This window comes from Mustela nigripes, chromosome 4 (genome assembly GCF_022355385.1).
Source record: "Mustela nigripes isolate SB6536 chromosome 4, MUSNIG.SB6536, whole genome shotgun sequence".
In the NCBI taxonomy this organism is placed as follows: Eukaryota; Metazoa; Chordata; class Mammalia; order Carnivora; family Mustelidae; genus Mustela; species Mustela nigripes.
This window is the reverse complement of record NC_081560.1, coordinates 189,486,122-189,556,508: the sequence shown is the minus strand read 5'-3', so window position 1 is coordinate 189,556,508 and position 70,387 is coordinate 189,486,122. Positions and strand designations below refer to the sequence as shown.

The 70,387-nt window shown below is 51.6% G+C and overlaps 1 protein-coding gene across 1 annotated transcript; it reads left to right on the top strand.

The window, feature by feature from the left end:
- The first annotated feature begins 11,485 nt into the window (after positions 1-11,485).
- C4H10orf143 (chromosome 4 C10orf143 homolog) lies at positions 11,486-53,669 on the top strand. The gene is made up of 4 exons (XM_059398837.1): positions 11,486-13,697; positions 44,368-44,486; positions 45,160-45,291; positions 53,114-53,669. Exons 1-2 carry the CDS (start codon positions 12,510-12,512, stop codon positions 44,401-44,403), a joined length of 1,224 nt encoding a protein of 407 aa, XP_059254820.1. The 5' UTR covers positions 11,486-12,509; the 3' UTR covers positions 44,404-44,486; positions 45,160-45,291; positions 53,114-53,669.
- The last annotated feature ends 16,718 nt before the right edge of the window (positions 53,670-70,387 follow it).

Sequence of the window (70,387 nt, the reverse complement as noted above, 5' to 3'; positions counted from 1 at the left end):
CACACCGGAGCTAAGGAAACGCCTAGATCCACAGCAGGGAAGGGGCTGCATCAAGATCCCCCCCCCCCAGGCTTGCTGTTACCACCTCAAGCCCACCTGGCGGCCCACCACAGCCCCCATCCCACCCACAGGCTGTTAATACCCTGTCCTGTCTCTAACCACGTCGCACCTAAAGGGGAAAACTCCTCCTCATCATTTTAAACTGGTTTGGCCTGTTACAGAGTATTCTGGACTTGGCTTTCCCAACACCCTGTTAGGGCTCAGAAGCTTAAAAACACAGGAAAGCAAGATACTGTGGCTGATTTTGGCCTCTGTCCCCAGTGTGTGTTCATACCAGACACTGACCTTCTGCCGACCCCATATTTAAGCACCATGTAGCCATGTCCTATTCCCTCACGGCATCCCTTTTGGGAACCCAGTGATATTTTACCTGACATGTCCCTGGGGCAGGGGCCTCTCCTGGGCTTCCATACTCTCCTCAGGCAGGAACAGCTGTCCCAGGACAGCAGCACAGTCCTGAAATGGGTGTTAGGTCTCCCCAAGGGTGCTGTGTGGCACCTCAGGGACCAGGAACGTGAGGAAGCTTGGGTGAAGGGTCCTGAAGACGGAAATCCTGGCCTAGGAGAGCCAGAGCTCTAGACAGAGCTGCAGGGGGCCTTCCTGGGAGCAAAGCAGGTCCACCGACGCTGGTGAATTGACCCCATTTTAAAGAAGAGTGTGCGCGAGAGAGATGGAGGTGTGATCATTTTTTCCGGTAACGACAGCTGACATTTACTGCTCCTCAACAGGCGAGGAACTATTTTAGCCGTGCATTTTTAATGACACATCCTTCCTTCCCGGGGCCAAGTGTCTCCCTGGCAGGGCACAGGGCCAAAGGCAATGCAGACACCAATGAGCCATGGTGGGGAGGAGTGCCTGGACACGACAGAAGAGGACGGGAATAAAACCCCAGCCTGGCAGGGGGGCGGGTGGGGGGCTGCTTCGCAGGGGGGTCAGGTTGTAAATTTCACCCCAAGGTGCTGAGAGACACAGGAGTTTGGAGAGGGAGAGAATGAGCCAGCCGTTTTTAATGGGCAAAGCATGGCATTAAAAAGTGTTGTTATTCAAGTAAAATGGCCAATGTTTCCTTTCTTTTAAAAGAGACTCTTAAATTCCAATTACTCCGCCCCCGAAGACCAGTTGAGAATAACCCCAACTGGAGGGAATTAATTTCCTTAGGAATTTCCCTGTTACAAGATTAATGGAGCCCCCCTGCAGAGAAACAGTAAAACTGTAAGTACAGTAGATTTGCACCTGAAGGATACATATTTTAATTTCTGTTCTCAAGCTGGGATAACATCTTCTCCAGCTACTATAAAAAGCATAAATGAGCACCCGCACGTCTGCTGAGAACCCTCGAACATGGAGCTCCCCAGGAGGGGTCCGCACCTGGCTGGGGACACCAGGAGTCTCCCCCTGCCCCCCACTCCCCGCAGGCTCACACTCTGTCCACACACACTGGTGGCCGGGGCTCCTAACCAGGGGCACGGTGACCACCGCTGGGTACAGGGCTGGGAAGCGCCCAAACAGCGCAGGGGCCTTCCAGGGGACTGGAAGTGACCAAAATCCAGAGCAGAATCCCTGGGCCAGATTCTGTGAAATCCACCCTAAACCCCGTGCCCCAGCCCTGCACTCACCCTGGCACCGCCCTCTCAAGAGACCACAGCTCTGGACACAGAATAGGGAGAACCAAAAGGTAGAAGGTCTGTGTCCTGACCTCCAGAGCCCTCCCAGGACCTTCTCGCCCCACTATCCATCAGCTTTGGAGGCCCCTTCAAGATTGGGTCGTGGGGAGGGCGTCTCACAAACCATGTTGAAACATGCCGGCAGGCGGGATGTTCCAGCAGGTCCCGACAGTCAGGGACTATCCTGACGGGGAAGTGGCAACAGGCTTTGTCTGTCAACCCTTAGGAGCCCAGTCTTGGATCTCGGCACCAGTCGGCCAATTTTCTGTGTTCCTTTGCCTACTAGAAACTGCTTTTATTGGAAGAACTCCATGTATATGCTGGCTATAAACGTTGTTTATGCTGTCATAGCTAGATTTTTATTGGTTGTATTTTTGCTGCACTTGCTTGAAAAATAATTATTTTCAAAGAAAAGAAGAATTATATATCCAGTAAACTAAATAAGACTCATGTTTATTAGGGACCCCTGACAGCTCCTCAAATGTGAAAAAAGATTTCGAAGCAGTGAATGGACAATTTATGTGCAAGTTTATTTGTAAAACAGATTTCAAGACATACTTCATCTTGGTTGTGCCAATAAAAATACATTCCATTTCTTTTCAGATGTGTGTGTTATCTGATGGTTCCACAGCCCTCTGGGTTCTCCTAAGATGTGACTACATGGGTAAGCATGTACCCACCTGCTCACCTGAACTGGAATTGGGATGAATGTTCTGGGCTTGCTACACACACACACACACACGTGCACACACACATATACACACACACACGCATATCTCCTAAGGTGCTCTCTAGAGGAAATATATTTATAAGAAATGTATTCACAAATCTTAATCCAATTACTCTGATCTCCAAAAACACTTTAGTCGATAATTTTTAAATTCACATTTAATTATTTATAATTTATCAGGAAAAAAAGTCATCCTGAGAATTGACAGCCCGTTTTTCCATCCCCAGTGTAAATTCTAACTCTTCCACGCAGGGCCAGACCGGGCAGCGGGATCGGCTGCGGACTGTCTGTAGGCTGTAGGTGGCATCAGCTGCCTCCTCAGGCTGGGCAAGGAGCATCCTTTGTTGGGTGGCTTCTTTATGCAACATGGAGAGGCCACCGTTTAGGATTTACACAAACTGATATTGTGTCTGTCGGCACTCTGCTGATCCACTAAGCACGTGCCTTTCCCTGACCTGCCAACTTCGAGCACCTTCCCAGGCCCTTCTCAGTTCAGTGGCTGTGACAGCTCCTGAGTCCATGCCACGCTGGGAAGGCGTGCCTGTGCCGGGCTGGGGGAGAGGGAGGGTGCTGGCGGGGACCAGGGCGTCACTTGCACGCGCACATGCGTGTTTGTTTGCGGGTGTGACGGGGCAGGTGGGGATACCGAGACACTCTGTTGATCATGAGTGTTCGTAATCTCTGCGTACGTCTATAGGCAGCTGCCTGTTGTCTTCGGTCAACTTTCCACATGGAACAGTACTGCGTGTGCCCATGTGTGTCTGTGTAGGTGTTCTCTAAGTCCCTCTGGTGTTAATTCCCTGCTCCCATTTATAATTCTTGCTTCAGTTTTGAGAAACTAAGGACACAGATGAACTCGATTTGGAGTCACAAACAGCATCGCTTATCAATCAGAAGTAATTCTTAAGGGAGCTGAGTTATAACCAGGCGAGCTCCTTCGGGCTGTACGGCTTCCGCACTGAGGTCCCACAAGGGCCCTTCCAGACACCGGCCCGTCACCGTGTCATCTCATGTGAACGCGTGGCCTCGGGCGCGCCGACCTTGGCTTCTCTCACGGTCTGCTCTGGCACGGAGATGTGCGTGTGGAGTGGCCGTCTGGAGCATCCAGTGGGCCCCGTGCGTGGAAGCGGCCCTTCCTACCCGTGGAAGGAATTCAGGGTACAGAGGTCTGGGGCACACCGGGGACACACACGCACGTCCCTTGAAGACAGATCTCCGCAGCGCACAGCTCACCGTCCTTCGCTGGTTCTCAACACACGGCAGATGCCATCCCAGCCCGAGAAGCTGACCAGAACTTCAGTTAAATCCATGAGCACCGCAGTCTCACCCTTGCCTCAATGCCTCGAAATCCTGCCACACACGCTTCCTGCACTTTCTGTTCTGTGAAAGAGAGCAGTGACGTTTCCCCGGGCACAGGACGATGGGGTGATAGGCTTCCGCTCTCGGTCATCGGAAGCGTGTACTCTTGGGCTCTTCCCGGGCTGCTGTGTGAACGCGGCCCGGCACGACAGCCCTCGCTGGAGTCCAGTGGGCCATTCGGGGCAAAATGTTCGGAGTTCAGTGCACCCGCCCTTAGGGCCTCGGGAGCCCGGCTCCTGTCAGCAGCTCTTCTCCAGGAAGTTCAGGGGCGCTTTCGGGGGCGGCAAAAGAATGATGTAACTCTGGGTGCTGGGGACCAACCCAGATTCGCTTTGAATCCAGAAAGGATTCCCAGTTGAATGGTCTCCAAGCTGGCCTGCCCGGGTTGGATTTTGATGGCTGTGACAGTTTTCCTGCCAGATCACTGCTGGCTTTGAATTCCTTCCTCAGAACCAAACAAGCAAAAAAGAAAGGAGAAAAAGCAAACCACTGATCTTTACACGATGCACGGGCCCCATTGCCCTGATGTGTATGTAATATAAATGAGGCAGCACTTCACGTTCTCGTGACGAAGTAGCTGAGTTTACACCTCCGAGCATGTGTCCTTCCGTCCGAGGACAGCAAACCTTGGTAGTCACTCCGTCGGTAGCCTACCTTCAGTGAGCAGCAATCACTCGCTCCTTTTTTGAAATATGCTTTATTATTTATATAATATTTATTTAATGTTATTTACTACTTATATAATATTTAATTCATCATTTACTCAGAATAAATAGCTCACTTAATCATTTCAGTGCCAGCACCCACTTTAGACTTTCAAAGCAAGACACACATTCTTTTCTCAGTCCGATTGTGTTGACCCACAAAATGAATAACAGGAGGTAGAGGGGAGAGTGTCCTTCCTTTGATAAGAGGAAGGGGTGTGGGGCGCCCGGATGGCTCAGTGGGTTAAAGCCTCTGCCCAGGGTCCTGGGATCAAGCCCCACCTGGGGTTCTCTGCTCAGCAGGGAGCCTGCTTCCTCCTCTCTCTCTCTCTCTGCCTGCCTCTCTGCCTACTTGTGATCTCTGTCTGTCAGATAAATAAATAAAATCTTTTAAAATTAAAAAAAAAAGAGGAAGGGGTGTGGGGCCCCGGAAAGAAAAGCCCATGCCCCCCGTCTGAGGGAGACAGAGGCGCTAAGCCCCATCTGGCAGGTTCTGCAGACCCTAAGGGCAGCTCGGCCAGGTCCCGAGCCTGGCAGAGGTCCAGCTGCAGCCGCCCTAGAGGCTGAGGTGGAAGAGGACAATGCTATCTGGCATCCTTGGTCCCTCCGTTGGGGGGGGGGGCTCCCAGTCCCACCTTCTGTCCTGCGCTGTTTTACTCCTGTTGCCCCTGACTCTCCAGTCTTCTCTCAGGACTCGTCCAGACCAGGAAGGATGCTATCTGCCATTTGGATGAAATCCCAGTTTTCTAGTTTTGCACACACTTTTTGTCCCTGAATCACAACAAGCAGAGACGGACCCCTCTTCAGGAGGCACAGTGAGTTTCCGGCCACCCAGTGTTCTCTCCCCTTGAATCATCATTCCTACAGAGGACTGAGTTATTATTGGCCATAACCATATTTACCCCACAGAAATAGGTCCTTTTACGTTGGGACGTAAATATGAATCAACAGCGTTCTACAACACCTGGTCACTAACATGGCAGGATGAAGCCAAACTCCAAAGGATCCCAAGGCCTAGCCATGTCCTTAAAGAGAATGTTCTAAGGGACGGTCGTACAAACCTTTACCACTATTTAGCAATCTCTTCGGAGGGGCTCTGTCTCTTATATACTGGGAGATGTAGCATATGAGCTTCCATGCCTTTGCTTTTGTCTTATAATTTCAAATTGTATATAGTCAGGAAATATTGCATTCACTGGCAATCAATTTATTTTGACTGATATAAAGGGGTTAATAAAACCCTCCTTAGAAATAACAAGAAGGGGGCGGCAATATATCTTTCTGGTGCCTTCTTTTGTGGCACATAAAGAGAGCAAGCTTCTTTACTTCTCCCTGATAAGTCTCCTCCTTGATTTTCTGTACCTAGTGAGTCATTTATAACCCTAATTACTTCCAACCCACACACAGTCGTATTTCCACACGCTGCCAGGGATCTCCTTGCTATGTCGTGAGAGCCGAGAGGCCAAAACACCCTATAATTTATATGAAAATACATGCCAAAAATGGATTATCGAACATAACCAGTGTGACTTCATACACTTGCATATAAAAGAAATTTAGGGTGAAATATAAAACATCATGCTAAAATTTCAATCTGTTGTTGAGACATAGCGTAGCACAGAAAGGACACTGACGTCTGGCACTTGACAAATACTACCAAGTGATTAGGAGCAGAGATAAGTTAAGATGAGATACAATTAATACTTCCGTTCAAACAGAAAGCTATTATTGATTTTAGAAGGCACAATTGTGGGTTATTAATATTCTTATTTATTTACAGCACCTGGCAAGAAAATGCAAAACGGCAGACCGTGAAATGCTTGCCTCCTGTACGTGCCAAGTGTTTACACTCACATTCTGGGAGGGACTGGGGCACGTACCTTGCACAGCAGCATATACAGGTCTCATTTGAACTGGTCATAAAGTCCTTCGATACTAAATAAGTATCCGCTGCTGGTCATCCCTGAAGAGCACATTTACAGAAGCAGGAAATGATTTGGGGAACTGGCTTAGATCTCAGAAGTCTCCACACAGAGATATTATTTTGGAAGTTGAAATGTGGTGGGTTTTTTCTTTCTTTCTTTCTTCTTTTTTTTTTTTTTTTTTTTTTTGCTTCAGTGAAGTATTCCTGGATCATTATAGAGATGGCATTTAGTGAAATCTTACACCAAGTCTTGCCATAAAGGAAAATAGAGCCCGAGCTAAAATGGCATTGACACTAAACCATGACCCCCAGAAAAACAAATGTGTGCTGATCTTCTGGACAGAAGTGCATCTCTAGACGTGGATCCTCCAGGAATAAAGCTGTCCCCAGTGAGCGGCCCTTACAAGTTGCTGGTTCACTGTAGAGCTGAAGACCAAGCCTAACAACGAGGGCCAAGAGACAGGAAAGTTTGTTATTCCACTTAACGGTCCAGCGACAAATAAATGTCATTTGCTGATAGCAGGCCCGGAGAGGTGAGAGGCCAGGGCACTTCTCTTAAGGCCTCTGGCCTCAGCTGGAGCAGACACAACTCTGATAACCTTGTGCACTCACTCATTCACTGTCTTGGCCCTGAATCCCCACCCTGGGCCCTGCCTGTGCTGGGCGCTCGAGACACAGAGATAAAGACACTCTTAGAGCTTCCGGCAAACAGAGGGTCAGCCTCTGAGTTCACAGATAACAGACCTGCACCTACTCAGAGAACCTTCCACTTTGCGGGCAATAGAATGTTTCCGAGTGAGTGAACAGGTGCGTGCGAGCCTCAGTCGCCCATCAGTACTGAGCCTTTGCCCTTGCGGTTCTGACTTTGTGATGTGTCCGCAGATGGTCTCTCTGGTAAGGCGCCTTCTCGTCATGAGTGAGAGGACTTCCCTAGGCAGCACGTACTCCCTGTTAAGTCCCCAAGAAAGAAGGTTTGTTATATGCCCGCTCTATGCAGAAAGCGTCCAAGTCCAGAGGGATGCAGTCGCGAAAGTAAGGACAGCATGACAGAAAGGGGGCGGCTTCCGTGGAGGACCAGGCCAGTCCCCACACGTGGAGGGGGTTCCCAGGGGAGAGACGGACGGCAGCTGCACTGCGAGCAATGAGGAGGAGAGAGGCCAGGCGAGCACAGGGCCCCGGGTCAGGGAAGGGACCTGGCAGCCCCAGGCTGCTTGGGGAGGCGGCACACAGCGAGGCAGAGACCTCCCAGGTTCTCAGGGACGAGAAGGCCCCTGACCACCCACTCCCGTGCACGAGCCACTTTGGCACAGAGGCGGAGCGCAGAGTAAAGGTGTGCAACAGAGTTGCCCCTTGCAAAGGCCGTCCCTGGAGCTGCACTTGACTGCAGGGGCCTAGAAACGGGGCTGAGGAACCAAGGCCCGGGCGGCGAATGGCAGACTAGAGCCCTTGGGTAGGAGTGGGGTGTGTGGCTTGCGACCCGCCACTCAGTAAGGAGGCTCTCCACAGGAATGAAACAGTCGGCGATCCAGGCAGGGTTGTGTCAGAAGTCAGGGCCGCCCCCCGGGCCTTCTGCAGCCCTGGGCACCGCGGGCGAAGCATCTGAGCCTGGTTCTTTATCTGAGCACGAAGACGGCCCTGCAGCACTGCTGTGGGGCTCCCTGACGTCCGGGGTCCCAAACAGACTGCTCTAGCCTGCAGCGCCTGCGTCCAGCTGCGGGCCTGTCCCTGGCCGGTGGAGCACGAGCACGCTGGTGGCAGGGGGTGGGTACGGGACCCCAACAGAAGAAGAGAAAAAGAACGCCTCGGGCCGAGTGCCGTGGAGGTGGGGAGCCAGGCTGTGGGTGAGCAGCGAGCCCTGCGGCTGCTTCAGGGCAGGGCATCGGCCCGGCCCCTCGGAGGAGGGACAGATCAGTCCACATCTGAGCAACAAGAAACAAGCCCTTGCAGCTTAGGGGGAAATGTTTCCAGGCAAAGAGGGTGATCGTTATTGCTATAATAATATCTAAAGCTGTGGTTTTCAAAGAAAAATGATAAGGCTATACAAGTACCCAAGGAAATGCTGGGAATTTCTTTTAATAAGAGGGCGAGAAGGACAAGAAGGGACCTTTGTTGTTTATTAAGTAGCTACTATGTGCCAATCTCTGTGCTAGAGCTTTAACATGCAGTGCCTCTTCACATCCCAGCAGGATGAGCAGAGGTAACAATTTTTAGGAGGTCATTGGAGGGACCTTGAAAGGGGGGATGTTTAAGTCATTGGAAAATCAGACGTAGCTTTGCAGCAAAACAGTTACTCAACCCCCTTCCCTACAACACACTAGCGTGCGCGTGCGCACACACACACACACACACACACACACACACACACAAACACCTCCCGTGGCCAGGCTAACCTGAGCATGTTTTTCTTTCTTTCTTTTATTTTTTTTTCATGTATTTTATTTATTTACTTCTAGAGGGAGAGCGTGTGAGTCGGGGGAAGGACAGAGGGAGAGGGAGAGAGAATCCCGAGCAGACATGTCCATCGCGAAGCCAGACGTGGGGCTCGATCTCATGATCCTGAGATCATGACCTGAGCTGAAATCCAGAGTCAGACACGGAACCAGCTGAGCCACCCAGGCTCCCCCCCGAGCATGTTTTCCGAACAATCTGCAGCCATTCCTTGAAGCTCCCTCTTTCCAAGAAGGCAGGTGACAGGAGGAAGCTATTTTATTCCTACTGTGCAGATGGAGAAACTGGGGCTCAGAAATGAACAGTTGCCCCGGTGCACACCACTCGTTAGGTTCTGCAGCCTTCAGCAAACCAAACCGCCAGAAACGTCCAGTGCTCAGATGGGGACAGACCCGAAGTGGCCGGGCAGCTACAGTGAGCTGTGAGCTGACCATGTACGCCACATTGGCGGGCGTCATGCCCGCCACTCGACAGACAGTATCTCACCGAAAATTCACAGCACCCCAATGAGGTAGGCACCTCTCTTAGCATCCCAATTTTATACCCTGAGAGGGACGGGGAATGGGAGGTTAGAGCACTCTGCCTGGGAGCTGGAGATGAGCAGGGTAGAAGCGGAACTCAGGTCACCTTCCTCCTGAGAGCCATTTCCCTGGAAGGCGGTGTGCAAGTGATGGCAAGCAGTGCACAGAAAGACACTTTTCTTTTATTATTTAGTATATTTACTTTTATATTGTGGTGAAATGTACATAACATAAAATTCACCATTTTAAATATTTTTAACTATACAGTTCAGTGGCGTTAAGCGACCATCAACACCATCCATCCGTGTCTGGAACCGTTCCCATCTTTCTAAAGGGAAGGTCTGCACCCATGAACTACTAACACCCCAGTCCCCTCCCCCAGCCCCTGGAAACCACCATCTGCCTGTCTCTGCGAGGCTGATTATCCCAGCACTTCGTGGAAGTAGGGTTATCCTTTGTCTTTTGTGATGGGCTCATTTTATTGAGCATAACGCCCTTGGGATTCCATGTCGTAGCTGGTGTCAGAATGTCCTTCCTCGGGTGCCTGGGAGGCTCAGAGGGTTAAAGCCTCAGCCTTCGGTTCAGGTCATGATCTTGGGGTCCTGGGATCAAGCCCCACATGGGGCTCTCTGCTCAGCAGGGAGCCTGTTTCCTCTTCTCTCTCTCTGCCTACTTGTGATCTCTGTTTGTCAAGTAAATAAATAAAATTAAAAAAGAAAAAAAAAAGAGAATGTCCTTCTTTAAGGCTAAACGGTATTCCATTGCATGGGTGGACCACATTTTATTTATCCATTCATCTGTCTCTGGACACTTGGGTTCTTTCCACCTTTTGCTACTGTGTCTAGTGCTGCTATGAACATGGGAGCTAGAGCCCTGGCTTTCAGTTATCTTGTGTTATAAACCCAGAAGTGGAGCAGGATAGTAATTTTATTTTTCATTTTTTGAGGAAATGTTATACAGGATTTTTTTTTTTATGTTTTAAGTTTTTATTTAAATTCTAGCTAGTTAACATATAGTGGAATATTGGTATCAGGACTAGAATTGTGTGATTTATCACTTACATACAACACCCACTGCTCATCATAACAAGTGCTCTCCTTAATGCCCATCCCCCATCTAGCCCATCCCCCCTCACCTCCTTCTGTCAAGGTCAGTCTGTTCTCTAGGGCTAAGAGTCTCTTACGTTTGTTTCCCTCTGGGTTTTTTCCCCTCCCTCAGAAGAGATGAACACATCTCTTTTGTATCTCATATTCCGCGTATCAGCGAAATCATGTGCTATTTGTCTTTCTCTGACGGACTTCACCATTCTTTTAATAGTGTTTGACATTCTCACCAGCAACACCCAAGGCTTTAATTTCTCCACGTCCTAGCCAACACTTGTGTTTTTATGATGGGCCTCCCAAAGGGTATGAGGTGGTACCTCATTGTGCTTTGGATTTCCATTCCCGATGACCAGTTGATGTTGTGCATCTCTGCAAGCGGGTATTGGCCATCGTGTATCATTTTTGAAGAGATGTCTATGCAAGCCCTTTACCCGCTCTTTAGTCAGGTTGTTTGTTTCTCTGTTGTGGAATTGTAGGCGTTCTTTATGGATTCTAGATATTAACTCCTTATCAGAGACATGATTGGCCAATATTTCATCTATTTCGTGCGTTGCCTTATCACTGTTAATAGTGTCCTTTGATGCACAGAAGTGTCTAATTTTGATATCATCCAGTTTATGTATTTTTGTTGTTGTTGACTCTGGTTTTGGAGTCATATGCAAGAATCCAATGTCATGAGGATTTTCCAGATTTTTTTCTAATAGTTAATGTATTTGCTTTAAAATATTAAAGTAGTGAGTACTATAAACATAACAAATGTTTTATATTATTTTTAGTTTAAAAAATTTACGATATTAATTTAAACCAATATACTAAGTAATAGCAGAGTTTTGTATACATATTGTAATTGACGCCCAAATGATTGGTGTTTGGTAAATAGTGTATTACACTAAATTGTGATCTATTAAATATGTATCTATTTCTGTACACAGTGTTAAAGAAAAAATTATTCATGACACTTGACATGAAGGTAAGGCAGACTTTATTCAAGGGGATCATTGTGGCAATTTTTTTCTAACAGTTAATGTATTATGACAGTTGTAGGAATTACTACATTGGAGTTTTGCAGCAGGGGAGAAGAGTACGGTCAATTCCCAATACAAAGAAGAGGGAGACTTTATAGCCAAGGGGTGTGATCTGGGCAGGGGAAAGTTGGTGGGTGAAAAGTTACTAGGAGGAAGCATCTGGGATGAGGGGCAATTCTTTCTAAATCAACCTAATGGGATTCTTGCTGAAGGCAGGCGGGGCAGTCAGACATCACCTGGGGGCATGTGGGGAATGAAAAGCCCCATCAGATGCTGAGGCTCATCAGGTATCAAGGATCGGGGATTCTGGCAAACTGACTTAGCAAGATTCTTGCTTAAATTGGACGATGCAGAGACTGATGTGGAAGCTCAAAAGTTGGGGACTCGTTGAGAAGAGAGTTCATGGGAGCCCGAGGGCAGTTTGGTCAAGGAGAGGGTCTGTCACTAGCTTGTAGGCTAAGCTACATGACCCCCAGGACCCAACGGTTGACTCGGCATCCGGAAGAGCAGCCCCAAGTACCAGAGATACTGAAACCAGTCGGCACAGCAGATCACTTCATCTAAACTGCAACCCCAAGAAAAAAAAGCTTTTAAGGTAGGGGGAGTCCTACAGGATCACGATAGCGCCTTATTTTCCATTCTGCAATGCGAACAGGTCCTACAAGTGAGTTCTTCCTACATGTTGAGCAAACTCAGGTAAGCTGATACGAGACTAAAGCTGCGTTATGTCCCCGTTAGGGTGAATATTTGTGAACATTCGCGCGTTTTGCCCCAGAGATGCCGCGCTCGATTGTAGGGCGTCACCCAGGCCCCGCTGCAGGGGTTTCGCACCATGCGTATTCCTGCCCTTAACCCCCGAGATCCTGGATTCCAAGAACACACGCGCCCGCAGTCCCTCCTCCCACGCTGACCGCGCCGCGCCGGCACGGAGCACTGCAGAGCCGCGACGACCCGCGCATTCCTGCTGCAGGATGACGTCATGGGTCGGTCAGGCCGGGTCGCCTCGCGCGCTCCATCTCTTCTCGGGCCAGATCGCCGCACAGCGACTCCTCACGGCTTCCGGACGCGGGTGCGGGCCGCGGTCGCCGCGCTCCGTCCGGTCTCCGGGGCCGGCCTCGCGCGGGGAGAGCCCGGGTTTCGACACGGGGCGGTCGGCGGGCAGCGGCCCCTCGCCCTCAGGACGCCCCGCTTCACCTCCCGCCCGCAGGGCCCGGGACCGGCCGCGGGGAGCCCGGGCGGGGCTCGCTCGGGTCCCGGGGCCGGGCCGAGCCTTGGCCGGCGGCAGGGCGGTTCGCTCGGAGCCTCTAGCGGCAGAAGCACCGCCGAGGTCCGCGGCCCGGGAGGGTTCGAAGCTGCGAGCGACCGGCCGCCGGGGCCGCCCCTTTCCCGCCGCCGGCCGCGGGCGGAGGCTCGGCTCGCGCGGGCGTCGGTTAACCGCAGGGTCCGGCGGCGCTGCCCCCCCGGCCCGGCTCCCGGAGGACGCGAGCGCAGCGGCGGGCGGCGAGGCCCCCCCGGCCCCTCCGCACAGCCCCGCAGCCGGCCGGGAAAGCCCCGCGCGCGGCGCCCGCCGGAGGCCCGGGACCACCCCACGCCGCTGCCGCCCGGAAGTGAGGCCAGATCCCCGGGACTACAGCTCCCAGAGACCCGCTCCCTCGCCCCAGCGGATTGGCTCGCTGCGCCGTCCATCAGCCACCCGCCGCGGGAAGACGGCTGCGACGGCGCTCGGCGACCAATCACGAGAGCGAGGAGGCGGGCGCTCCCCGGCCGATCGGCCGCCCGTAGACCAGGCGTGGGGGGACGCTAACGGACTGGGTTCTTCGGGGTGGGCGAGAGGGGACAGGCCGGCCCTCGAGACGTGGGGACCTGGGACAGAAGCACAGGCCGGCCCTCGAGACATGGGGACCTGGGACAGAAGCGCCCTTTTGCCCCGAAGACGCTGGTCTCCGCGGGGCCGGCCCCGCCGGGTCTCGCCTCGCCCGCATCGCTCATTGGCTCCCCCGGGACACGTGGGTGGGGGAGGCGTGGACACAGCGGCGTGGGCCGGCGGCCGCGGGGGCAGGAGAGGCCCGCGGACCCGGGCGTGGGGCCGCATGGACACGCTGGTGCTGGGCCGGTGGCGACGGCGGAGGGCGGAGGAGCTTCAGGTTCCGGGGGACGCGGTGAGCCCCGGGCCTGGGCGCGAGGGCCAGGAGGGCGGAGTCCCTGGGCCTGCTCCTCTGGGCCGTGCGGCTCCCCCGGGGCCTTCCCGGAGGCGGCCTGGTCGGGGTCGCGCCCGCGCCCGCGCCCTCCGGCGGGCTGGGTGAGGCCAGGGCCGAGGGGCGGGGTCAGGGGTGGGGTCAGGGGGCGGGGCCGCGGCGCTGTCCCGCCTCCGGGCCCCCCGGCCGCGCCTGCGCGGAGATGCGGGCTCGCGGGCGGCTAGTTCCGCGCTGTGGGCAGGACGCGACCCAGTGTCCTTCGCAGGGTCCTGACCCGCGCCGGGTCCGGGTGTGCGCGCTGCTGCTCCTGAGTCGCGCCCCCGCGTGCAGGCGCCGGGCGGGGCGGGTAGGGCTGCGGGGCGGAGGGCGCGCCCGGGTGCAGAGCGGGCGGAGGGGACGGGGTGAGGCGAGGCGGCTGGCGGCGGGCGCCCCGATCAGGGTCCGGCGGGAGCTGGACCCGCGTGACCGGCCTGCGGGAGGCTGGAGGGGGAGCGGGCTGGGACCCAGGAATGCCTCAGCCTTTTCGGGAGCTGGAGGAGGGCCCGTGGGGCCGCAGCCGGGCTCTGACTTCCACGGCCGCTTGCGGGTTGGCGCTCCCCGCACCGCCTCGACTCGGGGGTCCTGGCGGAGAGCCCCCGGGAGCCGCCGGCCGCCCCGCCCCGGAATTCTGTGCCCTCTGCGCCTGCGGGCTCCATCAGCCTGGGGTCGGGCGCCCGAGTAAGGCAGCGCTGTTTGCTCCGATGTTTTGCTCGGCGTGCGGGACTGGCGAGTCTCCTTCCTGCCCAGGCGTCCCCACCCCCACTGCCTGACACCAGGCCAGTGTCACCTACGCCCTGTCACAGAAGCCCCGCACACCAGGGTCCATGTTACCGGGGCACGGGTTCAGCTTCTGCAAGGGAGGCTTCAAACCACGTTCGCTCCAACAAGGCGGAGGGTTGGGTGGGTTGGGGACCGTAAATGCAGGGCCGGGACTGGTGCTGCCCAGATCGGAGACACCCAGGGACCAGGTTCCTCCTGGTTCCTGCACTCCCCAGTGTTGTCCTCTTAGGTGAGGTCAGCGCTGGGTCATCACGACCCTGCTCACGTTCCATACGCTGGAAGGAAATGAAAGTGACATGATCATACTGACATTTTAAGAGCTTATTCTGGGAGCTCTGGGGAGAATGAAGGGGCTGGTGGTCAGAGTGGAGGCAGGGACTGTCTGGACTCCGAGAGGTGACAGGCTTGGATGGTGAGACAGTGAGACAGTGAATGGGCGGGCTCCGGGGCTGGGTGGGCAGTGCTGCTGTTACTGAGAGAGGATTGGTGTGGATCTGCCGCACAAAAGGAGCTGCGCTTGGGACAGGCTGCATTTTCCGTCTTTGGGACATTTAACAGAGGTTACAGGTACTTCTGCTCATTGAGTGGGTACCAGGGGGTTCTCTGTACCCTGTTGCTGGTCCCAGATTACAAGGGAGGAAGCTGTGGCGCAGGGAGGTTAATCAGCCCGGGGATGCACAGCTTGTAGGGAAGTAGGGCTTAGGCCCCACTGTCTGCCTCCAGAGCCGGTCTTCTCAGCTACGGGGCTCTGTAGCCTCCTGTGTGGGGCTTCGCAACAAAGTCCTTATTGATTGGAAAGGAAGAAAGGCTTAGAGGCGAAACCTTGGATGGCCTTTCAGATTGCCGTGCTGAAACAAAGTGCCCAGCCTGAGGCTGCAGTAGGCCCCCGGCCGTTGCCCAGGAGTAGTGAGCTCAGTGTCTAACTGCCAGGGTGTGTATGGCCTCTTAATGCCATAAACTGCTTGTTTATATTGTCCTGTGCCTTGGTCTTTGATCTAATAATCCAGATGGAGTTCAATAAAGTATCCAAGTCCTTGCTCTGCGTTTTCTGTTCTGTCTCTCTCTTTCTCTCTCTCTCACACACAGACACACACACGCCCCCTCCAGAATTTGGTTCTGTGCGAAGTGCATTTCCTACTTCTGTTCGCAGATTAGTGGCTCTACACCCTGTGCATTATGACCACCAGTGGAGTTTTAGGAACCGCAGCTGCCAGACCCAACTCTGTAGTAGCTTCACAAGCAGTTGTCAGAGCCAGAGGGAGCCACCTCCGCTCATCCCTCGAGGGCCCTGACTGCGGGAAGGGTGCCTTATGAGGTCACATGTGGAGCAGTTAGGTATCAGTAGGGTTTATCCGTTTCTGTTAGGTAGACATGTTTTGAGCACCTGGTGTGTAGCAAGCAGTATTCTAGGCTCTGCAGAGAGAAAAGGGAAATCCTTGGTTAGATTGACCCTGAGACCTGGGGGCATCAGGTGCGTGGCTCGTTCAGGCCCCCGCCCACGGCACAGTCACCACACTGCCTGTTCCAGAAGGAAAGCACATGCCCAGAACACCTCGAGTCTTGAATGCTCAGCCCGTACCATCCGTGAAGACGCTCCTTCCACATGACCTCTATAAAAAGCCAGTTCTCTGGGAGAGAAGCACCCAGAATGTCTCAGCTCACAATTGAATTGGTATCTTTTCCAGTTTCCTTTGGGTTGATCCAAGATCCATTTTCCAGCTTTTGATTCCTAGGGAGAAGTGGGCACTTCTCTCTTGTAATTTCCTTTGATTCTTTGTCAGTATCCTGTGGAAATAACATATCAGGATGCATTAATTAATTGGTATTGACAGGGTTTTTTTATCACTTGTTTTTTCTTTTGAAAAACATTTTTACCTTAGTATTTTTTTTTTGGTATGTAATGTGTAATGTGCGTACAGTGATGTATTAGTTTCAGATACACAGTATGATTATTCAGCGGTTCTGTACACTACCCCGCGCTCATCACAGTGGGCGCACGCTTAATCCCCTTTACCGGACCTCCCACCCGCGGCCTCTGTGACAACCACGTTTGTTCTCTTTATTTAAGAAGGTTTTTTTTGGTCTCTTTTTGTTTGTTCTTTGTTCTGTTTCTTGAATTCCACATATGCAAAAGCATATGGTATTTGTCTTTTGCTGGCTGGCTTAATTCACTTAGCATTGTATCTTCTAGGTCAGTCCGTCTTGCAGATGGCAAGACTTTGTTCTTTTTTGCGGCCAGGTGATGTTCCGTTGTGTGTATATACTACATCTTCTTTATCCATTCATCTATGGATGGACTCTTGGGCTGCTTTCATACCTGGGTTTTTGTTGATGCTGCTGCTGTAAACATAGGGGTGCATGTATCTTTTTGCATTAGCGTTTTCATTTTCTTGGGGTAAATACCCAGTCATGGGATTACTGGATCATATGCTGATTCTGTTTTTAATTTTTTGAGGACCCTCCACACGGCTGTCCACAGTGGCTGCACCAGTTTGCCTTCCCACCCATGGTGGACGACGGTCCCTTTTTTCCCATATCCTCACCAGCACTTGTTATTCTTGTGTTTTTTATTTTAACCATCCTGACAGGTGTAAGGTGGTAGCTCTTTGTAGTTGTGATTTGCATTTCTGTGGTGATTAGTGATGTTGAGCGTCTTTCCATGTGTCTTTTGGCCATTTGTATGTCTTCTTTCAAAAATGTCTATTCACGTCCTGCCCATTTAATTGGATTATTTGGGTTTTTTGATGTTGCGTTGTATGAGTTCTTTATATATTTTGGAAATTAACCCTTTATCATATATATCATTTGCAAATATTTTCTCGCATTCACTAGGTTACCTTTTGTTTTATTGGTTATTTCCTTTACTGTGCAAAAGCTTTTTATTTTGATGTAGACTCAAAAGGTTATTTTTGCTTTTGCGACCCTTGCCTCAGGAGACAGCAGCTTCTTACTAGATGTCCAGAAGATTGCTGCCTGTGTTTTCTTCTAGGTTTTTTATGGTTTCAGGTTTCATGCTCAGGTCTATAATCCATTCTGAATTTATTTTTTGTATATGACGTCAGAAAGTGGTCCAGTTTCATGGTTTTGCATGTAGCTGTCCAGTTTCCCCAGCACCGTTTGTTGAAGAGGCTCGCTTTGTCCCATTGCATATGCTTGCCTCCTTTGTCGTAGATTAAGGGACCATGTAATTGTGGTTGTATTTTTGGGTTCTCTAGGCTGTTCCATTGATGTCTGTGTCTGTTTGTGCCAGTTTGCATGCTGTTTTGATTCCTACAGCTTTGTAGGATATCTTAAAATCTGGGGTTGTGGTAGCTTCAGCTTTGTTTTTCTTTCTTGAGATTGCTTTGGCTATTTGGGTCTTTTTTGGTTTCCTACGAATTTTAATATTAATTGTTTTAGTTCTGTAAAAAAATGTTCTTAGTATTTTGGTAAGGATTGCATTAAATTTGTAGATCTTTTTGGGTAGTATGGACATTTTAACAGTATTGGTTCTTCCAGTTCATGAGCATAGAATATTTTTCCATTGGTTTGTGTCTTTCTTTCTTTCTTTCCTTCTTTTTTTAAAAAAAATTTATTTATTTATTTGACAGAGAGCTCACAAGTAGGCAGAGAGGCAGGCAGAGAGAGAGGGGGAAGCAGGCTCCCCGCTGAGCAGAGAGCCCAGTGCAGGGCTTGAGCCCAGGACCTTGGGACCATGACCTGAGCCAAAGGCAGAGACGTTAGCCCACTGAGCCACCCAGGTGCCCCTCCTTTTAATGCAAGATTTTACTTACCTATTTGTCAGAGAGAGAGAAAGCACGGACGGGGAAGCAGGAGGCAGAGGGAAAGCAGGCTCCCCGCCGAGCAAGGAGCCCTTCCTGGGACTCGATCCGAGGACCCTGAGATGTTGGCTCGAGCCAAAGGCAGCAGCTTAATCCACTGAGCCGCCCAGGCGCCCCTTGTTTGGGTCTTTAATTTCTTTCATCAGTTTTTCAGGTTTCAGAGTACAGGGCTTTGACCTCTCTGGTTCCGTTTATTCCTAGGCGTTTTCTTACTTTTGGTGCAGTTATAAATGGGTTAATCTCTTCCTGCTCCTTCCTTATTGCTGGACAGAAGCGCAGCAGATTGCTGTGTACTTTGTATCCTGCGGCTTTACGGAACATGTTTGATGAATGGGCAGACTTGGATACAGAATCCTACAGTTCCAATCTACCGTTTTCAGCCGTTCGTGGCATCGCGAATAGTTGCGTCTCCCGTGGAGGGCGGAGGGTGTCTGGCGTCCTCTCTGCTCTGCCCGGAGCGTGTCCAGCTGCCGCCTCCCGCGCTCGCGCTGCGCCTGCCGTGGCCGCGGCCGTGGGTCCTGCTGCCGCCGGAGCGTCGGCCCCGTCGGGGGGCGGGGGGAGCGTCCCGCGGGCGCGTGTCCCGGGGAGCGAAGGGACTGTCCGGCCGCGGCGCCCCGGCTGCTCCCAGGGACCGGGCCGCGCTCGGGAGGGGCGGGGGAGGGACGGGACCCGGCGGGCAGGTGCCCACAGCGCGCCCCGTGGTCGCCGTCGCCGGCCCGGCTGCGCCTCAGCCCGCGTTTCTCCCGCGGCGGTCACCGGAGCCACGGGGAGGCCGCGACCCGTCCGGCCCGCGTGGGGTCCCTGCTGAACGCGGCCCCTCCCCTGCGTGAACCCGCCCCGTCCTCTTTCCCCGCGTGTCCCTCCTCGGACCTCCAGGCAGTTGCGTTGGGGCTGCCGCGGGCAGTGCCGCGTTCGGAGCGGGCGCGGGCGGTCCCCAGCCGCGGAGCCGGGGTCGCTGGCCTGCGCTGCCCAAGCCGCCGCGTCCTGGCGGCGGCCTGCAGAGGGCGCCGGTGAGTCCGCGTTTGCCGCGTCCCGCGGGCGGCCTGCAGAGGGCGCCGGTGAGTCCGCGTTTGCCGCGTCCCGCGGGCGGCCTGCAGAGGGCGCCGGTGAGTCCGCGTCCCCCGCGGCCTGTGGTCCCCCCGGGGCGGTGCGGCCGGCGTCTCCGTGCGAGCGGCGCCCCGGTGACCTGCGCGGACAGCGTTTCATGGGCTTCTCGCCGCGGTCACTTTGTGCGTGGACCATCCAGCGCTCGTGCGCGTGTGGAAAGCAGCTTTGCTCGTGATTCGCCTGCCACAGAGTCCGCTGTCACACGGGGCGCCGGCCGCGGCCGGGCTGTGTGCGCGGGGCTCCGTGCGCGTCTCCCGGCCGCAATCAAGGTCGCCTCGGGGCCGGAGAGACGCTGCGTGCCAGGGCCGGCCCGTCCTCCGCCCTCCGCAGCCCTCAGCAGCCGCGGCTGACCTTCCGTCTGTGTCCGTCTGTCGGCCAGGCCGGCGGGACCCGGACACAGGGTCGCTGCGCCCCGACCGGCTCCGTTCCTCGGCGGGGCCGCGCGTCGGACGCGCCGTGGACACGTGCCCGCGTCTCCCCGGTTTCCCGCGGGGGATCCTGCCGCCCGGTGCGGCGCTTCCCGTCCGTCGGTGCCTCGCCGGGGCCCGCGCGAGTCGCCGGCGCTTTGGGACCCGACGGGGCGCTGTGTGGGCGCCCGCGTGTTTGCGCACACGCGTGTTTGCTCGTGGGCTGGGACTGCGCGGTGGGACCGCTGCGTCCGACGGTCACCGGGCTTCACATTTGAGGAGCGGCCCCAGGGTGCCCCAGAGCGCCCGCTCCGTTGAGCCCCGGCGGCGCGGACGAGGCTGCTGGCCCTGCGCCCCCTGGCCTGACGGTGCGGTGCTGGGGCTCTGCTCTCCCGCGGCGTTCCGGTCGGCACTTTTCTAGTGACAAATGATGTCGAATGTGTTTTCACATAGTGTCGGGCCTTTTGTATGTCTTTGTTGGGGAAATGACCGTCCAGTCCTTTACTCGGTGAGAAATCAGGTCACCGTGTGGACTTGGAAGGCGTCTCTTTAGGACGCACGTCTTCCATGCAGACGTGTCTGGACGTTTCCTCCAACAATGTGGCTTGTCTTTTCACTTTCGTGAAGCCGCCTTTCCGCGCCCACGAAGTCTTGGATGTTGATGACGTCCTGTCTGTTAACTTGGCTCTTTCTAGGTCATGTTGTTCTAGTCAGATCTGAGGATTCCTAACCTGAGCTCACCGAGATCTTGTCCCGTGTTCCCCTCTAAAGTGTCTATGCTTTCCGCACGTACGTGGAGCTCTCTGATCCCTTTGTGGGAGTGTCGGTGTGGGTGTGTAGTAGGGCCCTAAGCTTCTCCTTCTGCACACGGAGCTCGAATCGTGCCCACACCGTTTCTGACGAAGACTGTTGTCTTGGCGCTTTCGTCAAAGGTCAGATCACCGTAAATGTACTGTTTTTTTCTGGGTTCTCCGTGCGCCCTGTTGATCTGTATGTTTATTCCTATGCCAGTAACACACTGTCTTGATTATTGTAGATCTGTTTAAGTCTATATTAACTTTTCAAATCTTTTTCATCCATGGTTTGGTTTTTAGTGTTCTTTGGTTTTATTTTTCAGTCTTATCTCCCCAGTTAGGCTGAAGCTCCGCCCTTTCAGGTCACCAGACTCCACACAAGTTAGTTCAGGTGTTGGGATTTCATTTTTCTCATCTACAAAACAGAAATAAAGTTTCTTACCCTTCCTATGTCATGAGGTTGTTAAGAGGATCCAATGAAGTACCCAACGTGGAAACGTCCCTAAGCTGCAGTTCTTATAACTGTGCGCGACCTTTATGAGTCCCAGCTGTGCTGGGTAAATTTGTATACCCGGTTTCATAAGATCCTTCACTTTAATCAGGAGGGTGACTGCGGTTTATGGTGGACTTTGTAAATCTCGCGAGCCTGCACTTGATCCTCCGTAGGTCTAGTAAGTTCATTCACGTTTTTTACTTTAATTGGAAGTAGGAGCATAGCTCCCTGCCCCCCGGCTCTGTTGTCTTCCTCCAGGTCACTAGCCCATTGGGAATTAAGTTGTCACTCTTGCTTTTGACTATGGTCTTAGACTGCTTCTCTTCCCTAAACCTCCCCATGTCCCAGCCAGACGGGGTAGGGGTATGGGCTGGGAAGCCCATGGACGGTTGGCTGACACGTCTTCCCAAAGTGGTCACAGCCAAGTAAAGCACAGCATCAAGATGTAAGATCCATGTGGTTAAAGTTTCAGCGTGCCCTGAGAGTGTGGAGTGGAGAGGAGGAACCCTAGCTTCTGGTCTCTGTAGTGGACTCTGTGTCAGGTGTCACCGTCCTCAACCTCCCAAGAAAGCGGGCCTCCCAAGAGGGCACACCACACCATACCACGCCACACCACAGTGTTACTGAAGGAGACTCTGGGCCTGGTGGAGCTGTTTCCTCTCTGATGGTCTGCAGGCCTTATTAATCTTGCTGTTCCAGCATTAATGGTTTTGTATTTGGGGCTGGTGGACGCTCACACCTGCTCCTCCAGCAAAAGCGAATTTCTCTACTGAACTCCGCAGCCTCACGCTGCCACTGTTTCTGGTAACTAGGACTTAATTAACCAGCGTTACATTGCTAGTGCAAATGGTCTTTAGAAAGAAAAAAACAGACTATGGACTCTGAAAAACAATCTGAGGGTTTTGAAGCGGCGGGAGCTGGGGTGTTGGGGGAGCCAAGTGGTGGGTATTATGAAGGGCACGGATTGCATGGAGCACTGGGTGTGGTGCATAAACCATGAATTCTGCTATGCTGAAAAGAAAAAAAAAAGGCCATTAGTCATAAAGATGCCCACAGTTTGTACAGAATGAAAGTTCAGATGTGTGTGTGCGCAGAGACTCACCCTCAACTGCATTCTGAGTTCTAGTGATTTACGTCTGTATTCTTTGTATGCTTAGCTTGTGTACTAGCGCATGCATTAAAGATGCTTAATTCAAGGTGTTTAATTTTTTAAGAATTAATCCATTTTCTGGCTGTGCAGATTGGGGAGAATACAGGGTGCTTTTTTGTTGACGTTTCAAGAAGTTGGCATCTTTTTTTCCTCCACATCCCTCTGGAGCATAGGGCGGAGGAACAGGTTTCCAGAGGTGGCCCAGGGCTGCGCTCCATGGGCTTGTGCCCCCTCTTCTGGCTCAGCAGTGTGTGCCAGGTGCGTTGTGAAGACGTCCCCAGTCTGGTTTCTCCCCTTCTGTCGAATCGTGGAGCCGTGACCCTCCTCCCTTCCCTGTGCACTGCTCGTCCAGCTGGGCCTCGGCACTTCTGATGGAGGAGAGAGTCCGTGGCAACCAAGGTGGGCTCATGCCTCCTCACTGGGGGGCACCTCGTTTTTGCCGACACCTGCCAGGGTTTTTGTTCTGTCAGTGAGGCAGCACGAGGCATATTTTATATTTTAATTTATGTGTCTTATCAAGTGTCTTCTCATAGCCAACCGTGTTTCTGTTTCCAGTGTTCTCTGGTGAGGTTGCTACTCGATTGATAGTCCATTATTGTTAAGTAATGGGGTCTTTGTGTATACTCGGGATTTTAATTTTGTTTATGCAGTGCAAGTGTCTTCATAGTTGGGTGGTAAATCTTTGTTTGCCTTTATGAAGGCTGACATAGCCTCTCCAGGAGGGAGTAAAATGAACCATGCAACACAATCCTAGAGTTAAATGTCTCCGCAGACTTCCTTTTCCTTTGGTCCAGGCCAATCCGTAATAACTGGACAATTTGCCAAGTAAGTGTCCAGGTCAATAGCGCATGCGGTCAGCTCTCAGTAATCCGCTGTAAATAGCAGAAAACATGAATAATTGAATGCACTCAGCTGGTCAGGGCCCCCAAGCAGGTAACCCCCACATCCCCCAGAGGAGCCCAGCTCTCACCCACCACCTACGTACCAGCGTGACTCCACCTTTCACCCGCTGCTGGGTATGGGGACCCAATTCCCCAACCGCCTGACCCACTTAAAGAATGGCAGCTTGTCGCCACGGATGAGCACAGGTCTGCTGACTTAACGTGCCCGGTGTCACCTGACGCAGCACAGAATGGTTCCGAATGCACTTCCAGCGTTTGAGGGGTCATCCAGAAAGTACGGGTTCTAGCTCGGAGTCGCCCACCTGTGCCTCTTCGCTTTCCTTTCTGGCCAGTCTGGTGTTACTCGGAGAAGTAACACTCGGAGAAGCTGACACTGCTGTCAGCCCGCTGCCGTGTTGCGGACAGAGAGCGTGAAGCCTGTGTATACAGTGATGTGGGCGTATTTTATATTTCCACTTTCTCTGTCAGCCCAGCTTGCGGGAGTAGACCAGTTTCACCCACTGTACTCGGTGTCAGGGTTATGTCCTGAGTAACCGGAGACCCCCCGTCCTCGGTCTCCCGGGGGTTCTCGTCTGCCTCGGGCAGGGTGCGGGGGGCTGCGTTCTTTGCAAACATCTTGGGGGTGGTTAGTAGGATTACTGGGACTGCTAGAAGGACTGGACGTACTCCGATAGACCAGAAGACCACACAGATGTCAATTTAGGGAGGCCTTCCATGTAAAGAAGAACGCTCAGAGAGCGCCAGGGCTGGGGCAGCTGCTTCACGCGGAGAAGACGCGGGGGCAGTGGAGGATACCCACCTCTCTGGGACAAGCCACGCCACGTGGCCACTGTGCTTGTCCCAGTACGTGGGTTTCTTACTCGCACACACACTGGTGGAGCCATGGAGGGTGGTCATTCTGCTCTCCGCAGTGGGGGCCACTTGGCTTTGCAAGTGTCTTTTATGGTTTATTTTAAGAGAAGTATTGACAGTTTAGAAACTCTAGAGCGGGGTGTCTCGGATAGGACAAGTCTGGAAAACGTCTCAGGTGTGGGATGGCGAAGGCCGCGGAATGGTTGGTTGGAGAGAGGAAACCTCACCATTACCTGAGCGGGATCTGCAAACATCTGGAAGGATGTTTATCTCCTGCTTGAGCGACTATTTATTTTATGTTGCTCAAGAGGGAAGAATTGGAATCAGTGGGTTGAGATCATGGGAAAGCAGTTTGGCTTAAATCAGTATTTCTGCAAGTGTGGTATACATACCACCAGGGCTATGAGAGATTTTTTTCTCCCTTCATTTTAAAAAACTTTATTTCAGAGTATTTACAGATTTACAGAAAGGGTCCCCCTGAATATGATGGAGACAATTCAGGTATACCGTCGGCGAAACGACCTACTTAATGTTAGTGCAGTGAGCGCGCTGTGAGACCAGCCCCGCTGAGGGGCTGCGACGATGCTAGACCCTCTCCTGTCTCCCCTGTTTTCCCGTCACAGCCCTTCTCTGACCAGATGGAATCCAGGTTCCGTGCTGCATGTGGTTCTGTGGTTCTTGTGCTGCTCAGTCTCCTCCAATCTGTGGCACTAACCAGTGCTCATGACCTTGACACTTTAATGGACGGTGGTCAGTTCTTTTGTAGAGCGTCACGCAGTCTGGATTGTCTCACATTTTCTGTGATCAATGAAGGCCACATGTTTGGCATGAGGACCACAGCGGTGACGCTCCGCCTTCTCAGTACGTCACGTCAGGGATTCGCGGTGCCTGTCCTTACTGCTGACGATGACCTTGTCCCTCCACGAAGGTGATTTCAACCACTGTGAAGTCCCCATCTTTCTCTTTGTAATTAATGAAAACCTTGGAGGAGATGCTTTGAGGTGTGCCAATATCCTGTCTCTCCTTCAACTTTTGCCCAGTGAATTTTAGCATCTCCTGGTAAATCTCGTTTGAAATAACATTCACTGTGGCATTTACTTAATGGTGGTTTTGTGTTTTCCTCATTCCTTTCCACTTGTTAATTAGAATTCCGCTGGAAAGGAGAACAGGATCTCTTCCCCCAGTGATGTATCCGTTTGTTGATGTCACGGTTAGACTCACGGGTATTTGTTTTATTCTCTAGATTACGGTCCAGTGCTCGCGTTACTTATTTCACTACCTAAGTGGTTCCGGCTTTGGCTGTTGGGAACTCCTTCAGGGTGCTGTGCCTTCATCTTTTTGATGTGGTCTCATGCTTTTTCAAAAAACTTATTTGGGGTGACCCAAAGGGTCTCAGGCTCATCTCATGCTTTGCCTGTTTGAGACCTGATTCAGCCCCTCTCCATGGAGCCCAGATTCCTTTAACAGGAGATGCTAGTTAGAAAGCAGTGTCTACGTGCTAGGTATAGTCTTGCTACCAGTAGGATGCCACCAGTCACAGTGGACACAGCTAGAAAATGTACGTATTGGTGTGGGTGCGTGTGCTGGTGTGTAAGTACTCGTACCTGTGCTTCATATCACATGCACATCCACACAGCTGTGTTCCTCTGCCGCTGTCTGGATACGTACTGAGAACTGTATTCATGCCGACTTCAGTCCAGATCCAGCATCCCTGGGTTCTTGTTCTTTTCTTTTCTTTCCTTTCTTTTTTTAAGGATTTATTTAGGAGGAGGAGGAGCAGAGGGAGACAGAATCTCAAGCACACTCCACACCCAACACAGAGTCCGATGTGGGGCTCGATCTCATGACCCTGAGATCCTGACCTGAGCCAAAATCAGGACTTTGATGCCCAGCCAACTGAGCCACCGGGTGCCCCACCACCAGCCTCCTCCCTCCCTGACTTGTAACTTGTCTCTTCAACAGAGAGACACCTGGCTCTCTCTATTCACAGTGTGTTTACGTATTTATTCAGTCCTAGTTTACCAATAACATAGTTTCAAAATTGCTAATCTTGGAGAACCAGATTCGTTACTAGACTCAGTATTTGCATACAGCTCTTTTTTGTCCTTAGACTTAAGAGTTTCTAGTGAAAATAGTATTTTCCAGAATTACTGAGGCTAGTTCTGCATTTCAGTGTGGCTCTGTTTATTTCTTATAATTTCATTTATAGTTTCATTTCTTATAATTTGTGTTCCCTTTGAGTCTGACGTCCTGGTTGATTTCAGTTTGGTACTTCTTTTAGGGTATGTGAACTGTTACTGCAGTGCTGAGACTAGAGCTTGGGGAGAATTTGCACCGAGTGTCTGCCCGCTGCGTACCTGTCGTCCCCCGTCCTCTTACCTTTTCCCATCTGTCACCTGTGGGAAAGCGGTGTCTTCAGTTCCTGCGTTTCCTCCCTGTCTCTCCTTTGTCCGGATGAGCAGACAGGGGCAGGTGTTCTCACCCCCCTACTTTTTTTTTCTCTTGTGTATAATTTATTTTATTTTATTGCCAAAGATGTAGAAAACAAAATTAACACAAGACAAGGAAGGGAAGTGAGAAACATCCAAGAAACTTGTCAAGAAGGGGAAATTGCATCTCTGAAAATAATTCCAATCAGTGACGCATCTCCTAGCATTTACAGAAGTCCGTGATTGATTTTAAGTTTGGAGCCCTGAAAGCTGTATTTCTTTTTTTAATTTTTTTATTAACGTATAATGTATTAGCCCCAGAGGTACAGGTCTGTGAATTGCTAGGTGTACACACTTCACATACCCTCCCCAATGTCCATAACCCCACCTCCCTCTCCCGACCCCCCTCCCCCAGCAACCCTCAGTTTGTTTTGTGAGATAAAGAGTCTCTTATGGTTTGTCTCCTTCTGGATGCCATCTTGTTTCATTTATTCTTTTCCTACCCCCCTAAACCCCATGTTGCCTCTCAACTTCCTCATATCAGGGAGATCATAGGAGCCTGTCTTTTATCCACTGGACATTCTTTCCTGCATTGTCGAAGATTAGTTGACCATAGGGTTGAGGGTCTATTTCTGGGCTCTCTGTTCTGTTCCATTGATCTATGTGTCTGTTTTCGTGCCAGTACCATGCTGTCTTGATGATGACAGCTTTGTAATAGAGCTTGAATTGTGATGCCACCAACTTTGGCTTTCTTCTTCAATATTCCTCTGGCTATTTGAGGTCTTCTCTGGTTCCATATACATTTTAGGATTATTTGTTCCATTTCTTTGAAAAAAATTGATGGAATTTTGATAGGGATTGCATTGAATGTGTAGATTGCTTTAGGTAGCATAGACATTTGCACAATATTTGTTCTTCCAATCCATGAGCATGGAACATTTTAAAATTTCTTTGCGTCTTCCTCAATTTCTTTCATGAGTACTTTATAGTTTTCTACGTACAGATTCTTTGCCCCTTTAGTTAGGTTTATTCCTAGGTATCTTACAGTTTTGTGTGCAATTGTAAATGGGATTGACTCCTTAATTTCTTCTTCTTCTGTCTTGCTGTTGGTGTATAGAAATGCAACTGATTTCTGTGCATTGATTTTATATCCTGACACTTTACTGAATTCTTGTACAGGTGGAGTGGAGTCTTTGGGTTTTCCACATAAAATATCATGTCATCTGCAAAGAGTGAGAGTTTGACTTCTTCTTTGCCAATTTGGATGCCTTTAATTTCTTTTTGTTGTCTGATTGCTGAGGCTGGGACTTCTAGTACTCTGTTGAATAGCAGTGGTGATAATGGACATCCCTGCTGTGTTCTTGAACTTAGCGGAAAAGCTCTCAGTTTTTTTCTATTGAGAATGATATTCACGGTGGGTGTTGCATAGATGGTTTTGATGATATTGAGGTATGTACCCTCTCTCCATCCACTTTGAAGAGTTTTGATCAGGAAAGGATGCTGTGCTTTGTCAAATGCTTTTTTAGCATCTATTGAGAGTATCATATAGTTCTTGTTCTTTTTTTTTTTTTTTTTTTTTGGAGAGCGAGAGGGTGAGAGAGAGCATGAGAGGGGAGAAGGTCAGAGAGAGAAGCAGACTCCCCATGGAGCTGAGAGCCCAATGCGGGCCTTGATCCTGGGACTCCAGGATCATGACCTGAGCTGAAGGCAGTCACCCAACCAATTAAGCCACCCAGGCACCCTGTTTTTTTGTTCATTAATGTGTTGTATCACATTGATTGATTTGCGGATGTTGAACCAACCTTGCAGTCCTGGGATAAATCCCACTTGGTCATGGTGAATAATCCTTTTAAAGTACTGTTGGATCCTATTGGCTAGTATTTGGTAAGAATTTTTGCATTTGTGTTCATCCAGGACATTGGTCTGTAATTCTTTTTCTTGATGGGATCTTTGTCTGGTTTGGGGATCAAGGTAATGCTGGCCTCATAAAATGAGTTTGCAAGTTTTTCTTCCATTTCTATTTTTTGGAACAGCTTCAGAAAAAAGGAATTAATTCTTCTTTAAATGTTTGGTAGACTTCCCCTGGGAAGCCGTCTGGCCCTGGGCTCTTGTTTGTTGGGAGATTTTTTGATGACTGTTTCAGTCTCCTTACTGGTTGTGGGTCTGTTCAGGTTTTCTATTTCTTTCTGGTTCAGTTGTGGTAGTTTATATGTCTCTAGGAATGCATCCATTTCTTTTGGTTTGTCAAATTTGCTGGCATATAGTTGCTCATAATATGTTCTTTTAATTGTATTTCTTTGGTGTTGGTTGTGATCTCTCCTCTTTCATTCATGATCTTATTGATTTGGGTTCTTTTTCTTTTCTTTTTGATAAGTTTGGCCAGGGGTTTATCAATCTTATTCTTTCAAAGAACCAGCTTCTAGTTTCATTGATTTGTTCTATTGTTTTTTTTTTTGTTTGTTTCAATTTCATTGATTTCTGCTCTGATCTTTGTTATTTCTCTTCTCCTGCTGGGTTTAGGCTTTCTTTGTTGTTCTTTCTTCAGCTCCTTTAGGTGTAGGATTAGGTTGTGTATTTTAGACCTTTCTTGTTTTGTGAGAAAGGCTTGTATTACTATATATTTTCCTCTGAGGACTGCCTTTGCTGTGTCCCCCAGATTTTGAACCGTTGTGTTTTCATTATCATTTGTTTCCATGAATTTTTTTAAAATTTTCTTTAATTTCCTGGTTGACCCATTCATTCTTTATTGGGATGCTCTTTAGTCTCCATGTATTTGGGTTCTTTCCAAATTTTCTCTTGTGATTGAGTTCTAACTTCAGAGCTTGTGGTCTGAAAATATGCAAGGAATGATCCTAATCTTTTGGTACCGGTTGAGATCTGATTTGTGACCCAGGATGTGATCTTTTCTGGAGAATGTTCCATGTGCACTAGAGAAAAATGTGTATTCTTTTGCTTTGGGGTGGAATGTTCTGAATACATCTGTGATATCCACCTGGTCCAGTGTGTATTTAAGGCCTTTATTTCCTTGTTGATCTTTTACTTGGATATTCTGTCCATTTCAGTGAGGGGGGTGTTAAAGTCCCCTACTATTGTTGTATTATTGTTGATGTGTTTCTTTGATTTTGTTATTAATTGGTTTATGTAGTTGGCTGCTCCCATGTTAGGGGCATAGATATTTAAAACTGTTAGATCTTCTTTTTGGACAGACCCTTTGCCTATGATACAGTGTCCTTCCTCATCTCTTATTATAGTCTTTGGCTTAAAATCTAATTGATCTAAGGATTGCCACCCCAGCTTTCTTTTGATGTTCATTAGCATGGTAAAGTGTTTTCCACCCCCTCACTTTATTTTTTTATTTTTAAAAAGATTTTATTTATTTATTTGACAGAGAGGGATCACAAGTAGGCAGAGAGGCAGGCAGAGGGAGAGAGAGATGGGGAAGCAGGCTGCCTGCTGTGCAGCAAGCCCGATGTGGGGTTTCATCCCAGGACCCAGAGATCATGACCTGAGCTGAAGGCAGGGGATTAACCCACTGAACCACCCAGGTGCCCCCACCCACTCACTTTAAATCTGGAGGTGTCTTTGGGTCTAAAATGAGTTTCTTGTAGATAGCATATTGATGGGTTTTGTTTTTTTATCCATTCTGATATCCTTTGTCTTTTGATTGGGGCATTTAGCCCATTTACATTCAGGGTAACTATTGAGAGATATGAATTTAGTGCCATTTGTATTGTCTGTAAGGTGACTGTTACTGTATATTGTCTCTGTCCCTTTCTGGTCTACTACTTTTAGGCTCTCTCCTTTTGCTTAGAGGACCCCTTTCAATATTTCCTGTAGGGCTGGTTCTGTGTTTGCAAATTCTTTTAGTTTTTGTTTGTCCTGGAAGCTTTTTATCTCTCCTTCTATTTTAAATGATAGCCTAGCTGGATATAGTATTCTTGGCTGCATGTTTTTCTCATTTAGTGCTCTGAATATATCATGCCAGTCCTTTCTGGCCTGCCAGGTCTCTGTGGATAAGTCTCTGCCAATCTAATGTTTCTACCATTGTATGTTATAGACTTCTTGTCCTGGGCTGCTTTCAGGATTTTCTCTTTGTCCCTAAGACTTGTAAATTTTACTATTAGATGATGGGGCGTGGACCTATTCTTATTGATTTTGAAGGGGTTTCTCTGCACCCCCTGGAATTTGATGCTTGTTTCCATTGCCATATTAGTGAAATTCTCTCCAATAATTCTCTCCAATATACCTTCTGTTCCCTTCTCTCTTTCTTCTTCTTCTTCTGGAATCCCAATTATTCTAATATTATTTCGTCTTATGGTATCACTTATCTCTCGAATTCTCCCCTCAAGGACCAGTAGTTGTTTGTCTCTCTTTTGCTCAGCTTCTTTATTCTCCATCATTTGGTCTTCTATATCACTAATTCTCTCTTCTGCCTCATTTATCCTAGCAGTAAGAGCCTCCACTTTTAACTGTACTTCATTAATAGCTTTTTAAATTTCAGCTTGGTTAGATTTTAGTTCTTTTATTTCTCCAGAAAGGGCTTTTATTTCTCCAGACATGGTTTCTCTAATACCTTCTATGCCTTTTTCAAGCCCACCTAGCCCCTTGAGAATCATCATTCCGAACTCTAGATTGGACATATTACCAATGCCCGTATTGATTAGGTCCCTAGCCTTCAGTACTGCCTCTTATTCTCTTCTTTGTGGTGAGTTTTTCTGCCTTGTCATTTTATCCAGATAAGAATAAAGGAGAGAATAAAATACTAAAAGGGTGGCAAAGACCCCAGAAAAATGTGTGTTAACCAAATCAGAAGAGACCCTAAATCATGGGGGGAAGGAAACAGAAGTTCAGAAAAAAAAAATTAAGAAAAGAAGAAGAAATAAAAAGGAAAAAAAAGAAAAAGAAAATATATATATTAGACTGGTGAGTAGAACAGAGCCACCCACTTAATTTTGGGAGTATTTTGCTCTCTTAGAAGAAACTACCTCCTAAAATTTTAAAGAAAGAAAAACCTTTGTATATATAGATATAGATACACATACACACAATACGGGTAAACACAATGAAGGGATGGAATGTGACTATAAAGATGAAAATTTTTTAAAAAAATTCTAAAAAAGGAGTTGATAAGTTGGTTGGGAAAAGAAAGAAAAAGAAAAGTGGAGAGAATTTGCTCCGGCTGGAGACTAGAACAAAGCCCTGTGCTAGATTTCGGGTATATTTGATCTATTAGAATAAGTTGTATCCCAAATTTTTTTTAGAAGCAAAAACCCCATGTGAATGCAAAAAATAAAGTTAGACACAATGAAAGATAAAATATGACTATAATAATGAAGGTTCAAAAATATTTTTTTAAATGAAAGGTATTGTTAAGATAAACTTGTTAAGAAACGTTAAAAGAGGAAAGAGGAAATGTTTAAACAATTTGAATAAGAAAAAAATTCAAAACATTTAATTAACTTTGCAAGACGAGGGACTCATGGAAAGAAAGCCATGAATTCCATGCTTTGCTTTCTCCTCCTCTGGAATTCTGCTCTTCTTGATCAGTGAGTTTGGTCTTGGCTGGATGTTCTTGCTGATCTTCTGGCCTGTTGTAGTGATTCCCAAGTATCTTTGCCTGAAGGGGAATTGCACCACCCTTGCCCTGGGCTGGGCTAAGTAATCCGCTGGGGTTCGCTCTGAGAGCTTTTCTTCCCTGAAAGCTCTCTGTAGAATTCCGGAGGACGGGAATGACAATGGCAGCCGCCCAATCTCTGGCCTGGAGGAGTAGAAAGCTCAGGGCCCCACCCCTCAGTGCACCGTTGGAGAAAAGCACTCAGTCACTCCCGTCTCCCTGGCCTCTGGCCGCGCTCCGAGCTCCCCCAGCCCGTGACCTGTGTCTCTGTCTCTGGCACACAGCCCTGTCTCCAAACCCAGCAGATCCCTGCTGCTCTTGCAGGGGGATGTCCCTGGATCCACCACTTGTGGGGTCCCTGCTCAAAGAACAGTGGTCTGACTGTGCCACGGATCAGAGTTCAAGGTAAGCCCAAGCTGAGCGCTCACTCCTCGGCTCCGTCTCTGTAGCCGGCTTCCCCCCTTTAATACCTGCGAGCTCTGCAACACTCAGACACCCCCGATTCTGCTGTGACCCTGCAGGACCTGAGGCCATGCTGTCCCTGTGTGGGCTTCACCTCGGTTTAGCCTCTGGAGCGATGTCCCTCCGTGGAGCAGACTTTTAAAAGTTCAGATTTTGGGGATGCCTGGGTGGCTCAGTTGGTTAAGCAGCTGCCTTCGGCTCAGGTCATGATCCCAGCGTCCTGGGATCGAGTCCCACATCGGGCTCCTTGCCCAGCAGGGAGCCTGCTTCTCCCTCTGCCTCTGCCTGCCATTCTGTCTGCCTCTCCCCCTCTCTCGCTCTCTCCCCCCCCCCCCGGAAAAAAAAAAAAAATTAAAAAAAAAAAAAAGTTCAGATTTTGTGCTCCGTTGCTCCGCCGCTTGCTGGGAGCCAGTCTCTCCGTCCGTGGTCTATCTTCCGTCGCTTTGGATTCACTTCTCCGCCGGTCCTACCTTTCAGAAAGTGGTTGATTTTCTGTTTCTAGAATTGCTGCTCCTCTTCTCTTCGGTGTCCTGTTGGATTTGTAGGTGTTCGCAATGGTTTGATAACTGTCTAGCTCATCTCTGACCTGATGGCATCTCAGCTGCTACTTCTCCACCATCTTGACTCCTCCCCGTTGTTAAAGCCAAAAGCTGTGTTTCTAATGCAAATTAAAGAACTGAGGAACTTGGCTGACTGTTAGGAGTCTTGGTCTTCCTTAGGATTCCAGGCTGTCAATCTGTGGGGAAGTGAGCTGAGGTAAATGTGAAAATCTGGAAATCCCTGGCCGCAGTGTTCCCACATCCACTGGCAGATGCTCAGATTGGTGGCCTTGGGGACCGGAGGCTCCGCCAGACTCCTGCTTCTGCCCCGGCAGGTGTCTGGCACCTCTGGCCCAGGCAGAAGCTCAACCCCCTTCTTGCATTCTCTTCTTCTTCTGCACTTTTTCCCGTCGCTGTAAATCTTGGGAATCACCACAAGCTGGTCCGCGCAGGTCTTCCCCTGGTTTTTATAGCTGTCTGGAGCCACGCTGCTGAGCTGTGCCGTGCTTCTCCAGCTGCTTCTCCAGCTGCTTCTCCAGGTTCTTCTCCAGGTGCTTCTCCAGCTGCTTCTCCAGCTGCTTCTCCAGGTTCTTCTCCAGCTGCTTCTCCAGGTGCTTCTCCAGCTGCTCTTGTGCCTGTGCCTACTGAGGTGGTTTCTGGGATCTTCCAGCTTAACTAGGGCTACAGTGAATAACCCTGTGCTGCCTTTTTTCTCATATTGTCTGAGGTGTGCCTATTGGGTAAGTTCCTATAGGTGTAATTTCTGGGTTAAAAAGTCTGTTTATAGCTTTTGTTAGGTAGCACCGGTTTCCTGCACAATTTGCAGTGCAGGATAGCCCGTTTCCGTACAGCCTCCAACAGAGTCCGCTTCCCATCTCGGCCGTGGCCGGTCTGGTAGATGCCGAGTGCCATGTGCGGTCTTCTCGCTTGCTCTCCTCTACGTGTGAGTGAGCATGGACTTGTAAACTTCTTGTGAATTGTCTCTTCATGGCTTTTTTCCATGTTTCTTTTGTGTGTTTGGTTCTTTGTCCCTCATTTTCCAGGAGAGTTTCATATATTAAGGGGAGTGGCCCTTTTCCTGTGGTATAGGCTGAAAAGACTTCCTCCAGTTTGTCACTTACATTCTGTGCAGTCGAGGGCACCGTTTGCTTTGTTTTGTTCCATTTTGCCCTGCCGACATTTTTATTTTTATGTAGTCCAATTCATCCGTGTTTGTTTCATTGCTTCTGGGTATGGAGTCACAGTGAGAAAGTCTGTCTGTACGAACAGCTCGCCCGTTTTCTCCTAGGAATTCTGTGGTTTCATTTTCTTACATTTTTAGGCCCTTAGTCCACCTGAGGTTCGTTCATATATATGATACAAAACACACATCTGATTTCATCTTTTTTTCAAACAGCTACCCCGTTGTCCCGGCACCATGTAGTAAAAGGCCCGTCTTTAGCCCAGCGACGTGTGGTGGCAGAGTTCTGTGTGCAGTCAGGCTTATCTCTGCACTTTGTATTCAGTCCCATTTGTCCGTCACCGGCTCTACCCTTTTAACCCTTTTTAAAAGTAGAGTCTTTATATACGGTTTTGTGTCCAGTAGTTTTAATTTTATTCTTTCATTTTTATTGATAAAAATATTAGTCTAATGAATTTTTCTCTGATTACTGCTTTAAAGGCATCCCATAGATTCTGATTTTCCCCTCAGGGTTTTCTTGGGCATTCTTTTTTTTTTTTTTTTTTAAGATTTTATTTACTTATTTGACAGACAGAGATCACAAGAAGGCAGAGAGGCAGCAGAGGGAGAGGAAGGGAAGCAGGCTCCCCGCTGAGCAGAGAGCCCGATGCGGGGCTCGATCCCAGGACCCTGAGATCATGACCTGAGCCGAAGGCAGAGGCTTCACCCACTGAGCCACCCGGGCGCCCCTTTCTTGGCCATTCTTGCGTGTTTGTTTTTCCATATGACCCTTATTACCAACCCATGCAAGTCTACACCGTAGTCTGTTGGTGTTTTTACTGGCATTGCATTGACTTGATAAATTTACCTAGGGGCAACTGTCCTCTTTCTAATGTTCAGTCATCCTAACCAACAATAGGAGATGCTTTTTCATTTGTTCATTTCTACCTTCATGTCTTGCAAGAATGTTTTACATCCCCCTTGTACAGGTTGAGTGCAGTTCCTATTAAAGTTATTCCTAAACATTCATTCTTCCTTGTTATAATGATCTGAATTGGGATGTTCTCTAACTACTTGTTATTTTATATTTCAAGGCAATTTTTAATATTAACTTTGTGTCCTACTAGTCAATTGATTCTTTCATTGTTTGGGTTAGTTTTGTCATTGATTCTCTGGGGGGTGTCCAGATGCATATTATGACATCTGCAAACAGTGATAGTTTTACTTCCTAGCCCATTCTTATGCCTCCATTTGATTTATCTTTCGTAATTATTTAGGGTAATGTAATGCCTCTAGGGTAGGGTGGTCGTAAGCAGAAATGGAGACTGGACATCCTCGCCTTGGTTTTAGTGGAAATGCCACTAGTCTTTTCCCATTAAATAAGATACTCTCATTAGGAATAAAGTATGTATATTTTATCATGTTAAGAATATAACTCTCAATTTCTGTTTCCTGTAATTTTTATAAATGGGTTTTAAGTTTTAAGCATTTTTCAGTATCATCAGTATGATACTGATACATACTGATACTGGTATCATCATACATCTTTTTCTTAGGTTTATTAATACAAGGAATGATACCAGATTTCCCAATATTGAACCCAACTTTCATTTCTAGAAAAAATCGTACTTGGTCATGGTATGTGGCTTCTTCCTGTGGTGTTAGATTCTGTTTGTTAATGTTTTATTTAATATTTGTGCATTGATATCCATGAGGGACACTGGTCATGGTTTTCTTTCTTTGTTCTTTTCTACCTGGTGTATCAGTATTACTCTTACTTCGTAAAAGGACTTGGGGACTTCTCCATCCCCGTCCGTGCTCTGGAGCAGTTTACGTAGGGCACTGGAACTCTCTGGTCTTCAGCGTTTGGTAGAACCCCGTGAAGCTCTCTGGCCTGATGCTCCTGGGGAGGTGCCTCCTTGGCAAACTTTGTCTTCTCTGACTTTCATCCGGTTTGGCTCTCTGACTACGGTGGGGTCAGTCTCGGTCATGGCCATCTGAGCTTCCTTGGGGAGCTGTCCCTGCCAGCAACATGCTTGAGTCTGTTTGCATGGAGGTCTACAAAGGAGTCTCTTCGGATTTTTAAAATTTCTTGTTTCACTGGTCACTTACCCTGTGTCATTTCTTATTCTCCTCATTTGTTTTTTCTCCCCTTTTTTCCTGATCAAGTAGCTGGTAGATTGTCTACTTTGTTAATTCCCGTCCCCCAGCCCTGCAAAAAGCCATTAGACTTAGAATTAATTACTAGTTAGCTTTGCTGTTTTTAGTAGAAAACCTCCCCTCATTAGTCAGCTTTTCCTTCCATGTTTTCTTGCATTTTGTTTTGGGGTACTAACAAGCTAAGGCATGTTGGTTGATTAATGTCTTTTTTTTTTTCATTTTTATTGATAAAAATGTTATTATGAATTTTTCTCTGATTACTGCTTTAAATGCATCCCATAGATTCTGTGCTTTCTGTGTAATTATTTTTTAAAATTCTATACTTTTAGTTTGTATTTATGTCAACAATAGATATTTTAAATATCCAAGTGGATATTTAAACCATTATGGAAATGGTTGATGTTTTCTTTGTGACCTAATATATGACCATTTGTAGGGAATGTGCTAGAGATTCTTGAGGAAAATGTCTTTTCTATGTTATCAGGGTATGGACTCTACTGTATATTGCGTATTTTGTTGTATTTGCAATTCCTTTATAAGATCTGTAGTCTTCACTTTTATATTTTTTATTTTGGATTTAGAGAGATTTGTATTTTCTAGTCAATACCTTTGTATTTAAACCTATTTCTGTGTCCTTAGTAACCTGTTTTTGTTGAACTCTTTATTGTCTGATTTGGTTTTTTCTCACATGCTTTCGTGCACACCTGTTGCATATACGGTAATCACCTGTGCGTTACTCACAGTTTTCACTCTTTACCTCTTCCTTCATCTCACATTTTTTAGTTGAATTACTTCTGTTTTGTCACTGTGTGTCATATTTGCACATGGGTCTTTCAGCTTCAGTGCACCTTTATTCCGGCCTAATGTGTACATCTAAGTATTTTTATGTGTGTCTCCCAAATCCTTCTGCTGTAGCAGTCATCACCGGGGCAGGTGAAGCTTACCTCCCGTAGAGTCCTCAAGAAAGGTTGGCTGGGTGTCCTCCTCTCCAGAGTCACGCTGTCAAAGACTGCATTTCTGTGGGCTTGGTAATTGAAGGATGGCTGGATTTTAAAGTCTTGGTTCATACTTTAATTGAATTAAAAAAAAATGTTGCTGCCTCGTTGGGGTGCATGTGTGTTGGTTCTGAGAAATCGCCTGCCATAGTCATTGCATAGTCATTGGTTGTTGCCCTCGGGCCCTGAGGACTTTGTCTTTTCCTTTGAAATCCCTTGTTTCATTGGGAGGCATTTCAGAGTTGATGCTTCTGAGTCCTTTTCCCAGGTACGCTGTGAGCCCTTTCCTTTGAAGATTTGGGCCTTTTTCTATTCTGGGAGTTTTCTTACAGAGTTAAATGTTAGCTTTGCTGTATTGTTTTGCTTTCCTCCCCTTTTCCAGTCTTTCTGTTGCTGTCCTCCTCTTGGTTGTGATCCTGTCTTTCCTCCGTGCCCTTTGTTAGTTTTGTTTGAATTTATTCTTCTTGGATGCTCTGTAATCGGTTCCTTACTTCTGAGGTGATTTTATTTTTTTCCATTACTATCCTGAGTCCAACTTACCAATCCCTTGCTCTCTCCGTTTTTGTCCTTTTCTGTTTTTAATTCTGCATTTCTAATTCAGGGTGGTTTGTCATACCCTCAAATGTTTGAATATGTTTAATTATGTTTTGGGAGTGTAAATTCCAATTTTCTTTTGACTTGCGGTGGTTTTCAGGAGGATGTTTCTCTGGTGAAAGATCGCAAGTCTGGCGGCAGCCTCTTTGTTTGGTGCAGGTGACGCCGTGGTAGCTGTTGGCTGCTTGGCTTTGGTGAGGATGGGCTGGGGTGAATCTGATGCTATTTCCTCTTTACTCCTACAACCCCACGCTTTTCCTCTTCCTCTTTTAGCTTCACCACTCAGGTGCCAAAGGGTGCTTCTCCCTTCCCCTTTTGCCTGTTGTCTTCCTGGAAATGCCTCTGTAAATGGTGTCTGTCCCCTTAAGGCTGCGTGTGGGCTGATGCAGGCGCTCGGGCACGTCAGAACGTCTTCATGTTCATGTGGACTTCTCATCCTTCTCGGTGCTCCTCTCTGTCCTGTGGTCTTTCCTTCTGCCCTGGCTCCCTGGAGCTTGTGACAGCACGTGTGAGGTGGGGGCCTAAGGGGCCCACACCAGGATCCAGTGGCTTTTCTCTTACCCTTTTCTTCATATTTCACATTCTCTGGCTTCATTATGCCCAGGGTGTGGTTTGATGTAGAATTTGTAGTTTCATTTGGGGAACCATACAGAAGTCAGTGACTGTGTAGCCAGTCTTGTCTTCACCATCCAGAGGTCAAGCACTCACCCAAGAAATTCTTCTCTGTGGGCTGAGGGGCTCAGAGTTCAGCATTTTCTGGTTTAATTTCAAAATTTCCCTGTAATCTTTTAAGGCATGTTAGAGAACAGTAAATCTAGCACTCCAAACCCATGATATAAGGCTTCTGTATTGAATGAATCCATTAAGTTAAAAAAAAAAAAAGTCAGTTTAGAAAGTACAAGTAATAGTACAGATGAGAGGCAAATCGGGTGGGAACCATGATGATGGTTTGCAAGAGACCAGAGAAGCAGAGGGTGGGGGTGTGAGGGCTTTGTTTTCTGACCTGGTGGGAGCTGTCCAGCAGCAGAGTCTGCAGGCTGGCCCTGGGGGTAAGGCATGGACTTCACCACCCTTTGCAAAACTCTTCCTGGTTCTCAACTTTGTGTTGCTGAACGCAAAGTTGTACAGAAAATGCACAAAGTCTTGGGATTTTGAGAGTGAATTTTTTTTTTCCTTTAGTGTTTGAGGATTGCTTTTGTGATTTATCTTTTTAGTTCATGGGGAAGCAAAAGCCAAATGCTAACTTTCCCGAAGGCTGTCACTTACAGAGCATGTGTACAACCTGAAAATAAGTAAAATTAATTTGCTCTTCAGTGTCAATGAAACAAAGAATTATCCTCCTGTGAATTATTCATATTGTATTAAGAAAGTATGGAACTTGGAACTAGGCAAAATGTGTTAAAGCATGTAACTAGTTTCCAGATCAAAATTGATAGATTTTGTATATTTTCAATATCAATAAACCAGTCATAAGAGTTTATTAGAAGAGTTTTAACCAAAGTTGTTTAAAATGTCTATTTTAAATCCATAAAGCCAAGTAAACACCAAACAGTGCTAGAAATAATGAAGTTAAATGTAATTGATGGAATGTGTTCCTGAAAGATGACGTTTAAAATCACCCCTCAGACATCCTATAAACTCATGCAACTCTGCAGGGGTCTGTGTTTGCTGCCGAAGTTCACGGAAGGCAAATCCAATTAGTGTCCCGTGCTCCTGGAGCCACCTCAAGTGATGTTTCGTGTCTTTCAGAAACGGGCATGCAGGAGAGGAGAGGCAGCCGGGCCGGAGTGGGCCTGCCCCCCCACAAACCTCAGCGCCCCGGTGTCCTGGAGTGGTGAGGGGCGGCCACGTGTCGGGGTAGGTTCCTGTTCCCACCAAGCCAGCTGTGACCCACTTGAATATTTTAATAAAAAGTGTAAATAGTGTCTGTACTGATGCGTCTGCGGCTCTGATTTGTTGACTAGATTCCTCTCAACGGTGGAGGGAGCTCGGCCCAGCCTTGCCCGAGATGTATTGCGGGGGAGTCTGTAAGTGCATTAACCTTCTTGTGTGACATAAAAGACAGACTTGTTCGTAAATATTAGATCCATAAAACAACGTTAATAAAAACGGCAATTACCTTTCTAAGGAATGAGGGATATAAATAAAAAGGTGCAGATTGATTTAAGCTTTTCTTGGCTTCTGCTGGGGTGCAAACTGATTTGTTTCCAGCTTCAGATTGGAAATAGAAATGAAAATGCACTTAAAATCTTTTCTCAACACAGGGTTCAGGAAAGGGAACAGGCCACCGGATACAGTTAAAGAGATCATTTGAGGGCATCTTGGAGCAAAGCCCTGACCTCAGTTAATTATAAAAATAGGAATAGGAATGGACATTTTTTTCTTCTTTCCTGGTTAAACTTTCTTTGGTGTTCCCATAAACTTCACAGAAACTGCAGATTTCAGGAGGAGAAAGGAGAAATGCAGTGTTCACACTGTTAATTCAACATAAAGGGGTCTATAATGGCTGGTCAGAATCTCAGTTTCCTTTGTTGGGCAGAGTACCGTAAAGTACACACAAGCATAATAGTACAATTGTTATTAATTTTGCGCTTATTCTAAAAACAAATTAATGTCCTTGGTAACCTCTGTAATTCTTGTGTGGTTTTTTTTTTTTTTTTTTGTATTTTAGACTTAGAATGTTAATATTGGAATAAAATAGAATTACATTTAATTGCCACATAGAAACCACGAGAAGAGTGTGTGTGTGTGTGTGTGTGTAGAAACTGGGGTGTGTACTCTGTACACGTGAGTGTTTCTTAGACTTCCCTCTGCAGGGTTTAGAGAATTGTATTGCTCTGTTTTGGTCAGCAAAAGATTGGTTGATCCACTGTAAGATTTTGAATGGGCATACCACAGGCTGCCGGGTTTTACATGTTTTACAGTGAGAGGCACGGATTTTGTTTTAACTGAAGACCTAGCGCTGTGTCAGTTATGACCCACGTGAACTGCCGATCGTCTGAAGTCATTGTAGAAATAGGAAAACAAAGCTTAGTGTCCAACTCATTCTGTGAAGGTGTGCTTTTCATACTCTTATTTTCAGGAGAATTTCTGCTGCTGCATTCTGTGCTATAATCCTGAACAATAGTAAAGTCAGAGATCTGGTAATTAGAACTTACTGTATTTTAGGTCGATTCCTATAACAGGCACACATGCCCAGGAATACAATTACATAAGGTTTACCTTGAGAAAGGCAGCCCCATTATGAGTGACTAACTCTAACTCACTTGGAACGTCATATGGATTCTTAATGCTCTGAGATGCTATGTTCTGGCATGAATGGCTTAAAGAAAAAAAATTTGGCTCAAGCAACTGATTGGATCATTTTAGCTAATATTCTGTTTGAACAACAGTTTCTATTTGATTAGGATTTTTCCTCCCTTTGTAACTCCCCAAGCTTGCCTCTGTTCTGTTTCATAGGAAATGAATCTGTGAGCAGAGAACCTATATTGATAGGTAAATACATCATTTTTTCCCTTAGTGCTCGATATTCTTTTCATCTAAATTTCAGAAACCGACTTTAAAAAATCAGTTTCCCTTTATCTGTAGTTATTCTCAATAAAATTTCACCCAGGCTTGGGTGATTTAATATTTACACCCACTGTTTCTAAAAGTCTTATGTAAATAAAGATTGAAATGTGAATTTGAAAAGTCACACCTCTTGATATTTGAACAGACTATAGCTGCATATATCTTCTTTTTCTAATAATATGGCTAGTTTCTCTCCTAAGCTTTTAAAATAATAAGACACCATTTTTGTATTCTGGAACATCAGAAGGTTCAGTGTTAAATAAAAAGCAAATAGTATTTTTAGAACTGTGAGATCCCAGGGAGAGGTGCTTAACAGTAAATCACAGATGGGCAGCAATTCCAAATTCCAGAAGACTTTATTAGATACACGGCTCCATTCACAAATGTGCACTCGTGTGCGTGAGTGTGCCCTGTCCTGTACCGTTTTCCTAGAGCGGACCCAGGGTGGGGACCTGGGGTCAAAGAGAAGCAAAGTTTGTATTGAGGGGTCTGTGGAGCCCTAATGGGAAACCTGCCAGTGAGTCTCGGCTGCTTTGGTGCTGCTCTCACTATAACGTCCCTCGGTGCCTCCTCATCACCTCTTTGTGCTCCCCATCACCACCCTGTTCCCCCATCACCTCGCTTGCACCTGGTTTCCTGGCGTGCTTCTGACTGAACAGGACCTCATCCGACGGGCGGGTCCTGCCCTGAATCTTCACGCGCTCTCAGCTTCGTGCCCGAGCACCTGCTCTCTCTCCTGAGCTTTTCCTCATTTTGAACATGAACCGTTTCTCTTGAGTGCGGAGTCTTGGCTTCACAGGTGTGCGGGGCCTTTCTTAGCTGGCCTCCCCGCCTCATTTCCAGGTTGGCGTGTGGTCCCCTCTCTGTAGGTCTGCGCCGGCTGCCTGTGCGGGGACCACAGCTTCGGCTGCTGCAAGGTCCCTGCCGGGGCAGAGCCGCCTCCTCTGAGCTCTGCTGTGTCCCGCTCAGGTGACTGACACCTGCAGGAAGACCCGTCCCCGTCCTTGGGGTGAGGTGTGGTGCTCTGGCTCCGGGGTGTCTACCCCACTGCTCTGTGCTGCCCCATGGGGGCCCCGAGCCCAGAAGCAGTGCCGCCAGCCGCGCGCGGACCCCCATCCTTCACAGGTGCTTGCTCCTCTGGGCCCAGCCCTGCCCCCCGCTTCCTTGCTCGGGTTGGCTCGGCTGGCCCGGCACGGGGTCCGCGGCAGCCGCGGGGAGGGTGGAGACCACGCCGTCCTCTGCGGATTCTGACCCATTAAGTGAAACCTGGCAGGGCTTTGCGAGCTCTCCAAGCAACCGAGCGAAGCTCCGGTGGGCTGAGGGGGTAGTAAGGCAGAAAACTCCAGGAAGGACAGATTTCCTTCCTTGGCTGAGGTGGAGATGCTGGCTGTCAGGAGTGTCTGGTCTCTGACATCCAAGCTCCCGGCACAGGAGCCCTCGCAACTGCCTGTTCCTCCTTAGCAACCTTCCCTGCCTCTGCTCTGCTCTGCGTTGTGGGGACTCCTCGGCTTCTGGTTTCTGACCTGGACGCGGGGGTAAGGGGACAGGCCGGCCGGAGCGGGAACATCTCTCTCTCTGCCCCTCCCTCCAGGGTGCCAGCTCCTGCAGACTTGTCCCCGTGGTCCCAGCTCTGTGAGTGGCCTGGGCTCCTGGCCCTGGGGGAGGCTGAGGCTGTTGGGGAGGGAGTGTCTGGTTGCCTCGCCCTCCCCCACGGGGCTTTTCTGCTCTTCCTCCCTTAGTGTGCTTGAAGCCAGTTAAACTCCCTGTGCGAGTCCCTAGGTCCCTCTCTGACTAGACCCTTTTGGGTTTAATTATCTAAAGAGGACAAGTCCACCTGGGGGGAAAAAAGAGAAAGATTGCTGTTGGAAGCACGGGCCTCTGGGTCTCCAGGTTGAGGCCAGCGTGCTCGGTGTTCGGGAGGGCGGACAGCCCCTGGCCCAGCTCGGAGCCGCCTGGCATTAGCCTGGGAGACAGTCAGGCCCTTCTGTGTCGCGCTCTGGCGGTTCGCTGTGTTATCGGGGCGACCTGCATGTCAGGACCTGACCCAGCCAACTGCCGCTCAGGGCTGTTCGGGGCAGTTCGCTGCCCAGGGCTGCCAGCGAACTGCCGCTCAGAGGCCAGCGCGCGAAGCAGGTGTTTGGCTTTATAGACACACACACCGACCCCCCCCCCCCCGCCCCGCAACAAGTGGACTCTGGGTAGCAGCCCGTTCACGAGTGCTGGGGGACGGGGGGCAGGCGCGAAGGGAGCCGTCTCCCCGCCTCTGTGCTGCTCGCTTGTTGGCGCCGGGATGCGCTGTCTCACCACTGCGGGGAGAGGCGGGAGCAGAAATCCAGGCCGGGGCGTCCGGGCTTTGGGCCATGTCCGCTGCCTGGCGTCCCCACAGGGCCATCCGGGCCAGCCCATGGGGGAACGTTCTGATTCTGAATGGATACACTTGTTTTCTTCGCACTTTTGATCTCTAAATGGGTGACCTTTAAAATACTTGCTGTGTTTGCCTCTCTGTCTTATCCGTGATTGCTTCCTGCCTCCACGACACCTGTCGGCAAAGCCCCGAGGCAGGAGTGGCCCAGGAGTGGCCCAGGAGCTGGCGCGCACGGTCCGCCCTTGTCCCCAGTCTGCGGCCCGCGGCGGATGCTGCCGTGCTCGCGCCCCGTGGCCCAGGCGTCAGGCTGCGGCCGAGGCGGGGATGAAAATGTGACGTCCTGACACAGAGGAGAGAAGGCCGAGGTGCAGCGCGTTTGCCCTTTGTGTCCCGTTTCTGCAGAAGCTCGTGCTTGTCGGTCCTTTCTTCTTAGCCTGAGACGAGAAAACGCCACCAGATGGAACCAAGGGAAACGTCACCGCTTCTGTGAGAATCAGATCACGCCTGTCCGTTTGGCCCAGGTTTGTCAAGGATCCTTGAGTTTGTTCAGCTCCATCCCTTGAGAGATAAGGAGTCGGGGCCCCCGTGGTTGTGGGCAGGCTCGCGGTGCTCTCTGCGCCTCCTGGCCGGTCCGCGTGCTCACGGCTTCCCTGTCCCGCCCTGGGCGTAGCGAGCGGCTCTCACCCGCAGTGGGGGCCTGGGTCTTCACGGCCGCCTCGCCCAGATGCAGGGACAGCTCCTTGGCCAAGGCTCAGTGCTGGATGACTCTGACCAGAGGAATGCTCTGGCCAGGAGAAGGGCCTGGCTGTGTCAGGACAGCCAAAGGTGAATCCCAGAACAGAGGCATTTGGATTGACTTGTGTACACTGTCTTCAAGTAGGCAGAGAGGCAGGCAGAGAGAGAGGAGGAAGCAGGCTCCCCGCTGAGCAGAGAGCCTGATGTGGGGCTCGATCCCAGGACCCCGGGATCATGACCTGAGCCGAAGGCAGAGGCTTTAACCCACTGAGCCACCCAGGTGCCCCTGGATTTAGCTTCTGACGGTGAATGTCTTTAGAGTGCAGGAACCAGGAACATAGTGTGGTTTTTTCTCTTTTTTTAAAACTGTGTTATGGATTTCATTTCCAGGCTCTGAAGGAACACAGAGCCTTGAGATGACTAGAAAAATGAAATGAGTGCTTCGTTCTCTCTAAATAGAGTGAGTGAAACTGCGAGGAGATGGTGCCGTGGGTCAGAAGCACTTTAAGGAAAACGTCACGTAGACTCGCTCGGAGCCGCTCGGCTGCACCCACATGCGTGCTGCCTTCTGTGGGTGGACGGCGCTGCCAGGTACACGGGCGGTCTGTGCGTGCACACACATCCTGGTGGCCGTGGTGAGGTCCTCCTTTGTTGGGGCTGCTCCTGGCATGGGGCGGGGAGGGGCCCGAGGGCAAGGGGGCGAACTCCTAATGCCCAGAGGCAGATGTGACTTTGACCCGTGGAGGCATGGGAGCCAGAATCTGGACCCTTGCAAAAAGTTCTGAGCCTGGGAGAACTGCTTGTACCTTAAGGGCATTAGAAATTAAAATACCAGGCCATACACGGATGTGGGCGCCATGTTTGTTCTGTCCTAGTACTACAAGAACCAAAAAGAAAGCATGAACATAAAAATAGATACAGGCTCTTGAAGTCCTTTAAGGCCTTGGACAGTGGCAGATGCAGAATCATCCTTCGGGGACACCTCCACCGTCCAGGGCACGCAGGATTCAGAGCTGAGGCCGTCTGCACGGAGGATGTCCCATCAGAACAACATAACGACATAAACAGATAAGCCACTGTGGGGCTGGGGTCCCATCTGGAAGGACAACAAACAAAATATAAACCTCCAAGATTCTGAAAGACCTTCACTGTATGAAGTTCACTATAAAGATAATTATTTTGAATTTCAAAAAAAAATAAGAAATAGAGTCAGGGGCACTGGGTGATGCAGCGGGTTAAGCGACTGACACTATAACACTTGGTTTCAACTCAGGTCGTGAGATCGAGTCCCGTGCTGGGCTCTGCACTCAGCGAGGATCTGCTTGACATAATCTCTCCCCGTCTCCTTCGGCCCCTCCTCCCCCTCACGGACTCTCTCTCGCTCTCTCGCTCTCAAAAATAATAAGATTTAAGATAGAAGAAACAGAGCCATGATGATAGGGTAGTGTGAAAAAAGAATTGGAAGGTCAACCCCCCCCAAAAAAGCCCTTCTAAAAGTGAAGGATACAATCAAAGTGAATGGTACAATCATTGAAGTGAGGCAGAGTTAGGGACAGAGCTGGTGAACTAGGTTTGTCCAGGGAAGTCATCCAAAACAGCATGAATTGGAAAATACGAAATTGTGATTGGGAGTCAGAAGAAAGAATGGAAGTTCTTTTTTTTTTTTTAATTTTTTTAATTTTTTAAAAATATATTTTATTTATTTATTTGACAGACAGAGATCACAGGCAGGCAGAGAGAGAGGAGGAAGCAGGCTCCCCACTGAGCAGAGAGCCTGATGCAGGACTTGATCCCAGGACCCTGAGACCATGACCTGAGCCAAAGTCAGAGGCTTTAACCCACTGAGCCACCCAGGCGCCCCTAAGAATGGAAGTTCTGTCAGGAAGTCCAGAAGGAATGAATTTAGAGAACAGAAAAGAAAAGGATAATGAAAAGACTTATGGCTTTTAAAAAGACAGTAGCTGAGAATTTCCCAGAATTGAAGAAAGACGTGTAGGCAGCCAGTTTAGAAGCGGAAGAATGGAAGAACAGGTGGTAGAGGTCACCGTTAGACGTCAAGACACATTACAAAGTTGCGAGAATTCCGACAGTGTGCTCCTGGCCCAGGGGTGGGGAAGTAGACCAGTGCCGTAAGTCTGTGGGCTTTAAACTTGGGTATATGCATTGCAGAGATGGTAGAGCAGGTCATTTGGGAAGCACAGAGTCCACTAACTGTGCCAAGATGTTTGGCCATCTTATGGGGAAAAAGAAGACTAGATGTCTCCCTCACACATATCAGTCTTGGGAGGTGGGTGGAAGGTTAAAGACCCTAAGTGTGCAAAGTACAAAATCTAATAAAGCCACACGGGAAAAATATGGATACAGTTGACTACGTACATAAGACACATTGCATATCGAAGTTCCTCATTACGGTTTTAGAAGATCCATAAGGCAGGGAAGACATTTGTGACATACAAATGGAGTGTAGCAGATACATGGACAGTCTGCAAAATGGCAGTTCAGAGAAGAGGGAACCAAAGTAGCCAGTAAATGTAAACGGACGTTAAGCCTTGCTAGTAATTAAGGGTATCAACCTAAAGCATCGAATTAGCAAGAAAAAAATAGGAACAAAGCTCCAGTGTGGAGGATACGGGACATCCTCTGTCCTCTAGCCTTAGTCCACCTCCCCCCACTTGAGTCCTACCCACGTATCCCTTCCCCTGATCCAAAAGGAACTGCTTGCCAAACCCGAGCCCTTTAAAGATGATCCGTAGGAGACGGAGTCTGAACAGTGTGCCGGGTTGCTCACTGGAAGCTGACGATGGACGTGCGGGTGAGAATGCGGAGCGAAAGGGTCCGCCCCTCTCGTTCGAGGCCCACCTCGTTCGAGGCTCGGTGACTTGCAGAGCAGGTACCTGCTCAGAGTGGTGGTGGCTGTTCCGGGTGACCCAGAAGATTGCTTCCTGGGACTCTTAACAGATGCTCGAAGAAATGTGTACAGAACTTAGACTAAGTGGCATTGCTCGCTCGCATAAAGCCGGAAACAACCCACCTGTCCAATAGGACAGTGGATAGATCAGTTTGGGTATATTAACTCAATGAAGTATACACAGTAAAAACGGATGAATTACGGGCATTACAGAAGACCGCGTGTAGTATGAGGCTGTTGAGAGCCAGTGTGAACATGTAAAACGTTGATACAAACTAAAGGAGTAAAAGATGTTGCTGAGAAGGAGACACCCCAAGTTGAGGACGATGAGCTGCTTTCTCCTCAGGCGGGCGGACTCGGGGGATGCAGGGCGCTTCAGGCGTTTCTCTCACGTGCGCTCCCCGCCGGCTACGCGGTGCTCCGTGAGGCCGTGTTGCGTTTTTGTCTGTAGCTGTTTCGTTCTCCTGAAGTGTTGGGCGTGGAGTCTGCACACATCATCACGGTGAAGGGGAAGGTAATGAGGTTCTGTGGACCTGCTGGGGAGGCGGGAGGGCTTGTTCGGGGCGGGTGGTGCTTTGACCCCGGACCTCTTGTTGGGGAAACCTTGGCATGACGTCTTTGACGCACTCAAAGGGGACAGTGCGCGTGTGAACATGGGGACCGGCTGTACCAAGCACAAGGCTAGGATGACCAGAGTGGGAGCCCCCCCGCCCCCACCCAGGGAATGCGGTCGCCCAGACTGACTCCAGAAGAGACCAGGAACGGACCAGTAATAATGGGATTGAGATGAGTTGTGAAAGATAACCCAAAAGCTACCATCGCAGGTGGCTTTATAGGTCAGCAGAAATCCTCTGTGAAGTAACAGGTGGGTGAGTTCACGTTAGAAAGTGGCTACTGGACCAAAGGAGGAAAACCCCAAATGATCATCTGGTCCATGCAGAAACGGCATCTAGTTATCCCCAATTCCACGCAGAATAAAACTCAGCAAACCAGAAACAGAAGTGTTTATCCTGGGGAGTTTGGGGCTTGTCCCCCTTCGTGGAAGCATTTGTGTTGACAGAGAGGAGCACAGGTTCGCCGGCCGTCTCACTTCTGTTCAGCGCGCTGAGTCCGCTCGTGGGCCGGGTGCCTGACTGCCGGGGGAGGGATGATGCTCTGACTTTTGGCGCATAAAGACAACCGAAAAGAAGCAGTAGTGTAGGGATCGGACAGGAGAAAATAAACTGTCATTTCCAGCCGCTGTCCTTACCTACCCAGAAACCCAAGAGCAGCTGCAGGGACAGTGCCGGGACACAGCCCTCCTGCCTGTCGGATGTAAGACGAACCTTCGAACGCAGGGCGCGTGAGCGGCTAGAGAAGCCGCGTGTACGCACAGCGGAGCGTTCCTCGGCCATAAACAAAGGATGGCGTCCTGCCGTTTGCAACACGTGGGTGAATCCTCAACGTGGGTGAACCTCAGGGGCTTTGTGCTGAGCGAGAGAAGTCAGAAGAAGACTCCCACTACGCGTGGAGTCTTTGGAGAAGAAAAGCAGCGTGTAGAGACTGAGAGCGGCGCGTGGGCTGCCAAACGTCGAGGGTGAGAGCGGTCAAAAGGGGTAAAACGAAAAATCTTAAAATTTAGAAGACAGTAGCAGCCCCGGGTGAGTGGGTTCATTAAAGTGCTCGGGCTCCTCACAGGGGCGCCTGCTGGAGACCGCGGCGGCGTCCTCTCCGCGCCCCGGACGCATGGGTCCGCGCTGGGACGGTTCTGGGGGAGAGCGGCCGCTCACGAGTTCGGACAGCCTGCCCTCGTGCCCACTTCCGATGTCCACGGAAGCTGGGCGTGCGGCTTGTGTGGTTTTTTGTTGTAAACTCGAGGCTTTTCCAGAATGTACATTCCTCCACGTTCCCGGCTTGTCCCCAGCTCAACAGTCCTCCGCGGTGCTCCCCATCCTCATACATCTGGGATGTGCGTGTTGTGAGTCGCCCGCTCGGGCTGGGGGACCTGCGCCCAGCACGAGCCTCAGCCCAGGTTCAGCCCTAGATCTCCTTCCCCAGCACGAGCACCCGACTCCACCTCGGACGCATGGGCAAGGTTACGGGATGCCACCTGGCCGCCTCCACCTCCCCGCGTCAGTCCTACCCACTTGCCCTCCCCGCCCCCCGCCCCAAATGGAGCAGTTACCGACCTTGGTCCTCTGAGGGTGATCTGTGGGAGGAGATGATAAAGTTTGCTCAGTGTTGTTCCGAGTTGCTCACTGGAAGCTGCTGAGCACTGCCGACTGTTGAGTTATTCCTGTTGTCCATTCCCATGCCCTAGAAGGGTCCTACACAGATGAGGCTACAGCAAGTTCCAGAGCCTCCGAGCTATGGAAAAATCTGGAATGGAGGCAAAAAAAAAAGTCACCTCAAGAATCAGGTGTCCTTTGTGTTGATGTAGGCCCTGCTCTCCTCAGCTGCTTCACGTGCTCGCTGACACCGCGGCCTTCGTGACAAGGCGGAAGGCCAGGTTCCGATACAGAATCCCTGAATTTCTCCGAGTCCTGTCCCGGGACCTGTGGGATGTGGGAAAGCTGGCTGCTGGGTACGCCTCTCCCTGCTTCTGGGCTCTGTCCTGCATGACACGGGGCCTTGAGCACATTCAAAGGACACGTCCAGGCGCCTCACTCCCACTCCCACCTCACAGAGCCTCCCTGCAACAGACAGCGAACCTCTGGAGTAGGGCCATGGAGCGGCCTGTCCTCAGGGGAACGTGGAGAAGAGTCTGGAAGGGGAACCGCGGTCGGGGTGGACACACCCAGTTGGCTCTGCGGATTCTTTACCCCGTGGAGAGGTACAGCTGAAATGGGCCGGAGGGGGGCCCTCTACAGCATGAGGCCCTAGGCTGGTGGGTGCACCGGGATGGTGGCTCAGATGGAGGGAGAGAGAGATGAAGTCTTACTCGGTGGAGATTCGGAGACCAGGCACAGTCCCGTGATTTGTTCTGGAGGTGGGGAGCAGCAAGTCTTCAGATGGCGAGAAGAACAGAACAAAAGCTTCTCGAAGGGGAAGATCTGTTCTGCCCGGAGGAGAGGGTGAGCCGTGTTGAAAGGCCAGTTCGCACTTTCAGAAAAATGTGAAGGACTGGCTTTGGGTTCCTGGACCTGCAGGATTCCGTTCAGTAGTTGTCGCAGGCAGGTCTGCTCGCCACAGCCTGTCCTGTGTACCTGCGGCTGTCCTAGGAACACCTTTGTCTCTGGAGGCTAGTTTGGCTGCATCCAGAACTCTGCATGGACTGTAGTTCCTCACTGTGCCTACGACCTCTCACTGCCTCCTGACTTCTGTGTTTCTGATGGGAAGTCAGCTGTCTGCCTTCCGGAGGATCGTCGTAGGCCCAGAGGCTTCCCCTGCTCTGCCTCCGAGAGGATCTGTGCTTTGACACTCCCTGTGCCCTGTCCAGATGTGGACCCCTTTGGGCCTGAGGCCCCTTTAGTCCCAGTATTAGAAACAAATAAAAGCTGTCTTCAAAACCCATCTTTCAGGGCGCCTGGGTGGCTCAGTGGGTTAAGCCTCTGCTTTCGGCTCAGGTCATGATCTCGGGGTCCTGGGATTGAGCCCCGCGTCGGGCTCTCTGCTCAGCGGGGAGCCTGCTTCCTCCTCTCTCTCTGCCTGCCTCTCTGACTACTTGTGATCTCTGTCTATCAAGTGGATAAATGAAGTCTTAAAAAAAAAACAAACCATCTTTCTTTGGTGGAAAATTGTTGGAAGTGTATTTTATCAAGAGTGACATGTTCCCACGGTTTCTTACAAGATGACATTTCAGGCCTGCTCAGGCACCGGCATCGTCAGCGAGCGCAGGCCTACGGGCACGACTCTCCTCGCTCCTGTGGAGTCGGACACGCAGTCAGCGCCCAGACCCCGCTGTCACATGCGCCCCAGGGGGCTGGCGTGCACCACGGGCACTGCGAGGTCCGGGGACCGCATGCCTGACCACTCGGTCAGGGACAGATAGGCTCCGGTTTGTGGTGTCACTGTGGTTCTGCACTGCAAGATGGACGGTGACAGACTGGAAGACGCTGAGAAGAGTGACTAGAGTGACGCGGGAACCTGGCAAGTGCTGGGCGACGGGCGTTAAGGAGCAGTTTCTGCGGGTTCTTCTGTGCTTGAGGTCCTGGGGCTCAGTGTTGATGCTGACGTGGCTGTCTGTGTAACTGTTACCGTCTGGTCCGTTCTGCCTCCAGCAAGACCCCATTGCACAGGGAGGGTGGGGACGGGGGCTAGTTGGAGACGACTCAGTGAAGACCTTCTTGAAAAGAAAGTTTGGTTTCCGAGCGCTGCACTGGTGGTGCTGGTGGCGCTGTTGGCGGCAGTGGTGAAGACGGTGGTGGCCTTGTGCAGTCCCCTCCTGACCAGCCAGTCTTCCTGTGCTGGGAACACCGGCCTGCTGAGTAAATTCAGCTCCTGCCTTCACAATCTGGGTGCAGCCTGCATCCAGATCCCTGCCTGTGTGTGCTCTGAACGTGGCTTCCGTCGTCCCCGATGGCTTCTCTGGTTCTAGAACATTCTGACCTCTTGTTCTCATTGCCTGGGAGGCTCTCTCCCACCTTGTAGGATTCCAGTGTGTCTTTTTGGTCCACTCAAGATACCTCTCCTGTGTAAAGCCTTCCAGACCCGCCCCCTCAGGTAGAATCAGTGGCCTCCAAACCATCCCATTCCGAGCCACTGGGTGAGCCATGTCTGTGACACAGGAGCTCACGAGCCTGGGTCCCACCTCCCCGACTGTTCGCCAGTGCCAGGTCTCTCGGGCTGGGTGCCCATGGCTCAGAGCAGCACCTCCTTCTCGGAAGTGGACACGGTCATGGAGCAGGCTTTCCGGCCCCACCCACCCTTCCTGGCCTCCGCCAGCCCGGGGAGCCCACTGGCATCATGATGCGGTCTTACAGAGCAGGACCCCTGCCGGCTCCTGCCGCTGGGCCACGGATTCACGCTGCTCTCTGCTGGGATCGTGCCCAAGTGGGACAAAGGGTCCTAGATGCTGGGCAGGACCGGTCATTTCACAGGGGCTCAGTGCGGGGCCGCCTGTCTGCCCCGGGCCGTCGGGTCCTCCCGTTTCCTCCTGCGGGTGAAGGTGGGGGCGTCAGGCGAGGTGGGCAGGGGCCCTGGACTGTTCCGAACCTGGGGCGCGTCCAGAGCCTGGTACCCGCCACAGCGCCTTTGTGTTGGACCCCTACTCGATATATAGACAACATAATTTTTAAAAATTCTACTTTATGAATATATAAATTTTATTTTCACTCTTTTTCCCCTCATAGCACTATAGGGGAGAAGAAAAATAATGTTTATTGAGAACTTCCTATGTAACAAGCACTGTAGGAAGTGCTTTAAATATCTTCTTTATTATACATTATGTGTAGTCTGTAAACGTGTATTTACCTCGGAAATAAAACGTTCTTCCCAAGTGACGGCCTGTCATTTTAGGTGCAGTTCTGCGCGGGGGTGACAGCCGCGGTGAATCCGTTCCCACCGTGTGTTTTTGTATCATTGTAGGGACATCTTAACCACACCGAGAGCCAGTAGGAGTGCCAGCTGGAAGGTTCTGTCTGTGTGCCAACGAGGGTCGCCCTCAGCATGGACTGGGTGCCCACCCGTCCCACCGCAGCCCGCATGCCCTGGGCGGGAGGTCCCACCGCCTGCCGCGCGAGTCAGGAGGACCCTGTCGCCTCAGAGGAGTCTTCAGCCCGGCATCCCCGCCGCACCTTTCAGATGTCTGTCTCTTTCTTGACGAGGAAATCGTTTGCCTCGTTTAAAAGATTTAAAAAAAAAGTGTCAGTGTCAAATTTCCTGTGAGGTTTGAGGACCGTGTGGCCTCTGGAACGGTATCCGGATGTGGCCCTGCTTTCACACTTTCCCGTCGTTAGGTGGATGGATCCGGGGCTGCTCGGGTACTCTTTTGTAATTAAAAGTCTTATTTTTATATTTAAAATGCTCTATAATCTTACACTAAATTTCAGTGAATGCGGGTATCCAGTCTGTTCTGTGTAATTCCCCAAATGAAGTTATCAGACACAGAGCCTCTTTTATATTAAAATGGAAATTTCTCATTTCTCTTGGGTTTTCTGTGCATTGTCTGACTGTGGAGACTGGCGGCCTTCTCCCCGGGTCTGAAGGCTTCCTGAGATGTCCTGGTACCTACAGGCAAGGTCGCCCGGAGACCACTGGGTCATGGGACTGCTCCGAGGCCCTTTACCCTCCCAGAGCCCCCGCACGCCCTGTGCTGTCCTTGTGTCATCCCCAGGGCCATGTTCTCCGCCAGCGGCCACCCCCCTGCACTGGTGGTCTGAAGAGCCAGTCCACGCATGGCCACGGCTTGTGGTCGTGGAGGGGGTTCCCGTGGCACGGACGGGCCGGAGAAGACCCGTGTGCGGAGGAAGCCGGCGCAGTGCCAGCCGGCCGTGGGTCATCCGGAACCGCAGGGCACACTGCCGTGTTGCAGGAGGCAGAGGAGACTTTTCCGCCCCCAGCGTCTTGGGCGGTCTGTGGGCACTTGGCCGCGGGTCAGGGCACGGTCTGCTGAGCCAAGCCGGCCATCCCCGCCAGCACAGCCGAGGCCCCGAGCGGCGTGGCTGGGACTCGTGGCCCTGAATGGGTGCTGTGCGACAGCTGTCACGGGCCCCTCTCTTCAAAAGGAGACACGTCTTCGTTCTCCGAGAAACAGCGGGCGTTCTGGAGTTCTGAGGTTCACAGCGCTTCTTCTGGGGTGAGCTCGTGCCTCTGCCCTGGCCTCGCGGGGAGAGGGGGCGGCCACACCCAGACTCGGTCCCTGTGGTGAGGGCCGCAGCACACACGTCGCCCCGGCTACTTAGGGAATGAAAAGCTTTTCTGTAGCGAATAAGCCCCGTGCATCTTCCTCCCGCCTGGAAAGCCCCCGCGGAGAGCCGGGCACACGGGGTGCGGGGCTCACGTCCCCCGCGGCGGCGTGCTGCGTGAGCCGGCCACCAGCGTCTTGGAGCCTTGTCCCCCTCCCATCTGCACAAGGGGGGGACGGCGCACAGGCCTTGCGGGGAGCCTGAGACACAGGCGTGCACAGACGACCTCGGGGACCGCTCGGGGACTGCCACCGAGCTCCACCGTGCAGCCCCTCAAACCCCAAAGCAGACACTCCTCCGCAGAGCAAAAGGACACGGAAGTTCGAGCCGCAGCAGCAGGGACAAAGGTGGGGGTGAGGCCGGACCCGGCAGTTTCCTGACGAATCCCTCCGGTTCCCACCCGGACACCGTGTCCGCGAGTGCGTGTGACGGACGCACGGCCTCGGTGTCTCCGCGCGTCTCGTCCACTCAGGCCGGGTCACAGGCCAGACGGCCGTGGGGTCCCCATCTCAGGGCCCACCCCAGCCGGGCCTCCCCTGCCCCGGCCTGCGGCCTCCCCCTCGGCTCTGGGCCTGTCCCGCCCAGTCAGCCTCCTCAGGCGCTGCCCTTGGAGGCCACAAGGGAGAGCCGCGCGCAGGTGACGCCCGTCTGGCTGTGTTCAGGGTCAGGAGAGCAATGCTTGTTCCCTGGAGAAGAACGGGGGACGCGGAGCCGGAGAGGCAGGCGCCACGGGCACAGGGCGTGGCTGGGGGCCGGTGTGGACTGCCGAGCTGTGGCCGGGGCCGCTCGCTGCCGGGAAGCGTGGCCTAGGGCAGTGGGGGGGACCCCCTCCCAGAGCGCGCCGCCCACCGCTCTGTGGCGCCGACACCAGGTCTGCCGTCTTGTCAGAAGCGGTTGTTTATGAAGTCGGAAGGTAAGCGCGGGGATGTCTTTTCTGTCTTCCGTGGTGAGGGCCAGGCCAGGATGCCCGGCGTGGCCGACTCGAGGCCCGCGTGTCCTGCTGGGATTCGCTGGAAGAGTGCCCGGGGCAGCCACACGCCTCCCACGGCAGCCACCCCTCCCGGCCACGTGAGTCTGTCAGCACCGCGGGACCCGAGCACGTCGGCGAACAGGTCAGACCTCACACCCCACCCGTGAGGCCCACAGAAGGGCTCTTGCCTTAAAGTGCTTCATCTGTGTTCTCGTTTTTGAAAAAAGATTTGAGAAAGGGAGTGAGAGTGCGAGTGCGAGTGGCAGGCCAAAGCGGGGAGCCCAACGCGGGGCTCGATCCCAGGACCCCGGGCACACGACCCGAGCTGAAGGCAGATGCTCACCCGACTGAGCACCCCGGCGCCCGTCTGTGTTCCGTTGTCGGAAGAGAAGGGATAGAGCCGCCTCGTCAGCTGAGGAAGCGGACGAGCGGTTTGTCTGCGCAGGGCCAGCAGCTCGGTTTTCGGTTTGGCCTTGAGCCCGCCCTCCCGGACTGTTCGTGTGTCGTTTCACAAAGTGAGTTTCTGGTGGCTTCAAAACCCACAAATTCTAAAACTCTCGTTTCAGAAAACCCAAAAACGCGGTTAAGTGGTTAAGGAAGAGGCATTAACATCGTTCAAAATGTTTTGCCTCCTTTTAATATATAGTTCACTTACAAGTTTTTTTCTTAAACATTTAAAATTAGGGGCGCCTGGGTGGCTCAGTGGGTTAAGCCGCTGCCTTCGGCTCAGGTCATGATCTCAGGGTCCTGGGATGGAGCCCCGCATCGGGCTCTCTGCTTGACGGGGAGCCTGCTTCCTCCTCTCTCTCTGCCTGCCTCTCTGCCTGCTTGTGGTCTCCTGTCTGTCAAATAAATAAATAAAATCTTTAAAAAAAAAGTGGAGAAAATATTTGTAACAGAAAAACAGGCTTATTAGCCTTAATATATAAAGAAGTCTTAAAAATAATTAAGAAAAAGATAAAGGTCCCAAAAGAAAGATGGGCGAAGATGCAAGTTCATGAAAGATGCGCACACGGCCGGGGAATGTAGCAGAAACGCAAACACCGATGAACGGAACAAAGTCAGCAGCAAAGATCAGAGGCGCAAGAGCAAAACAGAACTTCTGCCAAAACACAAAAATCGAATCTGATCAAGTTTTCCAATCACTACCAATTCACAGGAAATGCAGAGGTCAGAGGCGTAGGTAAAACACAATAGAGACATGATTAGCAAAATCTTAACACAAACTCTACGAAGAAATTCGCTTTTTGAAAATACAGTCCAAGGGAGGGAAGTAAGGGATGCCCTCAATCTGTAGAGATAGAGCTCATCAGCCCGCCGGATATGCGGGCCTTACTTGGATCCTGATTCAGACAAGTCATAAAAAACAAAACAAAATCAATCACATATGACATTGATAAGACATGCAGAAATTTAACCAGAAACTACAGATTTCTTAGCAGAAGGAATTATTGTAAATGTTGTTTGAGGAGTAACAATCACATCCTGGTGGTGGCTTTTTAAACGTCTCTGGGAGGGTCCCATGGAAGTAATTCCAGGTGAACTGACATGACGTCTGGGACCTGCGTCCAGTGCACGGAGTGGGTGGGCGGCCAGAGCCGGCCACAGACTGGGCACTGCCGGAGATGAACGGCACTTGAAGGAGTCCCTTGAACTGTTTCTTCTGCCAGCTTCGGGTGTGTTCATCATGTCCCAAGTTTAGAAAAAGAAGCGAGTAGGCTCTACCTAGCATTGGTGAAGGGGGGAGGGGTGGGGGCTCTTGGAAGGAACTTTGAGAGGGCAGAAAACCAGACCAGACCCTCTGGCCCACCGATTCAACGTGTAGATGTTCTCTTATGAAAACAGTTGGAAAACTTTATGAAAAGGTGTAAGGATAGTTACCCAGCAATCGCTGTAACAGCGAGCAGATGAGTGAACAGTGAGCGAATGAAGGGCTGAGAAGAACCTACACATCCCAGAGGGACGAGACAGAGGCCCCGGGGCACTTCCGCTCAAGGGGACAATGTGCAGCCACTCAAGGAGAGGACCCCGTACACACTCACGGACAGGAAGACGCGCATGATGTCAACATCGAAGCACAGGTCTCTGGGAGTTTACTTTACGGGGAAAGTTTTACAGCGTCACGCATGCTACCATCAGGGTGGGACTGGGGAACTTCATGGTCGTTTTTCATTTTCATCGATGTATCTAGTTTTAAATTTTTTCTGTACTAAGTATGGATTTGAGGCCTAGTTCTAAATGTTGGTTTTTTGTTTGTTTGTTTGTTTGTTTTTGACAGACAGAGATCACAAGCAGGCAGAGAGGCAGGCAGAGAGGAGGAAGCAGGCTCCCCACAGAGCAGAGAGCCACTTTATGATTTTTCACTTTCTTCTCAGTGGTGCTTATGGTCCCCTGAGCCGCGCGTAGGGCTTTCCTGCCCTGTCTGTCAGCCTCTTCTTCTCTGGTTCTAGGTTGAGAATCACTCAGGAAAGGCCTTCCTTTCTCCCAAATTCTGTACCGCATATGAATTGATATGTAATTATGCATCTACAAATTTGCATGATTCTTATTTCATTCTTAACATCTAAAACCTGGCTCTGGCTAAACAATTTTGAGGGGCAAAGGGTGATACATCTAACTCGATTTCTTCCCAGATACTAGCAGTTACTCCAACCACATTTTCTCCACTGACTGTAAATTCCATTTCTACCCTGACATCTAAATGCACTTATGTGACGATGGTTACACAAATGCAAACTTAATCACATTTAGTTATGACCTTTAAAAAAAAGAGTAAAATTTTGAGAAAAGTGCTTTCTCTTCCATTCTTTGATCTGGCTTTCTCGTCTGGTGGCTGGAGCTCTGCGTGCGTGTGTGCATGTGCGTGTGTGTTCGTGAGTGTGCGTTCGTGTGTGTGCGTTCGTGTGTGTGCATGTGCATGCGTGTGTGTGCGCACGTGTGTGTGTGTGATGGGGATGCATGCATGCATGTAGCTTTTTCACTAAAACACAGCGCACACAGAAAGTGCGAAGCCAGGCCCAGGCGCGTACGTGTCCTCACGCGGGCGGCCGATTTCTGCGGCTCCCGCTGTCCGTCAGGGCGCTCCCGCTGTCCATCAGGGCGCTCCCGGCTCCCGGCTCCCGGCTCCCAGCTTTTTCGCTTTTTCATCCACATCCACCTCAGAATCACCTCATCGGGTCTCAGAAATAAAAGCCGCAGAAGACAGCAGTTGGATTGCGGCTGAATTTACTGATTAGTTGCAGGATGAGCAGATTTCCAGGACTGGGACCTACTGCCCAGAGACACGGGGTATTTTGCCACATAAACACGTTTTATGTATCTAGGGGCTTCCTTTTCTTTCTGCTTTTGGCTCTTGTTTCGCTAGTACAGGTCCTGTACTTGAAGCTCAGTCCTAGCTGTCTCTTTTCCGTTAGATGTTCTGATCATAACTGTTTTAGCAGATCGTTTCTCGGAATACTGCTGTTTGCAACGGAATAGTGCATTTCCCTCCCAAAATGTAGCGAGAAGGAAGCTACTCTGTACTTAGTGACACTGTAGGTCATGTGCTGGATGATCGTTTCGGCAATCTAAAACCCTTTGACGGAGTAATTATCCTCACTGTACTAATGAGGACAGAGCCTGTCCAAAGGGGGCTTCTCAGACCCCAGTGCCTGCCCGTGCAGACCATGCTCCTCAGGCCGCCCGTGGGTGGGGCCCAGGGCTGGGGGTCTTGTTAACCTTGTTAACATGCAGACACTTGGTCTGGGAGGGTCCCTGAAGTCGGCCTTTCAGTAAGCTCCCGTAGATGCCGCCCCCGTTCTGAGAATTGGCATCCCTGAGTCACTGAGGCAGGGAGAAAACAGGACCTTTGTGGCTGGCCCAGACCTTGTCACTCATTCTCCACGTCCCCTTCCTCCAGCCACGGGAAACCCCGGATAATCTGGGGACTCAGACAAGCACCCCCACCTTTGGTGCGATGGGCAGATAGACGGCCTGCGTTGGGGGTGAGGCTTCGACCCCGTGTTGGGGGGCACACGGCCCTGATGGGTCTCGATGAGCTCCACTCCTCCCGGCCGTGCTGGGCCGTCCTGCAGGGGTGGTTGGCGCTCCTGGGCCCCCACTGGAGTTAGGGGTGGGGGTGGGGGGCAGCTGGATGGCAGAGCGCTGGGCAGTGACCCAGGGACGACCAGACCGGCCATGTCGCAGGGGAAGGCCGCAGGCGGCAGCCGCGTGTGTGGGTCTGGGGCCTGTCTGTCCGTCACAGGACAAAATGTCTGTCCGACAAAATGAAGCAGGACAAAGCGGGCCCGTCTGGAGCGCTGAGCCTCATGGTACCTTTCTGCTAGGGGTCTTCCTCAGACGCCTGATATCGTTTCCTCTTAGACGCCCCCCGGACCCAGAGATTACGTAAAATAGAGTGACTGCCTGTCTCAAGACCTCAGCAGGAATGCCCTCTCGCAGAGCGCTGGACAGGGCTGGGCAGCATCTGTTCCCAAACCGAGCCCCTGCCGCCCCGTTTCCAGTCCCTGCCATGGACAGCTGGCTGGATGTCCCTTGGAGCCAGGGTGGTAAGTGGGTTGGGTTCACTGAACTGTTTCTTTTTTTTTTTTTTTTTTTTTTCAAAGATTTTATTTATTTATTTGTCAGAGAGAGCGAGCGAGAGCGAGCACAGGCAGACAGAGTGGAAGGCAGAGTCAGACGGAGAAGCAGGCTCCCTGCGGAGCAAGGAGCCCGATGTGGGACTCGATCCTGGGACTCTGGGATCATGACCTGAGCCGAAGGCAGCTGCTTAACCAACTGAGCCACCCAGGCGTCCCTCACTGAGCTGTTTCTGAGCAGCCAGGACACGGGGCACGTGGTGGCCGTGTGCACACTCCCTGGCTGGAGGTGGCAGGTGACTGGGTCCCTCGCTGACCGACGGGGGCAGAATGCAGAGTGTGGGTTTGCGCTTCCCGCCCCCCCCCCCCCGGACTCAGCTGCGGCTTCTGTCCGACCACCCTGCTCTCCACGGTATCTTGGGCCAACTATCTCACGGAGGCACGTCTGTGGGCTGCCTCAGGGGACACGCCTGTGGGGAATGCTCCCCACGGGGTCGCTGCGGCTGTGGAACCATGTCCGTGTGGTTCCCTGGGTGCCCTCCCATCCTGCTGGGGACAGAGGTCCCACCTGCAGCCTCCCGGTGGGCAGGAGACTCTGGGAGCGTTGGAGGCACGGGGAGCAGCACTCGGAATGGGTTGCTTGGGTCACTCAAGGCTCATTGTGCATTTATAAACACACGGTGACTTTTTAGCCGAAATTCAGGACACACAAGGTTGGTGAGTGACATCTAAATTCATTTATGTGACAATAGTTACACAAATACAAACTTAGATCACATTTAGTTATGATCTTTAAAAGAAAGAGTCCATTACGGGAAAAGACGGAACCATCAACCACAAATGTATATTTCGGTGAAAGTGATCTCTCTGGTCAGTCTTCGGGGGAGACCCCCTTAGTCATGGTTCAGCACAGCCAGCTCGGTGATGATCTACATCTCTTAGTTTTTAAACATTCTTTACAAGCCTCCTAATAATTCATTTGAATTAGCAAAAGAAATCTCACCTAAGTGAGATTTTCCAGTCCCTGAAAGCTGCCGATTGTGAAAAACGACCCGTGGCTGTTAGCGGTCTCCTTCCGACACGAGTCTGTCCTGACCTCGGCCCCTTTGCAAACCGAGTTCTCAGCTTCATGCTGTCGAGGGAAGGACAGGAGCTCCTGACTTACCTTCGGAGTTCTCCTCCTGTCCGACGGTCGGGGTGCCGGCCTTTCCAGACAGCCTGCAGGAAGCCTTTCCACTTTGCCGGGCCTTTCTCTGCTGGGCAGAAGCCGCGTGGGGTCACGTTTGCTCCCGTCGCCGGTGCGCGTGGCATCCTGCCCCTGCCACGTGACGTCATTGCCGGAGTCAGTGTCAGGATGCTTTTCCCATATTCTCCTCCGCAAGTTTGCATTTCAGACCTTACGTTTGGGATTTTGGTCCATGTGCCACGCGTTTTTGTGTGTGGTGTAAGCGAGGGCTGCAGTTTCATTCTTCCGATCCTGGGCTCCTGTCCCCCCAACACCATTTGTTGAAGACACTTCCCTGCTGTGTGTTCTCTGTGCTGCCGGTGAAGGCCCCTTGACCGTGATGTGTTTGTTCCTGGCTCTCTGTTCTGCCCCACAGGTCTACATGCCTGTGTGCATGCCAGGGCATACTTTTTTTGGTGACTGTGGCTTTGTAATATATTCGGAAGTCGGTGGGGGAGTGCCTTCAGCAGACACATGAGAAGACGCCCTAGATTGCTCACCACCAGGGAAATGCAAACCCAAAGCACGATGAGATCTCACTTCATAGCTAGGGGGTGGCCGCTCGTAAGAACCGAAAGACACTGAGTGCTGGCGAGGCCCTGGGGCCACAGGAGCCCTCGTGTGCTGCTGGTGGGCACACAAACTAGTACAGCTGCTATGGAAAACGGTACAGAGGTTTCTCAAAAAGTTAAAAATTGAGCTGCCGTATGATCCGGCAGCTCCACTCCTGGGTATGTGCCCGAAGGAGCTGAAGTCAGATCTCGAAGTGCGGTTGGCTCTCCCACACTCATCACAGCACGACTCGCAGGAGCCAGACTTGGAAACAGTCCGAGTGTCCGACCACACATTCGTGGGTGAGAAAGGAGCACACACACCCGATGGAGTACGATTCAGCCTAAAAAGGAGGAGATCCAGCATTACCCGACGACAGGGAAGAGCCTGGAAGACGTTTTGCTGAGTGACGTGTGCCAATCACTGAAGGACGAATGCTGCGTCGTTCCGCGTCGACAGGAGGCTCGGAGAAGCAAAGGACAAGCGGGCGCAGGCGCGGAGGACCTGCGGCTCAGCGGGAACAGCTCCAGCTGTGAGACCGTTACGCTGGGGAGCTCGGCTGTGAAGGCAGAAACCACAGCCCATAGTACGAATTGTGCACTTGGACATCGGAGACGCTAGAGCTCATGTTAAGCATTCTTATCACAACAACAACCAAAAAAAACCCCAAACCCAAACCCAAACCCCGCGTGTCGCTACAGCAGCACTCTGGAGGGAGGGTTCTGCTCGCGCTCGGTCTTTCCCTTTGGGTCCAGACATGGCTGCTCCCAGAGGGTCCTCTGTTCCGTGGTCACTGCTGGAGGGTTTTCTCACACTCCCCATGGTCAGCAGCTTCTTCCTGAGGTTAGGGATGCACCCCGACAACAGAGCAGGGGGCACTTCTCACAGAGACCCTTTATCTCCGCAGACCGTTCCCCTTACAGCATGGTCTCGCTGACGTCCAGATAAGTGATGGATGCGCTCAAGACCTGTGCTCCCAGAGTTCAGGCTGCAGAGATGCCCACGCCAGCGGCCACCCCGCCCAGACTGCAGATTCCCACAGCTGATCACCTACGTCCCACAGCGAAGTCCCTACACGAGGGGAAACGCTCCCACCAGGCCCCTGCGGGCTCCAGGTCTCATTCTGGGAAACACCTCCCTGGACATAGAGGCTAGACCTGGAAGTTCTGACCCAGTGTTCCGCAAAACCCCAAGAACAGCAGTTGTGGCCTCCACAGACTCCATAAGTCCCACAGCAGCTGAGCGGTATCGACAAGCTGTCTTACTCTGTGCCCGTCCGAGAACCTTTGGGTCGTAACAAAAAATGACATTTTGGCACAATTTATATAAATCACGAGATTGTTCGATGTGGAATTTGGAAGGTGAGAAATGTTTATTGCACAAGCGATCTCCACCAACACCCGAACGGCATTTTAAGCAGACATGCTTGGGAAACGTTCTAAGGACATGTGTTCTTTCCTCAAAGTCAATGCAAGATTTCCAAACGCTCGTCTGATACTTAATTTATCTAGGACACTGTTGGGCTCCTCTGACAGTGTCCTGGTCTAAACTCCTACGTCAGCCCTGTATTCTCGTAAGAATGCTTGTAACATGGGAATAGGCGGGGGTATCTGGGATGATGCCGGCCTGATGGGACCGTGCAGACCCGAGGCCAGGCCTGGGGCTCGGGTTCCTGGTGGCTTCCTCTGGGGTGTGGTCGCCTTGGGCTGCCTGACCTGGGGATGCCCAGAAGGTCCGGGGGCTGTGGCTGGTACTCTTGCCTCCCACCGGGGCTCAGAGCCACCGACTGGCCTGTGTGGGGTCCACGGGCCCCTGCTCCCTCAGCTGCAGGTGCTCGGACCGCTCCGAGGGGGATCGGCCCCTGCTTGATCAGACGTCTCCTGAAGCTGCCTTGCCCCTGCTTTTCCCATCCTGCTCCTTCCTCTTAAGGGGCCCATCCACGCTTCCTGGCACAGGTGCTCCTCCTTTGGGCTCCCTCCCAGCGGATCTGGCCAGAGTTCAGGGCAGAGCACATTTTGCAGGGTGGGAAGGATGCTGGCGGCCAGGCAAAGAGAGGGTGGGCTGCAGGGACCAGCCCTGGTGACTGCAGGAACATCTGCTGCTGCTGTCACTAACTAGTTTAAAAGTCTAACACAAATATGACCCAGGACTCACATTTAATTCTGGGGAGAGCATGCATGTGTGTGAGAGCATGCATCTGTATTTTTCTTTTGTCTTTTTGTATTTAAGATGTTCCCTCAGAAACTAACGTGGAATAAGGAGCACGTTGGCTTCGTAGCACAGCCCAGGGTCTGCGGGGACAGCCGCGCCTGGCTCTGTCCATGCGCGTCCTGGGTGCTTTGAGCAGAGCAGCTTGGGGAGTCCCCACATGGTCCCCCGAGACAGGAAGGGTCATCTGCTCTGGAGACTGGGAGGGCAGGTGCCTGGCTGAGGCCACGGGGCAGGTCGGTGCTGGAAGCAGGGATGGCCCCAGCTGAGGGGCTCCGAAGCCCCCGGCGGTGCCCGCGCGGTTCTGCTTGCCTCATGCTCTCTATGCCGAGAACAATCTCTCAGAATGATTTTTAAAATGAAACCTGGATGCTAACTCCTGTTTCTTTGGTGGCTTTTTGGAACTTAATTCCGATGTCCCCTGTGTTATTTGAGATGGACGATGTCATGTGTGGATTTTCAAGTGTCTTTAAAGCATGTTATAAAGCTTTCCTAGGATTGCATTTTTCTTTTCTGTAGTTTGACTTCATTCTGTGGGTGAAGACTTCAGTGTTTCAAGGATGATGACAAGGTCACCGTGCCGTTGTCCTGTATCCAGTCACACCGACTCAGCCGTCAGCCTGTGACGGCCCCGGCCCCGTCTACACAGGGCCTCTTCCTCAACACCCTGCATGAGGGGCTGGTAGCTCCGTTCCCCACCGGGGCACTAAGGCAGGTGCCATCATCCATTCTGGAGATGAGGAAGTGGGTCGTAAAACCCAGGGGCGAAGCCGAGCAAGGGTTGTCCCGGGCTTGCATGGGACGCAGAGAGGATTGTCGCGGGGAGGGGCCCGGAGCTGGGCAGAGCTCCCTCGCACCCAGACGGGTTTGGGGCACATCCACAGGGTCAGCTTGAACTGATTTTATTGACCTTTGAGAGCCTCCGGAGCTCCAGCCACCACGAGGCCTGCCGTGTGCTTGGCCAGCTGGGCTCTGTGAGGCGGGTGCGTGTGCCAAGGGGCTGGGGGGCCACTGAGGTCCCCTTCCTGCTCCTGGGCCCTATGCCCACAGCTCCCGAGGGTCCATCTTTCCCAGCTCCGAGTCCACCACCCGCCGCCTGGTCCTGCACTGCGCCCTGAGCTGTGTCCCTGGTGTCTGGGTGACCCTCTCCTGGGTGACAGCCCAGCGGGCCAAGGAAGAAAGAACACTTGCTGTGAGATCAGAACTCACTTCACCCCTAATCTGACCACGTCAGCCCCTGTCTGAGTGCTGCTGTGCTTGCCTCTTCCTCAGCGCTGCTCCTGAGCCAAGTCCTCAAAGTTGAAAAACTCAGATTCAGCCCGGCCGGGGGAATGCTGTCCCCAGAACTGGAAGGGGCACGTCCCTCATGTGGCCCAAGAAGGACTTGTCACTCTGGCTGCAAAAGACCCAAACAACCAGGGTCGGCTGCTAAGTCAGGAGCTGTCTTTGGGGCGGCCGAGAGGCCCCACTGGCTAGTGCCTGACTCTTGGTTTCAGTTCGGGTCACGATCTTGGGGTTGTGAGATTGGACCCTGCATGGGGCCCCTCTTGGAGTCTGCCTGAGAGGCTCTCTCTCCCTCCGCCCCTCCCCAGACCGCGTGCGCACCCTCTCTCTCTCTCAACGGATATTGAGATAAATCAGTGGATGCATAAATACATAACAAATGGAGGGATAAATCTTTTAAAAAAAGAAAAAAAAAACGAAAGAAAAGAAAGGAAAAAAAAAAGAAACTCTTTGGTTTTTGGTTGGAGTGTAAGCCTGGGTCCTTCTGCAGGTTCCCTGCCCTGAGCCGCTTCCAGAAGCTGGGGAAAAGCAGGTCCCCAGGCAGGGTCCCTGACCCCGACAGGGAGAGATGTGGACCTGCCTGCTGTGTCGCACACCAAGTGCGGGGTCACTGCCGGCCTGGAGGGGGGCGCACGTGCGGATGAAGCAAGCAGCAAAGACAGCGCCGGCGTGGGGGAAAGGGAGCTCCCACCCTCTGGACCTCCTGCCGCTGGGGCCACTGGCTGGCGGGGCTAGGGAGGGGGCACGGCCATTCCAGCCCTTACCTAGCCCCACTGTCCTACAAATCGTGTTGCACCGGAGGGGAGCCGGTGGGACCAGAAAGCCAGCCACCGGCCTTGAGCACGGATTCCTCTGGCTTCTAAGGCAACCACAAGGACGGGTGATACCTGATGGCTGGGAACAAAGAAGCATACTTGTTCTTTGTTTGTTTTTCTTGCTCTATTTCCCTCGAGCTAAATCAGAAAAAATACTTCCGGGGGATTTTTACATAAGTGACACTGACGGGAGGTGGGGAACATCCCTGACTTGTGGCACCAGAGGCCAAGGCCATGGTGTTGTAATATAAAAGCATGACGGCATGGGTCCAGGAGCGAGGCTGAGGTGGGCCCTGGGTCCGCGGTCTCAGCTGATGTAGGGACAGGAGTTAGAGAAAGTGCGCGTCTCTCGCTCCCTCTACCTTTCCCCCAGCTTCACGGGGGTCTGCTGGCTTTGCCGTGGGGTTGCTCCGTGAGGGGAGATCATGTCCTTGAGGAAGACCATAGGTTGCGGAGCTGTGGGCCCTGCTGGGGCACGAAGGCCGTCTCTGGAAGGGCCGGGCTGCTGGAGACCCCGGGTTTCCCCCAGGCCTGGCTGCTCCCTGCCACGCACCCAGGCCCTTCGAGCCTTGACAGGCCCTCAGAAATCCTGAGCTGACACGGGAGGCGTGAGAGCGGCCTGCCTCTGCCCCATGTGCGGTAGTGACAACGGTGGCAGACCGCAGTGGTGAGCCCTTGGGCGCGGGCAGGAACCCCCGGCACACCGCTGCGGCGGCTCCTGATCCTCAGGACGACACCACGGCCCCCTCCCCGCCTTGTCCCCCAGAGAAGCCGTGGGTGCACGCACTGGCTTCTGGGGCCCACCCGGATCTCAGCGGGTGGCTGGGCAGGTGGCGGCGTCCCGTGGCGACAAGCCAGCGGCCGTCCTCTGTCAGGCACCCGGGTCAGGACGCGCAGCCCTGTCCTTGCGGTCGGGAGGCCGTGGTGCCTGTTGTTCCGAGGGCAGAGCACGCACGCACCGAGCGCTGACTCGCACGGCCCACCTGCCCCGCCCCTGCAGAGCTAAGGGGACCCCCCCGCCCTGGGAGAGGGAACCGCCTCTCCGGGAGACCTCAGGCCACACGCGGTGCCACTCGGGGCCGTAGTTTCAAGCCCACGAGAAGGGCGGGAGCAGGAGGGGCTGCGTGGGGCCCGGCACCTCCGGAAACGCGCCCGGCCCCAGGCAGGCAGGGGCGGCGGGCCGCGGGCTCTGTGGCTCACGTGGGCACGGCGGCTTTACGGATTTAAGAAGAGCGTGGCCGGCTTCCGTCTGAAGGATGTCCCCGGAGAGACCACCACCATTTGATCTATTTTTGATTAAAATGTAAAAATTAAAAATTAAATCAGATGATAGTGGAACTCCTTGGGGAAAACACACTTCGGTTATGAATGTTCCCTACAGGAACCATGAGACTCTCTCAGCAGCGTTGTCTCGGCCGTGGGTGGTCGTTTTACGACACACGTAATTAAAGTGAACCGCAGTGAGAACCAGCAAATGCCTCCCCCGTGTGTGGACCGCGGGCCGGTGCTTCTAGAGCGGGCCCTGGCTGGGGAGGCACCTGGCAGAGGGGACACAAGGGGCTGCTGGCAGAGACGGGACCTCTGAGTGCCCAGCCGGGCCCTTCACCTGCCGGTACCCGGGGTCGCCCCACCGCACCCCCATTGGCCACGGAGCGCACCTGCTCCTCCTGCCTGGGAGGCCGGCGCTCGCTTCGCGTCCTGTCTCCCAAGTCCGCGCAGATGGATTTCCTGGGAAAGCTTTGTGGATCTGGTCTGCTTCTCCGTGTCAGGTGGCTTGGTCGGTTCTGCCTCGGAACACGGGGAAGCACCTTCGAGGGGTAGAGGGTGGCCGCCTCGAATTCAGATCCCCGACCCCGCAGCTGACGGACACGTGCCCCGCTGGCGTGACGGGATGTGACTCTGAGTCACGACTTCGTCTCCATTGGCGGGGGTTGTGACTGGACATGCCGAGGCTGCCTAATGGTGATTTTGGGTCTGCACTCATTTTCTGAGACCTCTGCCTCCGACGAAAATGCCACAGAACAACAGCGTTTCTGGACGAAAGGTCTTAGCCTGGCACCAGCAACGCTGTGCTGCGGTTTCTAGGCAGAGAGACGTGCGAGGGTGCCAGACCCAGACGTGGCTGTGGAAACACCGCTGCAGTGTGGGAGACGGTGCCGACCACGTCTCGGAGCCCACTCAGGTGGGACCCATACCTTTCTGATGACCTGCTGGTGTCAGCCTGCCAACCTGCGACATGTGCTGATGTCCCTTTCTGTTGTCAGAAGTTGTGGCACCCGTACCAGGTGTAGTCATTTGGTTTGGACATCCTCCGATGAGCACGGGGAGCAGGCCAAGGCACAGCCCCAGGCAGGAGGAAAGAAACCAGGAGTGCCTGGTGGCAGGCCTTCCCCCAGAGCCTGCCCTGCTGGGAAACACCTTCAGGGTCCCCAGTGGTCAGGCCTGGCCTGAGGATGAAGCTGGTCTCTGCCCTCCAGGGAAACCCAAGTCCCTGGGTCGCGTCCCAAACTTTCTTCAGGGGTGAGTCTTGTTCACTTCCCCGGGCCCCAGGCCTTGGCCGTGGCTCCATGGGGGCTGCCTCGCAGTGGCTGTGACCATCTGCTGAACTGAAGCACCCGAGGGGAGAGGGCTGCACGTCGGAGCCAGGTGCCTGCCGTGTGCAGGCTGAGAGGTGTGGGTCTCAGGAGGCCCCAGAGCTCTGCCCCTCACATCGCTGACGTACTGTTGGGAGCTGCGGACTGCGAGGGCCCGTGGGGCTGGTTGCCCGTGAGCCTCAGCCCTCAGAGTTTCAAATCCGTCATGTGCAAACTAGTAAACTGCCCATCATCGACAAGCTGCAAGCAGGTCTTTCCTGCAGGAGGCCGTGCTCCGCGCTGTCCCGGGGCCTCGGTCCTTCCTTTTGGTTTAAGCAGTGGGTAGACCGATGTCCTGGTTATACAGAGGCGAGGAGGTGCGGGGTCTTCCGGGAGATCACAGGCGCCGTGGGGGGTGTGCCGTGTCTCAGCTGCTCAGGGACCCAGAAAGCAAAGGGTGACCCGGGGCGGCGGCCTTTCTCCCACGTGCACACGGGACCTGGCACTTGCTATAAACAACATCTTTTTAAAACTCTGTTTCCCACTGGTTCTTCCGGTGGCTGGTATGTGGGAGAAGTTTTAGGTCTTTATAGATGTGCTCGATCTGGCTGCCTGATACAGCTTCTTAAGGGTTTTTAATATTTTAACAAGTTAATTCTCCTAGATTTTCTAAGATCACCAACAGTTTATAGTGATAACTGATTGGGTTAAGCGTGTCGGCACCTCAATCCCCTTATTTACCTGCTTTTACTTTTTACTCCTGGCAGGTGCTTTCTGAAGCTTCTGTTGCGGGAGGTTCAGGTATGCTCCCAAGCAGAGCTGGAGACCTGGCCGCCCCGTGCGTCGTCCAGCGTCGTCAGGGTCCGACTCGGCCTGACTTGTGGCTCCCCCCTCCTTGAGAACGTGCATCCCGGGGTGTATGAAGCAAACCCAGGGCATTCACGTGTCCCCCGAAGGCCCCAGGTATCGTTTGCAGGGGAGGCTTCCTTGGCGTCGCTGTAGCTCCCCACTGTCACCAGCGCTGTAGCTCCCCACTGTCACCGGCGCTGTAGCTCCCCAGACGCCGACTCCCCCGGATCACCTGACGCTCACTCTTCCTCCAGGTGACGAGGTCGGCCCGCCTTCCTCCTAGACCTTCTTCCCGCTCTTCCGTGGCCAGTTTCCTGCCTCTCACATCAGCTAGACGTGGGCGTTCTACCTTCGGCTGGAGCCATGAAGATGGTGTGCCTGAGGAGGGTCTGAGAAGTGAGCAGATCCGGAACAGAGACGGGGTCAGGCATTCGGGGCGAGGGGGCAGCAGGGCCGCGGGGAAAGCGCCGGCGCCGAAGGGATCTCCGTGGAGAGGCTCATTTGGGTGGCTTGGGGAGCTCCAAGGAGAAGCTCCAAGTGGCTCCAAGGCTTCAGCCCGAGACCCACCAGCCCAGAGACATAGGGCCAAGACTTAGAGAAAACAGAGAGTAAATGGATCACAGGATCACTTCTGAAAAAATAAGCTGAAGAAAACACATGTCCCCTTATAAACTCTCCTAAAAATGCAAATGCAATCCAAGTAGCAGAGTTTTTGTCTTCTAATATATTTCCTTGGTCGTTAACGTAGTTGGTCCAGACTGTCCTGAGAGGCTAGCACGTGCAGAACGAACTTCCCATCCACCTGGCAACTAAGCAGCCTCTGGCTTAGCACAAACCCTGGTCCAGCCCGGAGACCCAGGCCGTGCTCTGTCTCGTGTCTTCCTCCCCCAACCCCTCCCGAT

Coding starts and splice junctions, on each gene's coding strand:
- C4H10orf143 (XM_059398837.1), top strand. CDS start 12,510: ATGACGTCATGGGTCGGTCAGGCCGGGTCGCCTCGCGCGCTCCATCTC. Junction 13,698..44,367: donor TTCAGGTTCCGGGGGACGCG/GTGAGCCCCGGG, acceptor CCGTTTCTGCAG/AAGCTCGTGCTTGTCGGTCC.